General features: G+C 50.1%; 1 long non-coding RNA gene across 1 annotated transcript; it reads right to left on the bottom strand.

Moving 5' to 3' along the window:
- Positions 1 to 48,530: 48,530 nt before the first annotated feature.
- LOC136792720 (uncharacterized) lies at positions 48,531 to 54,008 on the bottom strand. The gene is made up of 2 exons (XR_010836978.1): positions 53,918 to 54,008; positions 48,531 to 49,032 (listed from the first exon to the last, which is right to left on the bottom strand). It is a non-coding gene; the product is annotated as an uncharacterized lncRNA (long non-coding RNA).
- Between the last annotated feature and the right edge of the window lie 17,690 nt (positions 54,009 to 71,698).

Here is a 71,698-nt window from a genome sequence, read left to right as displayed (position 1 = left end):
TGTTGAGATGGGGTGAATGAGTTTTGCATGTAGAATAGACATGACTCTTTGGGGGCCAGAGGACAGATTGCGGTAGGTAGAATAAGGGCTGTCCAAAGATATTCACATTCTAATGCCTGGAACCTGTAAATATGTTACCTTACATGTCAAAAAGAACTTTGCAGATGTCATTAAGTTAGGGATCTTGGGATGGGGAGACGATCCAGGATTTTTAAGGTGGACCCCACATAATCACAAAGGTCCTTATAAATGAGGGAGGGAAAGACAAGTGAGCTGGAGGAGATGTGATGACAGCATCAGATTGAATGATTCAGGGCCATGAGTGAAGGCAAGCAGGCCACCTGTAGATGATGGAAAAGGCAAGGAAACAATAAATTAAAAAAGAAAGGAAAGGAAACTTCTCCTAGACTCTCCAGAAGGAAAGGAACTTTACTCACCCATTTTACACTTCTGATGTCCAGAACTTTAAGATAATAAATTTGTTGGCTTTTTTTAAAGACTTTATTTTTTAATTTATTTTTTTTTGTGGTACGCGGGCCTCTCACTGTTGTGGCCTCTCCCGTTGCGGAGCACAGGCTCCAGACGCACAGGCTCAGCGGCCATGGCTCACGGGCCCAGCCGCTCCGCGGCATGTGGGATCTTCCCGGACCGGGGCACGAACCCGTGTCCCCTGCATCGGCAGGCGGACTCTCAACCACTGCGCCACCAGGGAAGCCCGAGACTTTATTTTTTAAAGAGGAGTTTTAGGCCTACAAAAAATTGGGAGGAAGGAAGAGAGATTTCTGCTATATCCCCCACTACCACACATACCTCGCCTCCACCATTACCAACATCACTCACCGGGATGGGACATTTGCCACCAGGGTTGGACCTAAGTTGACATCGTAATTACCCAAAGTCCACAGTTTACTTTTAGAGTTCACTCTTACATTGAGAATACAGTGGGGTTTATCAGAGGAGGAAGTAAATTACTTAGGTGTTCATTTACTGAGATTTGGGGGTGGTTTGTTACTGCAGCAAAAACCTAACCTAAACAGATTCCTTTGAGAATCTGATGAAATCTTTGTACTTTCTGCTCAAGAGAATGCCTAGCTGCCTTTAAACATTACATTTGGGCTCCCCTGGGTGTCTGCTACATGAGATCTCAGAACTGTTGGCTTAAACCCTGGCTAGTTTCACCCTTTATGACCTGATTTACAGCAGAGGTGACCTTCCCTCCCATCGTTGCTCCTCCTCCCTGAACCCTCTTCCCTCCATAGATGGCCTCTGAGCTCCATATTCTTTCCGCTCCTGGATGCAGAGGTATCCAGCACCCTGCTCCCACCCTACCTGGGATGGACCTAAACCCATCAACAGGATATAAAATCATTGTTACATTTACTCAAGCTTAAGGGGTTCAGGGAATTTTGGCATCCCTGAAGCTCATCCAGGGACCTCCGATTAAGAACTTCAGCTCTCTAAGGTTCATGAAATCTCTTCAGGATCTCAGACCTGTCCGATGCAGGACACTGAGAAGAGCTCCATCTCTGCAACTCACTAGCTGTGTGTTCTTAAACAAATGATCTAAACTTTCTGTGCCCACCCCTCCTCACCTGTGAAATGGGGCTGAGGATAGATAGGTTTTAAGATTGTTTCAACTACTAAGTAAGGAAGTAATAACAAAGAGAGCTGATATTATAAAACGTGTACTTTATGCCAGGTACTATTCTGAATGCTTTAACCTGAACTAGTAAGTGCTGAAGCCTGGGTTGCAATGCAGGTAGACTGGATCCAGAATCTGTGCTCTGAAAAGCTGGGCCAAAACGAATGTGAAATCCTTAGAACAGGGCCTGGAATATCCTAAAACCAGGATTTCTCCATGTGTGCTCTGCACGCAAACTTGCGTCAGAGTCACCTTGGGCTGGGAAAAGATGGGCAGAAGTAAGTGGGGGGTTCTGTTTGAATTACAGATTCCCCAGCCTTATCTGATACCCACTGAGTCAGAATTACTGGGGCCTGGGGATCAGCTTTTGAACAGACATGTCTATCCTCCTTGACCAGATAATTCTTAAGCCCCCTGAAGAATTAGCATCAGGGACTTAGTGTGCCATGAAAGCAGCTATGAATTTATTTCACAAGTTTCAAGACAAAAGATCTAGAACCTTATGTTCTGGAGAAAGCCCTGGCACAATCAAGCCACAGTACCATGGGTCATTCCCTTGTCTCAATTTTCCCATATGTCTAACAGAGATCCTGGTCCCCCTGCTGCCCACCTCATGGGACACATGTGAGCATGAAGGTGATGGTGACTGCAGAGATTGCCTGTAACAAAGCAGGCAGGCCCAGAGTCACACTGCCCCAAGATGAAATCCTAGTTCTGCCAGGGATGTCATTTTAATTTCCTTGTTGTTTCTTTTATTATATTTTAAAATTATTTTCTAAGTGGTTGCCTCAGGGATTACCATTAATGTTAATTTAAAACAATCTAGTTCAAATTAATGCCAGTTTAATTTCAAAAACATAAAAAAATCTTTGCTCCAATAAAGTCCTATTACCTCCTCCCATTCTATTATTGTTATGCAAATTATCTTCATAAGTTCTAAGCCCATCAGCACAGATTTATAATTATTGCCTGTGCAGTTGTCTTTTAAATCAAATATGAGAAGAAAATGATTACAAGGGCTTCCCTGGTGGTGCAGTGGTTGAGAGTCTGCCTACCGATGCAGGGGACACGGGTACGTGCCCCGGTCTGGGAAGATCCCACATGCTGTGGAGTGGCTGGGCCCGTGAGCCATGGCCTCTGAGCCTGCGCGTCCGGAGCCTGTGCTCCGCAACGGGAGAGGCCACAACAGTGAGAGGCCCATGTACCGCAAAAAAAAAAAAAAAAGATTACAAAAATGACATTTATACTGCCTTTTATATTTACATATGTAGCTACCATGGCAGTGCTCTTTATTTCTTCATGTGGATTAAAATTGTTATCCAGCGTCGTTTCATCTCAGCCTGAAGCACTGTTTTCAGTATTCCTTGCAGGACAGCTCTGCTAGTGAGAGATACTCAGTTTTTTGCATATCTGGTAAGATCTTAATTTCTCCTCCATTTTGAAGAATATTTTTCCTGGATATAAATTTCTTAGCTGACAATTTTTCTTTAAACACTTTGAATATGTCATCCCACTGCCTTTGGGCCTCCATGGTTGCTGATGAGAAGTCAGCTGTTAATATTATTGATAGTTCCTCATCTGTAATGGGTCATTTTTTCTTGCTGCTTTCAAGTTACTCTCTTTGTCTTCAGCCACACTGTTTTCCAAATGACTATACTTTCTACATTCCTACCAGCAATATATAGGGGTTCCAACTTCTCCAGATAATAACACTGGTTATTATCTGGCTTTTTTATTCTAGTAGGTATGAAATGGTTTTCCTGATAACTAATGATATGGAGCATCTTCTCATGTGCTTATTAGTCATTTGTATATCTTCTTTGAAGAAATATATATTCAAATCATTTGTCCATTTTAAACTGGATTGTTTGTCTTTTTTGTTGCTGAGTTGTAAGAGTTTTAAAAATATAATCTATCTTTATTAGGTATATGATACATTCAAATACATTTTTCCAGTCTATGGCTTGCCTTTTCACTTTCTTGACAGTGGCGTCTGAAGAACAAAGGTTTTAAAAATTTTGTTAAAGTCAAATTTACCTTTATTTTTGTTTGTTTGTTACTCAGGCTTTAGGTGTCAAATCTTGGAATTTGTTGCCAAATCCAAGGTCATGCAGGTATACCTTTATGTTTTCTCTTAAGAGTTTTGTAGAGTCATCTCTTACAGCTACTCCCCTTGAGCAAACTCATCTCTCAGCTTCATCTCTGGTTCTGGGGTGGGTAAAATGGTACACTTTTCTCTGTATGACATCCCCATTTCAGGATCTGAGTGTTTAGTGGATGGGGCAATAGCAGCTCCAGGTCTCTTGGACTTGACTCTTTGTCTGAAACTCCCACCCCATGGTGCAGGGCAAGGACAGTGAGGGTCCCATTATTCTCAGTGATGTTGCACTCAAGTAGAGCCCATGAGTGGGGGATGGGCAGAAGACGAGCGCCTCCACCTCTTAGCCACACTTGCCCTGAACTTAGCCTTGACAACAGGTAGCTGGGGGCAGGATTAGAAATCCTGATATCCTACCCTTCCTATGAAAATAGGTCTCTGGCTGGAAGAGGGATCCCTGTGTTCTCAGCTGTGCCAATATTGAGTGCACTTTCTATCATGTAGAACTGGGCAGAGGTGGTAAGGATATGAGTCTTGGTTCAAATATCCCAAACTCTGCAGGTCTTCTCAGTTTTTGTGGGGTTTCTTAAATAAATGCTTCTGTATTTGCTTTATGTCTATAGGACCATTTCTAAAGATTTTAAAGGTTTGGGTGGGGCTGGTTTTGTTTTGTTTTTTAGCATTTTTCACCAGTTTCACAGAAAAATGGGTTTCTGGAGCTTTTCATGCCGTCATGCTAGAAGCAGAAAATCCTTATCTTTTTTTTTTTTTCTGCGGTACGCGGGCCTCTCACTGTTGTGGTCTCTCCCGTTGTAGAGCACAGACTCCGGACGCGCAGGCTCAGCGGCCATGGCTCATGGGCCCAGCCCCATGTGGGATCTTCCCAGACTCAGGCATGAACCCGTGTTCCCTGCATCGGCAGGTGGACTCTCAATCACTGCGCCACCAGGGAAGCCCCCTTATCATTATTTTTAACTTTTCCCCTCAAACATGCTCTTTTCCAGGTTCCCACTGAAAGATGCCATCATCCACCAGACAAGAGTGCTCAGTGTCATGTCCCTGGTTCTGTTCATCAAGTATCTCAGGACTTGACCTGGTCTTGACTTTTCTGGTCCTCTTGGTTAGGGCGTGTTGGGTAACTAGCTCTGACCCACTCATTGTGAGTGGAAGCAGCATGTTTCATTTTTGGCCAGGGAACTTAAACGCCAATGTGAGACACTCTCCCCTCTCTCCTCCCAAACCCCAAAGTTATTTTTTTCTTCTTACACAGTGAGAAGAAACTTTCTAAACAGTGGCTAATTCAAAAGCCTGGTTTCCTGAGTGAAGAACATATAGAGCAGGGCCATAGCTGGCCATTGATGGACATGTAGCCCAAGCAAGAAACTAGGTGTGGAGCGAAGCACTCCCTTACTCTATATAATGAAATAATAGCATGACCACAAAACATTGCTCTGTGCTTTGCATGGTTGTCTCCAGAGGCTTAGAAAAATCAATTCATTTGCCTGAATCCCTGGGAAGGAGGGGGTTGGGACGTGAACCCAGGTATGACCCACAGCCCTTGTTCTCAACTATCCCCTTCAATGACCACACCAGGCACTGGACTCTGCTGGCCTTGTCCCTGACCTCCTGGGGTGGCTCTCTTTGTGCTGACTGCTCTGACAGGCAGAAAGTGTTTCTTCCCTTTGAATTCTTATCTGCTTCCTGGAAAGTTCTAGCAACTGGCTCTTGTTTTGTCCTCTGGAGCCACACAGAGTGAGTCTAATTTTCTCAGAAACTGCAAAATAGATTTAATAAACTCCACTAAGGTGTGTAATATCATAGACAGGATGCAAATGTTCTATCCTTTGGATTTTTTTTCGTAATTACTAGAATCATGAAAATTGCAGGGATTAGAGACTTGGCTGGAAATGAGGATGGATTGTATCACCAAGAAAGTAAAAATGAACTGAAACTCCTGCACAATAAGGCCAGCTAGGATTTGCATTAAATTAGAAGGAAGGTCCAGGGCCATTAATTTCATGGGGACCAGCAATGACCTTCTGGGGTTTGTTTAGGAAACTCATAAGCAGGGAGATTTGAGGACTTTCTTTAAAAAACAAATTCATTACTAACACCGTACTCAATGGTGAAATACTGAAAAAGCTTTTCCTCTAAGATGAGGGAAATGAAAAAAATGCCCACTTTTACCACTTTTGTTCAACATAGTACTGACAGTTCTAGTTGGAGCAGTCAGTTTGTTCGTAAAAATGAACAATCTGAAAAGGAAATTAAGAGAACAATTCCATTTACAATAGTAACACAAAGAATAAAATACTTAGGAAATAGGTTAACTGAAAAAGTGGAAGACTTGTACACTAAAAACTATGAAACATTGCTGAAAGAAATAAAAGAAGATGTAAGTAAACAAAAACATTTCATATTCATGGATTTGAAGATGTATTATTATAAACTTAACATTAATATGTCAATGCTGCTCAAAGCAATCTACAGATTAAATGCAATCCCAATGATTTTTTTTTTGCAGAAATAGAAAAATCCATCCTGAAATTAATATAGAATCCCTGTTCAGGGATCCTGAACAGCCAAAAATATCTTGAAAAAGAACAAAGTTGGAGGTCTTACACTTTCTGATGTCAAGACTTATTACAAAATATAGTAATCAAAACAGTGTGGTACTGGCATAAAGACAGACATATATACCAATTAAGTAGAGTACAGAGCCCCCAAATAAAGCTTTGTATATGTGGTCCAGAGATTTTCAACAAGAGTTCCAAGAGAATTCAGTGGGGAAAGAACAATCTTTTTAACTAATGGTATTGGGAAAACTGGATATCTACATGCATAAGAATAAAGATGGACCCTTATCTTACAACATATACAAAAATTAACCCAAATTAGATTAAAAACCTAAATATAAGAGCTAAAACTATAAAACTTTTAGAAGAAAACATACATGAAAACTTCATGACATTGGATTCAGCAATGATTGCTTTTATATGACACCAAAAGCACAGACAACAAAAGAAAAAAATAGATAAATTAGAATACATCAAAAATTTTGTAAAAACTTTTGTGCGTCAAAGGACATTATCAACCAAGTAATAAGGCAACCCACAGAATGAAAGAAAATATTTGCAAATCATATCTGAAAAGGGATTAATATCCAGTTTATATAAAGAACTCCTAAAACTCAATGAAAACAACAACAATTTAAAAATGGGCAAAGGACATGAACAGACATTTCTCCAAAGAAGATATACCAATGTCCATTAAGCACATGAAAAGAGTCTCACAAATGATAAAAGTGAGGGAAATACAAATCAAAACCACATAAGATACCACTTCACACTCATTAAGATGACTATAATCAAAATAATAGAAAATAACAAGAGTTGGTGAGGATGGAACCCTTGGACACTGCTGGTGGGAATGTAAAATGGTACAGCCACTGTAGAAAACAATATGGCAGTCCTCTAAAAAAACAAACACAGAATATAATCCAGCAATTCCACTTCTGGGTAGATACCTCAAAGAACTAAAAGTCTAGATTCAAAAGATATTTTTATGCCAAAATTCATAACAGCATTATTCACAATAGCCAAAAAATGGAGACCATGCAAATGTTCATCGACAGATAAATGGATGAACAAAACGTGGTGTATACATACAATGAAATATTATTCAGCCTTAAAAAGTGGTGAAATACTGATATATGCTATGACATGGATGAAGCGTGAAGACATTATGCTGTGTAAAATAAGCCAGACACAAAAGGACAAATACTGTATGATTCCACTTATATGAAGTACCTGGAATAGTCAAATTCTTGGAGACAGAAAGTAGAATAGTGGTTAGCAGGTGCTTGGGGAGAGCGAGAATGTGGAGTTATTGTTTAATGGGTACGGAGTTTCAGTGTGGAATGATAAAGTTCTGGAGATGGATAGTGGTGATGTGAATGTACTTAATGCCGTTAAACTTACACTTTGTGAGAGAGTGGTAGTGTATATATGGACATATACACACTACCAAATGTAAAATAGATAACTAGTGGGAAGCAGCCGCATAGCACAGGGAGATCACCTCTGTGCTTTGTGACCACCTAGAGAGGTGGGATAGGGAGGGTGGGAGAGAGGGTGACGCAAGAGGGAAGAGATATGGGAACATATGTATATGTATAACTGATTCACTTTGATGTAAAGGAGAAACTAACACACTATTGTAAAACAGTTATACTCCAATAAAGATGTTAAAAAAAAAAAAAAAAGACTTAAACCTCACCTCAGACCTGTGAGGTAGGGACGCTTCTATGTGCCCATTTTACAGGTGAGGAAATGGAGGTACAGGGAGTTAAATCACTGGTCCCAGGTCTCACTGCTTTGAGTGGCGGAGCCAGGATCTGGACCAGGCTGTGTGGCCCCAACACCTACATTCTTAACCATGATGCTATGGCCACTCCCCTCACCCTCCTCGCATATGGTGACAGCAGAAAGATTCCACCTGGCAGCCCTGTGTGGCCATCTAGAGGTGTCCATCATCAGCTCAGTCACACTTGACCACCTGAGTCAAGGGGCAGCACAGCTGTCTGGGGAGATTGGAGACTGAGCGCGTGGAGATGGTTCAAGCCCTGGTTTAGTCTTGTAATGGCTGTGTGGCCTGGGTGGGGGCACTTAACCTCTCTGGGCTGCCCTTTCCTCCTGGGCTCTACTTCTTAGGTGGGAGATTCAAGTGGATTAGGATACATTTTACACACCAGAGAGGTGAGAGGGATTACTGGGAACCTGGGTATCAGGTTCCACTGAGCGTCCTGGGGCTCAGCAAGAAGCTCTTCTTCCCTCCCCTGGCACTGTTTCTCCAAACCAAATCCCCCAGCAGGTGAGCAAGTGAAAGGTATGACTGACTTGTCCTTATCATTATCACTTCCACCATTTGTCATCTCCCCAACCCTTGGGACTAAGCAAGAAAACTCCCTGTCTGATGCCAAGAGCTCTGAGTCTTGCCAGGTTCTGAGGTTCCTTAGAGATCTGAAATGTCAGAGCTGGGTGTAACTAACCTTAGGGTTTAACCAGCCCAATTCCTTTTACTGCACAGATGGAGAAACTGAGTCCTGGAGGCCAGGGCAGCAGCAGAGTAATAGTAACAACTGTGTCAGCACTTTCAGTTACAGCAAATGAGAAGAAAATGCAACATGACTGATCTCAGCCAATAGCGGAGGCAGAGTCCCAGTGTAGATCTTGCTTTGGGGATGGCTGCCCTGCTCCAGCCCTCACATACCCCCAGGATCAATTCCCACAGGAAAGATTAAGTGCCTTTGTCCCTTCATCGCCAGCAAAAGTTTTAATGCATCTTATTGGCTCTTATTGGGTCATGTGACCTTCCCTAACCTACGGGAATCTGGGTCAGCCTGAGCCCACCACATCTGCTACCCATCAGACTCACTGGGAGAGTTTGTTTAAAGCACAGATTCCTTGCCCCACCTCAGACATTCTGTCTGGGTCTGGGTTGGGAATGGCACCACAGGCAATTCTGTTGGGCCCCGCCACCACCCACCCTGGGTCTGTTTGGGGCTTTACAGAACAACAGCAAGAGAAGCAGGGCAGACAGTTTTCCCACCACTTGCTGTGTTACCTAGAGTGAATCACTCTCCCTCTCTGGGCTCTGGGAACCTCCCTATATAATCTTCAGAGTTAACTGCGTGAACTGGAATATCTCCCTCCAGTACTCTGTTTCCTGAGTCTACATTTACAAAATATTTTGTACAAAGGGAATACGGGGGACCCTAGTCCAGGTGTGTCTGGCCTCAAAGCTCCAGTGTTGCTCTCCAGCTAGTCTCCCCCGGGTCTTCTCAGGTCCCCGGCCCCTACCCTCCCCACCCACCTTGCTGTAGCCATCAGGGGTCACTCTGAGACATTGTCAGTCCAATCCAAAAGGCCCTTACCCAGCCAAGACCCAGTCACGCACCTTGAGGCCTCCAGCTCCCAGCAGGTGGTCTCAGACTCGAATGATCATTTTTACATCTGAGGCTCCAGGTTGATTTTCTCTGACTCCTGCTGGCCTGTGTGGAGCCTGACCATCTCTCCTGTGCCTGTGGGCAATGGTCACTTCCCCAGCTTATGGGAGGGCAGTGAGAAACTGTGCCTGTGGGGCCTGCCTGGGGCCAGCTCTCAGGGAGCCAGGTGGGAAGAAGAGGGGTGCAGGTAGAGGTGGGGCTGGAGGTGGCTATGCAGCAGTGGATCAGCCAAGACCTTGGGAGTTCTCATATGAGCCCCCTGCCCCCATCAGCAAGTGTCACTTCTCTGCTCTGGGCCTCAGTTTCCCCATCTGTAGACCGGAGATGAGGTTTGGACCACCTGGTCCCTGCCTGTGCTCACATTCCAGAGCCTCCATTGTGCGTGTCGTGAGGATTAGAATAGTTAATACTAACACACGTGCTGCTCCCTCCACCTGGGATGCCCTTTTCTGCCTTCAATGCTGGCCAAACTCCTACTCATCCCTCAGAGCCCAACTCAGATTTCACATCCTCCTTGAAGCCTTCTCCAACAGCTCCAGGGCCAATCACCCTCCCCTGTGTCCCCTTCTCTCTCATTCCCAGTTCCTTACGCCCTGAGCCTGTGGGTCTGTCGTCATCTATTTACATGTCTGTCGTGCTGGGAGACTATGAGGGTTGCAAGGGCTGAAGCCAGGTCCAATTCACAGGTGCAGCTCCAGGGCCTGGCACATAGTGTGTGCCAGGGAAGGGGTTGTCATTCATTCACTCATTCACTCATTCATTCGTTCAAAGGTCTGCACTGAACACCCACTGCTATGCCCAGGCCGGGTTCTAGGAGCTGGGGCTGCAGCAGACAGACAGAGCCCCTCCCCCGAGGAGGAGTCTATTAACAAAGCATGCAGTGGCGGTTATCACCTCGAGTTAAGTGCTCTGAAGAAGGGAAATGGACACTCTGGGAGAGAATTTTAGGAGGGAGAAACCAATTTGGATCAAGGTCAGACGGGTGGTCAGATAAGTTTCCCCGAGGAGATCACATAGAATTTGAAAAACCTAAGGGATTAAGGAGGTGTCAACCTGACCAGGAAGGGGAGGACCCGCAGGTGGAGGAACCAGGTGAGCAAACACTCCGTGTGTGGCGAGGACAGAGCAGTGGGCGTCAGGTCATCCCCCGTCCCTGGGACCGCATGAAGGGTTAAGATTTGTTCTAAGAACAGAGGGAGGCCCTGAGGGTTTTGAGTAGGGGAATGACATGGCCGGCTTTGTATTTTGAGACCATGACTCTGCAGATGGATGGGGAAAGGATGGGCTGGGGGGAGAAGTTAGGAGGGATTATGCAGACAAGGGAGGCCTGGCTGTGATCAGAGTGGGGGATGGAGAAAACGGGGAGACTCGAGGTTAAGTTCAGAGGTTGATTGGATCAAAGAATGAACAGCCACGGATGGAGGTGGGAGGGGCTATCCCTTAGGACATCAATATCTGATGGCCCAGGCCCTGTGACGGTCAGGGATCCTCAGCATCGTACCTTCAAGAGCTGTGTTCCCAAACCCTGGATAATCCCCACACGCTCTCAGCCAAGGAACGTCACCCCTGATGAGGCTGGGGCAGAGGGTCCCAGGAGGAGTTGGGCTGGGGAGCCAGGTATCTCCCTCTGAATCTTCCCTGATAGGGTATCATCTTGAGCAAGACCCTGCCCCTCTCTGAGCCTCAGTTTCTCCATCTGCAAAATGAGGAAGTCCTTTCCAGCTTCGAGCTTTACCCATGAAATGAGTTTCCTCCTCTAAGACTCCCCACGGCAAGAATGAGGTTGCAGGAGGGCCAAGGGGTCTGGGTCAGGTGACCTCCAATGAAGTTCCGGACACGGTCTTCCAGGGAAAGCCCCAGAGCCTGATGTCCCCACTGTTGTGGCTTCAGTGAGGACTGAAGTGTTAGCTGCTCCTGATACTCAGATAAAGCCCTAAGGATGCTCCCTGCCCACCCACCCCATGATTAATTCAGCTGAGTCAAGTGATATAATTAGATATCATTTCTGATGATAAAGGTATTGAAAAATAAATTGAAAGTGTCAAGTACTGCATTAGGAGGGGTGATCAAGTGAGGTGTGCGCTGACCACCTGGCCTCCAAGAACTCTGCGTTGGACTCTTTTAGAGTCCCGTGAAATTAGTCAAGGTTTTATTTTCATAACTGTAGGATCAAGCAGCAGGGATGATGGCATGAGAGGGGTAGGGGCAGTGGCGTGCCAGAGCAGCCTCAAACCAACGCAGGGAGCTGATGGTTAGATTTTCAGGAATTTCATCAGTCACTTGTTAAACACAGCCACAATAAACAATTAAATTGTTTAAACTCACAATGAGATAGATTATATTAAAACCAAAGTTAATAAACACGCAAAACCTATCAATCCCTAATTAGAGTATAATATTGTACTATTGAATACACGTTTGAGGCTAGTTGCATCTATGGTACAGAAACACTGTAGGATGGTGTATTCCTTTGTGTCTCTTCCAAACCTCCCGTTCATTAACATCTCACTGGTAGCTTGAAATTGAACATGGTGGGAGTATTCACACCGCGGAGACTGGCCAGCAGGACAAATCCGGGCTTTGTTTGCTGCAGAGCCAGTTGTGAACTATTTACCAGTACGCCACTGAGTGCGGGAGAAGGCCAGGGCAAGGAGCGAAGGGACAGATTCCAGTGTGGAGGCAGAAGCAGCATTCCATGTCACCCAGCCCTCAGCCAAGGATGACATGGGCCCAGAAAGGACCAGGGGCTGGTCCACTGTGACACAGGAAGTCTCTGGCTGCCCACCTTCCAGGGCGGAGGGAGCCAGAGAGGGTCTGTGTCTCTGGAGGGGAACCCCTGGCTCCCTGATGATGTCCTTCCGTCTCATGCCCAGAGCTCAGGGAGGGGGGCGCCCACCTATGAGAGGGGCCACGTCACCCATAGTCTTTGTCGGGATGATGTAGCTCATGTCTCTGTGAGTCTGCAGGGACTCAGATTCCTGACGTCGCTCGGGGGGCCCCTGACTCCAGGGGGCACTGCAATTCCTCCATCAGGCTGGAGGTTTGTAGAGGCAGGTCTGTTTTTCTGTCCAGACTAGGGGCTCCTACGGGCAGGACCGTGCCTCCCATATTATACTGGGGGGACAGGACTGCTTCTCTCTTCAGGTTTGGAGCTTTGACGACTGTCTTACTTGGAGCTTCTATGGGCATAACTGTGTCCCCTCTTCAGGTGAGGCTTTCTGATCAAGCAACCCCCACTGGACATCTTCCCTTGTTCTTTGTAAGACTGGGGTCTGGGGTGGGTAGAGTCTGTCACGCCAGCTCTGTCCAGTCCAGGGGGACCCTGAGGGGAAGATAAGGAGCTGGACTGGAAGACGGAAGGAGAAGGATGCTGACTCCCAAACCCCTTGGATACAGGGGAACATCTGTGCCAGAAGGACAAAGGGCCCAGAGTTCATGAGGACACTCCCCCACTGTGTCTTCCATCCTGGGAAAGACCAGGCAGAGCTAGGACCAGCCCCGACCCTCTTGAAGTCCTCACTAATAACTAAGGAACAGAGAGAGCTGGGCTAATCCACCTACTCATCCATCCATCCATCCATCCATCCATTCATTCATTCATTCAACAAGCATTTCTTGAGCACCTACTATGTGGCTGGCACCATGCAGAGCACTGGGGATGCAACAGGGCACAAAACAGACAAGGTCTCTATACCACAAAGCTTGCAACTTATGGGGGAGATTGATAATAAATACATCAATGAATGAATAAGCAAGATAACTTCCTAAAGTATTAAATGCCATGAAGGAAATAAAGCAGAATGATGTGGTACAGAGTGCCTGGGCTGGGGGTCCTTTCTCCAGGGGTCTGGGAAGGCTCTCAGGGTTTAGGCTGAGATCTGTGGATGAGACGGGCATCCCAGGCATCAAGACAGTGAGTACGATGACCTTGGCAACATCTAGGAGTTCTCCATAGGCCAGGGTGGCTGAGCCGCTGTGCACGAGAGGGTGTGGGGCAGGATGAGGTCGTGGGAGTGGCAGGAGACAGCTGTCATTTCACGCACAACCTCGTGACCGTGGTGAGGACTCTGAAGTTTATTCTGGGGGCAGCAGGAGGAGTCAGACAGGTGAGGACAGCCTTGCAGCTGCTGGTCTGCTGCGCTCAGAAATGCTGCAGTGGATGCCACAGGGGCCCCGCAGGTCTGAGTCATTAAACATCAGGCATGTGGGGTCTTATCAGCACCAGGGCTGGAGTACAGATTAGACTGAAACTTGCTCTTTATTTCCAGAATTCAAGGTGGTGGCCTGGGGATGGGTGAGCATTGGGGAGGGTGGTGTGGTGGAGGTGCTGTTGCGGGAAGGGCGTCAGTGCGCAGAGCTCAGGAGCAACAAGAGGCCAGCTTGGAGTGGGCAGGGAGTGACAGGGACAGCAGCCTTCACTGAGCTCACCCTATGAGCCAGGCCCTGAATAAAGCACCCACGTGTCCTCTAGCTCATCAGCGCATGCTCTGTAAGTGTCCGCCCTCCTCACCAGCTTTCACGCTCATGATCGCCATCGTCATCCTGCACTAGCTTCTTCACTGAGCGCCTACCTGGCGCTGGGCCCCGTGCTAACCGGGTCTGCGTCTGTAACGACGACCCTCATCACACGTCTGCATCAGGACTGCTTCACCACCGTCCTCCCATGGGAGAGATGAGAACACGGGGAGGGGAAGCAAGGAGCTCAAGGTCATGCAGGGGGTGCTGAGGGTGGGATTCTGAGCCCAGCACCCTGTGCATCAACCACTGCTCTGCACCCTCTCTGTGTAGACTCCACTGATCCCCCCGGTGGGGGTCTAAGGCTAAGAGGAGGGGAGGTCACACTGGAAGCCCCGCGGTGGAATCTGCACCCTGATGGGGAGGGGTGCCTGCTCTCCTCGTGTTCTCTCCACCACCCTGACATTTGGTGGGGCTCACAGGCTCACCCCAGGACCCCGAGTGAGTGGTCAGTGGAGGGCCGGTGGGAGAGGACTGGGCCCTGTTCCCCGACAGACCCCGGCTCATCCCACTGGGGCTTGTGGCTCTGGGCCAGTCATTCAACTTCTCAGAGCCTCAGTTTCCTCCTCTGTAAAATGGGGCAGCGGCAGCTTGTCGGGAGGCTGGGAGCCGAGGCAGGCACAGGTGTTTAGCACATAGTAAGTGCTCAGGAATGTCTGTGCCTTCCCCTCTCCCTTGGGGCTGAGGTTCCTACAGGGCTTGGTGGTCCCCTCCCTTAGAGGGTCCTAAGCTCCCTCGATGAGCACTGGGGGCGGGAGAAGAGGCTAGATTGGTCTTGGCACACTATACCTCACTCGGCACAGAGGCTCCCTGAGGCCTCGGGAGAGCTCCACCACTGCCTGCCCAAACACCAGAGGGAAGCCCCGAGGGAGACTCAGAACAGATTCAGGTGCCTGGGGTCCCAGCAGTCTTGTGGACCCTCCACAGTGGATTCCCACCTAACACAGGATGGTGCCGCTGGAGCCAGATGGGATCCGTCTGAACGGGCCACTATCCACAAACTGCTTCTCGGACCGAGGAGCCCACGATTCTCCACTGGGTCAGATGGGAAACGCTTGTGGCAGCCGCAAGTAAAGCCTGCCTTGGGGACTGTGGCCCCCAGCCAAGGTGAGCTCTTCCGCCTGCCCTCCACAAGCTGACCTCTCATCACCCACAGGTCATGCCCTGTCTCCAGGGAGATCACCACACTACCCCTGACTAGATAGCCACTGTGTGGGTTTTAGCCCAGAAGGTCCTGAATCCCAGGGAACCTTTCAGACTTGGGCAAATTGGGAGGGTTGGTCACGTTACCCCCCACCTTGCCACCCTTCAGTGGTGGGTGACTACTAATAACTAACCCTCCCAGGGCACCCACCTGAGCGCAGAGACCATCGCGCTTAATTCTCCTAACGGTCTTACACAGGAGGAACGGTCACTGTGTCCACTTTGCAGGTGACAGAGAAGAGGTTTGGAGAGGAGAAACAAACAACCAGGAAGTGGGGGACCTACAGGCTTCCAGGGCCCCCCCCCAGCTATCACCCCCAGGGCAGACCTGCACCCTGTCACCCACCCCCAGGTACCCTCACACCATCATCTGTCCCCTAACCCCACTCCCAGGTGCTGCCCCGGACCAGGAGTCGCCCGTCCGTCCTTGCACGCTCATGCAAGCGCATGCTCACACCCTCACACTTGCTGGTGCACTCTGCAAGCACTCGGGCACGGGTCCCCAGATGTGTCTCCACATCCACGTTCACGGCCACCGCCTTCCCACATGAAGCCCCCTCAAGGGCTTCCTCTCATAGCTCTCGTGCCAGGTGTGCTAAGAAATCAGCATCACATTCAAAGGTGAGGTGAGAGATGGATTAAGTGGGGCAGCATCTTATTTTAATTACCCGTAGAAGACCCCAGTTTTTCAGACGATGATTATAAGAATTAAAAATTATCGGAGTAGAGAGGGAGTTTCTAGAAGGAAGGACAGGAAGGGAGGGAGGCAATGGGGGCTCTAAAACAAGACCTAAAGAACCCCCTCTCCCTCCCCCAGTCCCTAGTAAATCTGCAGGAAGTTTTGGGGCTAGGAGCGTATGGGAGAATGGGAAGCTTGGAGAAGGGAGTCAAAAGACCCCCCAAGAGCCTCTGGCTGGGCCTGAGGTGACAAAAGCAGCCAATCAGGGCTCGTCCTCCACCTGTGAACTGATGCTCCTCAGGGAAGCTGAATGTCTTCAAAGAAGGAGGTGACTTCACTGGGTTGAGGGACTAAATATCAGTAGGATCCCGCGGTGGGTCCCATCACAGGGGGTGTGTCACGTGTTTGCTCTGTAGCCCCCTTGTTCTGGGCTCTGCTGATGACCCACCCGTGACATTGGGGGTGTGTCACCCACGCACTCTGCATTGCCTCGGCTCTTGGCCACTTGCAAACACCTTCCCCGCCAGCTCCTTGCTGCAGCCACCCAGCAGCCCACCACGATGGAAGCACCGAGAGAGCAGAGGCCTCTCCACTGTCCATCTCCGCGTCCTCAGTGTCCAGACCAGGGCCTGGCACACAGGAGTCTCCCAAGAAATGTTTGTCTAAGGACTACGAGAGTGTGTAAATAATCAGGACACAACCATGAGGTAGGCATTCTCATCCCCATTTAACAGGGGAGCAGCCTGAGGCTCAGAGAGGTGAAGTGCTTGCCCAAAATCACACAGCAGGGGGAGGGGGCAGGGATTAGGAAGGGGAGGGTCAGTGGTAGGGCTGGGAGAGCAGCATGGATCTTGGGGAGAGGATGCCAAAGGGCTCCTGCATTTAAACAGTAAATCACATGTTTTACAAGCCTCCAGCCATTCCTGGGGAAACTCAAGCCAGCACGTGTGAGGCCCCAGTGATGGTGGCCTTGAGGGAGGAAGGGAGGGAGTGAGGGAGTGAGGGAGCAGCCTTATTTGCCTAAAAGCCCCACCTCATCCAATCAGATGGTCTCTCAGGGGCGGGGACACCAGGACCTGGCCAATCACCAGGAGGCTGGGAGCAGAGGCCAATGGAGCAGAGCCAGGCCCCATCCAGGTGAGTGGCCAGGCCCCACACCCTGTGGTCAGGATGGACCCTCCTGACTGTCTTTTTTCTCCTTGACCTCCTTGAGGTCTCCCAATAGCCCAGCATCTAGAGCAGGAACAATCACCTTCATTTTGCAAATGAGGCAACTGAGGCCCAGAGAGGTCAAGAGACTTGCCCAAGGTCACACAGCCAAGTCAGCAGCAGCAGAAGTGACCCAGACTCTGACTCCCAGGCCAGGGTGCTGGGTCCTGCCCCTCTGGCTTCTTCTCGGCAGCCGTGGCCCAGGGCCCTGCTGAGCACCCCTCCCTGCGCCTGTCCTCCATGACCATCAGCCGCCTCTTCCCACCAAACACCCCCACCCAGAGCTCAGCTCAGAGCTGCTGCCCACCCCCAAGCCCCCTCTCCAGCCTCCATCCCTGAGCCCCAGACCCTTTGCTCCAGCTGCCCTCGGATACCCAGACACTGGGGTCAGAGAGCCTGGAATGTCAGGGTTCTCAGAGGCCCCAGGAAGGGTCTGGACCTCCCCAAGGGCTGCAGGTGGGAACAGTGGTGGTCCCTCAGCACCATGCTGTGCTGCTCCCCTCCATGAAGCCCCCCAGGGCCTGAATTGGGGCGCTGCTCTTCTCCCTGCATCCCTCCCCCTGCTTCCTGCCTCACTTACCCCCAGAAGATTCTGCATATCCAGGTCTAAGGTGTGATTTACAAACTTCCTGGGGAAGGAGGGCAGCATCTACACCTGCAGAGACTAAGAGGCCTGGTGATTTACTCTGCCGGGAAATGCTTGCTTCTCCAAAGTGATGGTCTTGGCCCCTCCTGGTTGAAGACTGAGACTTACTGAAGCTTCCCTCTCCCAGGGATTCACCTGATGGCTTTGGGGTGGGGGACAACAGAGGTGAAGGAGCCATGGGGACCCCCACGCAGTGAGGAGCATACCTAGACAGTGTAGTTAGAAAGAAGATGGACTTAGGGGTCACCAGGGGTCTGGGTGTGAATCCCTGCCCCACCATGGCCAAACTGTGTGACCTTGGGAGGGTCACTTAATCTCTCTGGGCCTCAATTTCCTCATCTGCAAAATGGGTATAATCGCACAATGGGACTGGTGACATCTGCCCTTCAAAGATGATGAGACTTAGATGAGGGGGCGTGTATAAACACCTGGCACATAGCAGTTGCTCAGGAAAGTTGAATTCTCCCCTCTAGCCCATCTGAGGTCTCCCTTTCCCTGCCAGATCACCTCCTCCAGGTCTCCCCCCCTAGCTTTCCTCTAAGTGCCCACTTGCATCCATCTCTGTCCTCGGGGAGAGAAGACCCTGTCGGTCTCTCAGGTTCCAGGTCCCTGTGGCTCAGGAAAGAGAAGGACGAGGTCCCACTAGCAGGATGGGCCCAGCTGCGTGCCAGGATGCCGGGCACAGATGGTTCACACGCCCAGGGATTGTTAGCAGTGCAGCTGCTTCCCTGCTGATGAGTTAACACATCTTGTCTACAAACAGTCCTTGGCAGAGTAAGGGGCCTCTGGGGCCTAAAGTTGTGCTGTGATCCAAGGGGTCAGCAGAACCCTTTAACCTGTCTGGGTTCTAATAAACCAAGGAGGGACTGGAGAGGTGGCTGGCCTAGTTAGCTCTGCAGACCCGGGTCCATTCTAGACGCCGATGGGGAGGGAGTGGGAATCTTCCACACTGGAGCCAGAGACCCCAGCCTGAATTCACATCCTCCTGAAGGTGTGTCCAGGCCCCTTAAAACCATGAGGGTGAGACTCTGAGTCTGAGGACAGCCCCTGCACTGTGGCAGCCAGCAGGGTAGAGGGTCTGGAGGAGGGGGCTCTGGAGTCAGGCTAATCAGGACCCAGAGGGACCACAGAGATCTGGGCTGTCCCTGAAAAATCCCAGCAGCCCCCCTCTGTCTCTTAGGCCTTGGTCTTCTCACCCTGTGGGCATCACACAGGGGCTTGAGGGCCACCTGTCCCCGAGCTGCCCCATGTTTTCATGGAACTTGGACCCTGATAGCCAAGTAGGCCCCTGCATCGAGGTAGAGGGCTCAGGACTGGTCCCTCCCACTAGGCACTGGGGTCTCGGCGGACCCTCTTGTCTGTCATGGAGGAACCATCTCTGAGAAATGGAGGCCTACAGACCAGACCCACAAAAATGGGTGGAGTTTTAGTAACATAATGTTTTTTGTCATTTCATCAATTTGCTAATATATAAAATCTGAGGACTTCATGCACAAATCTAGGGTTCTGTTTTTGAGAAAAAATCAGAAGACAGACATTGTCCCAGCAACAGGCAGCAGGAACCAAGACGTAGCCTGGGGTCTGCATGGTCGCTGCAGCCTGTGTGCGTCACTTGCAATGCCTGCTTGACCCCTGAAGACCCTTGAGGCTGTGCTGCTGTCCTGGACCCCTCACCCTAGCCTGCTCTGTACGGATGGGTAAACAGCACCCCCTCTGTCCACCTTTCACTGGAATGCCACATACATGAGGGCAAGAACTGCTGTGTCCACTGCTGTATCCCCGGTGCCAGAAAGAGTGCCTGGCACATAGTAGGTGCTCAGTTAACACTTGTTGAATTTATTGACTCAGTGAATCAGAGGCAGAGCCATGGGTCAGACCCACATCTCCTGATTCACAAGCCAGGAGCCTCCTCAGCCTCGGTGGTTTATCCTTTGACTATCAGGCCCCACAACAGGGTTCCAACCCTCAAGTGTCCCCTCCCCCATTCAGAGGTACATACTCAGCCTTTTTCTCATTCAGCTCAGATGCATTATAGCCCGTTCCCAGTTAGCCCTGGGGAGGAAGTGGAGCCTTCCGCAGAAACATTTGCTTATCACCTTGTTTTTTGAGCACAAGGACTATCTTTAACATTTAAAGGAAGTGTTGGGACACCACGTGCTACGAGCTCTCCATTTAAGTGGGAGGTGGTGGAGAGCAGTGGTGAGGCCATGGTGTTGGGCAGACCTAAGATCAAATCCTCAATGCACCACGTTCCAGCTCTGCGTCTTTGGACATGACACTTAATTCTCTGAGCCTCAGTTTCCTCACCCATAAAATGGGGATAATACAGTACCTACCTCCAAGGGGTGTTGTAAGGATTAAATAAAATAATCCAAGGAAGTCACTAAGCTCCGTGCCCAGCACACAGTAGGTGTTCAAGAGATGGTGGCTGCTATTGTTATATTTCTGCCCCAACCACCACTATTAGATCCCAAAGACAGAGGAAATGCACAAGACAGAGGCCACCAGGAAGGCAGAAATGCTTCTCAATAACTTTCCCTCTCACTGTAATTGCAGTTGCACATGTATAATACAAGGGAGCTGTGTTATGTGTTGATTATTCCATCGACAGACAGTGCTTGGTACCCAGGTAAATTCAGGGGCCTCTTGTGATAAGCACCTCCTGGAGTTCTGGGGCTCCAAGTTAGGAACCTCGAAGATGGCTCTAGTCAAAGCTAGTGGGGATTCCTGCCATTCGGTTATGGTGGCAGTGCAGTAGCAGGGGCCACCTGGGCCCAGCCTCACCTCCCTTCCTACCCCATCCCTTCCAGCCAGAGCTCTGGGGTCCAGGCAGCTCAGGCCATTTCCCGAGCCTGAGAGAGAGCAGTCCTCCACACCGGCCCCCATTCACCCCTCCAACCCAAGGCACTTGAGGCTGAGCTTTGTGGCTCTCTTCCTTTCCAGTGAATACATAATTGCCTCCCAGGATGGGCCGAGATGATGGCTGTAATAAAATCGCTTCATTACATCCCTTTACATAGAGCCGTTTAACGAACATGCAGCTTCAGGCCCTCCATGGCCCCTGAGCCAAATGCAAATGAAACACAGAGCACAGTATCTGTATCATTTAATTAGCTGGGGACTGGGGAAGATGGGGAGAAGGAGATGACATCAGAGAGAGGCAGAGAGGGACAGAAGCTTGTGGGGGTGGGGTGAGAGAATGAGGGAGGGTGGGAAGGAGGGGAGAGGTGAAAAGATGAGATTGTAGAATGATATCATTTGTGCCACTGGACTCAGCTGTGCTTGAAGCTATCAACCCTTGGACATTTTAGATGAATGAGCCAGGAGATGTCTCATTTTTGCTCTGTTTTGTTTAAACCTATTGGAGTCAGATTTATGTTCCTGGAACTGAAAGTGTCCTGAAAGATAAAACACATTGTTGGCAAAGGGTACAGCGTTTGGAAAGGCCCTAAGGATAAAGAATCACAGTCTATGCAAAAAACCCCAAATAACGCCTGTGAGTCTGAAGAGTGGTGAATGAGGCAAGATGCGTGTCTGTGTGTCAGGCAGAATCAGAGGAGCTTGGAAGCCTTATCAGAAGTTGGGCAAGGAGTGAGGGCCACCACGGGGGCTAAAAGACTTAATGTACTCCACCTCCAACAATGGGCACCCCCCATGGTCTTCTCCAATAGCCTCACTTCTCAGCATCCCTAGATCCCACTTGGTCCACTCTTGGAAAGTCCAGAATCAAAGATCCAGGGACAGTCAGCGCCAGAAGGGACTGTTAATATCCACTAGGGCAATGCACTCTTTTCTTTTGTATTGCCCAAGGCATACGTGAACACATTCTCATGTATGCATTGCATCCTCATGCGTGTACAGGGTAAAAAGTCTAACCATATAGACAAAGGAAATGTTCTCATGTTACAAACGAGGATAAGGGTGTCCTCTGACTCACCTGAGTTGCTGGGAGGGTGACAGGCAGTGCTGTGTGTAAAGCTCGTAGCCCGTGCTGGCACACAGCACGTGCCGCATGACGTTGGCTAGCTCTGGGATGCCCTCACAACACTGGGGGCAGTTGTCTGTCTCTCTGACTGCTCCTGCAGTGATCCGGGAGTCCCCAAAGAGCAAGGACCAGACCAATTTATGGCCTTTTCCCAGGACCCCGGAGAGGCCCTTTGAGGAGTCAGGATGAGCAACGCTTAATGAAGGAGGAGTTGTGGTGCAGACATGTCAGGTGACCCAGAGAGCGTCTGTGAGGGCAGAGGGTGGGCAGAGAGGTGGCCCCATATCCACCCCCCACCCATCCCTTATACCCAAAAGGCAAAAGGCACCACCTAGGGCTTCCCTGGTGGCGCAGTGGTTGAGCGTCCGCCTGCCGATGCGGGGGACACGGGTTCGTGCCCCGGTCCGGGAAGATCCCACTTGCCACGGAATGGCTGGGCTGGGCCCATGAGCCATGGCCGCTGAGCCTGCGCGTCCAGAGCCTGTGCTCCGAAACGGGGGAGGCCACAAGAGTGAGAGACCCGCGTGCCGCAAAAAAAAAAAAAAAAAAAAAAAAAAAAAAAAAAAAAGTAAAAGGCACCACCTAGTAGCCAGCGAACAGAATTTGTTCCCATGCCGTGGAAGACCAGTGCTGAAGCCCTCTTGAGGAAGAGGAGGGTGAGGCCATTGCCTGGCTGCTGTCCAAGTCCAGCTTCTGTGCGGGGCTTATTCACGTGGGTCACTTGTCAGTGGAGACATGGCTCCTGGGGTCTCCAGAGCTGCCCCCAGGTGAGGACAGCGAGGTCCCAGGAGCAGGTGTCTCTCCTCTGCTCACACATGTCCCCTAGATTCAGTCATTCCTGCTGACCCCATGGGGTTCCCCTGTCCCTACTTTCTGCAGGATCTCCTGTGCTCTGCAGGCCCCACAACTGCGTGTGCCCTCCTGTCTCTCCTGGAGTGAGAACAAGGGTCCTCTTAAAGGATCTAATGAATAGACATTCTGGGTTTTTTTTTCATATATAATTGAATTTATTTTTTACTTATTTATTTTTGTATTATTGGGGTATAGTTGTTTTACAATGTTGTGTTAGTTTCTACTGTACAGTGAAGTGGAGTTCCTTGTGCTATATAGCAGGTTCTTCTTAGTTATCTATTTTATACATATTATTGTATATATGTCAATTCCAATCTCCCAATTCATCCCCACCCCCTGCTTTCCCCCCTTGGTGTCCATACATTTGTTCTCTACATTTGTGTCTCTATTTCTGTTTTCACAACTATATCCTTTCACGTTTGTCCTGCCCCTGAACTGTCAGCATGTGCAAACCCACTTCTCACCCACTCTCATGCCCGCTTTGCCTCTCTCACCAGGACGTGTCAGGGCAATGTCCCCTCACAGAGGGACTGTGAAGCAATATTTCAACACATGTGAACAGGTTGCTCCATGCTGGGAGGACGTGGTCATAAAAACCTGGGCTGTTCAGTGCTTGTCTAAAACCTCTGCACAGCACTCCATCAAAAACAAAGTCCCTTAAGTAACAGGCCATGTGTTGTATTTGAGTAGAGACCTGAGTGAGGGCAGGAGGGAAATTCACAATTAGGGGAGATTCAGGGCTTAGATAGACTTGGGTTTGTGACTCAGACATAAAACTTACTGGCTGCGTGACTTGGAGTGTGTCACTTAAAGTTAACTGAGCCTCAGTTTCCTCATCTGCAGAGTGGGAACAATTATAGTATCTACCCTGCTTGGAAGATTTAAAGTTCAAGTACATGGAAAAAATGCACATTTCCCTAGACTTCTGCTTCTCTGCAAGATGGAGTAACAGGAACTGAATTACTCTCCTGCTTGAAACAACTAAACAAAACACACAAAATATTTAAAACAATGCTTTTTAAGACACTTGACCTCATGCAATGAAAGACAGTGATCCCTGAGAGATGGGAAACAAATGAAGTGAGCCCTGTGATTGCCCAGCTTACTGTCTTGAGAGAGTTTCCAAGACATGGTTCAGGATAGGGGAATCCAGATGGAGCCTGGAGGACTCTCTGGGTTGAAGAGATGGAGCTGAGAGTCTGGGAGAGCTCCCAAGACAGAGTACCGAAGAAGGGAGAGTTGCACAGAGAGAGCCCCAGAGATCTGTGAAGGATACTCTTTGAATCTTTAGCTGAGTAATGACCAGCACGTGTGTGTGGGAAAAGAACCATCTAAAAAGACTAGAATAGGAAATAATCCCTGTTGTTCACACAAGACTGGGAATAATATCTGTTCCAACCAGCCAACTTGGAAAACATAATTAATAAGAAACTGAATAGAATACTCAGAAGGATCTTACCTCAGTATTGGGAAAAATTAGTCCTAGATTAAATGCTGCTCTGGTCTGTCTATCAAGTCTTAAAAGCAACAACCAAAAGGATAAAACTCTTTTTAAATACTTTAACTACATCCCAGAACAAAACTCATGAATATTTACAGAAAAACAAAAATATCCAGCATGCAACAAAGTAAAATTCACAATGTCTGATACCATCCAAAATTATCAGGAATCCAAAGAGACAGGACAATATGACCTGTAATGAAGAGAAAAATCAATCAACCCAGAACTTACAGACATCAGAATTAGCAGACAAGAACATCAAAACGATTATTATAAATTTATTCAATATTTTCAAAAAACTAGGGGAAAGATTTAGCGTGATAAGTAGAAACATGGGTGATGTAAAAGATTCAAATAGAATGTCAAGAGATGAAAATTTAAAAGTGTAAGACTTTTTTAAAAATGCAGATGATGGGATTGATGGCAGATTATACACTGCAGAGGAAAAGATCTGTGAGCGTAAAGACACAGCAATAGAAACTATCCAAAATGAAACACAAAAGAAAAAAAATAATTTTAAAAGTTGAATAGAGCATTCATAACCTGTGGGAAAACTTTAAGAGCCTAAAATATGTGTAATCGGTGCCGCTGAAAGATAAGAAGTGTGGAAGTACAGAAAAAATAAGTTAATGAAATTATGGCTAAAAAGTTTCTGACAAAACTTATTAACCCAGAGACGCAAGAAGCTCAGTAAACCACAAGCACAAGAAACATGAAGTATGACAAGGCACATCACAATCAAATTGATTAAAATGTGTGAAAAAGAGAAAACGTTAAAAGCAGCAAGAGAGGAAAAAATTACGTTATGCATTGAAGAACAAAAATAAGAATGTGAGTGACAAAGATTAAAATGATAGCAAGTTTCTAATGAAGACAATGTAAAAGTGACATCAGTGAAAATGGCATAGTAAAGACTACTGAAAATTCTCTCTTCCGTAAAACAATGGATAAATTGGCAAAAATTCTCAGAATTGACTTTTTCAGAACTCTAGAAACTAACCAAACCAGGTTTGAAGCAATCCTGGGTGAATTTATTCAAAAAAATAGGTTGAATCTCAGTAAGAATAGTGAGTTTTTAGCATTGTATCTTGCTTCAGTCCCATCGCACTCTCTCTAGCATGATGGTAACCTTGAAATCCAACATCCCAGAATCATGGTGAGAAGAGCAGACCATGGAAGGGGGCAGAACAAGGTTGGAGCATCTTCAAAGTCACATTTTTTGAAAACTGTCATTATTTGACCTGTCTAGTAGTTCCCTAGAAGATCTCACTCATAAAGTTGTCTTTATTTTACCTGAGTCAAAACTCGCCCAGTGCAAAAAGCCTTTTCCTGGGGAGCATTTGTCAAAAACAATTACAGATGATTGTTTAATTTTTCATGATTGCCTGAGACAGTGGACAACAGTTGGGGTTAGCAGTAGACTAACCACAAGCTTAAAAGACAAAACTGGGGAGTAGGCTGTTCATACAGGATTTGAAAAGCTCCGAAATATTCCCAGAAATCTAGGATGCCATGAACATGGGTAAGGCTGTGTACATACTCAGGAAAGACCTGAGAAGGCCCTAAGTTCTCACCTTTGGCTGACCTTGGGGCTTTGTGAAGGCTAAGGCAGAGTCATAAACTAGTTGAGGGTTGAAGGCATGCCCTAATCCCTACACAGAGCCCCTCAACAGACTGAGAAACTTACTGGTTCTAGGTTTTTAAGGCAGTCTCTGTCCAATCATTAGCTGACCACCAAGTTGTCTGAGCAGAGACTTCAATGACTACACATGACAAGGAATACAGACTTTTTAGAAACATCACTAAACACACACACACACACACACACACACACACACACAATGACTAAAACAAACATCAGCACAACAAACTCTGAAAAGTGGAGAATCTGATTTGCAGAGTTGCCACATTATATCATTTAAAATGTCGCTTCCAACAATAAATTTTAACACACACAAAAAGAGGAAAAAATGGCTCATACACAGCAGATTTGAGTTGACAAAAGAATCAGTGACCTTAAAGATACATCAGTTGAGATTACCCGAATCTTAGGAACGGAAAGATAAAAGAATAAAGAAAATTTATAGGGAATCAAACATCCATGTGACACCATCAAACATACTAACATATAGATAACAGGAGTCACAGAAGGAGAGAAGAAAGAGAAAATAGAAAGGGGAAGTTTTTTAAAGAAAGAGTTACCAAAACTTCCCAAATTTGATGAAAACCATCCATCTACACAACAAAGATGCTCAACAAAATCCAAGCAGGTTAAGTTCAAAGATCTATACTTAAATACAGCATAGACAAACTGTCAAAAGACAAAGAGGGAATCTTGTAAACAAAGAAGGGGAAATGATCCATCATATACAAAGGAGTTTCATCAAACTTACTTCTTCACCAAAAACTGTCAATGCCAGAAGATGATGGCATGACACAAAGTGCTGAAAGAAAGTATGCTAATCAAGAATTCTATATCCAGAAAAACTATCCTTCAGAAATGAAAGAGAAACTTCACACTCCCAGGTAAACACAAATTGAGAGACTTTGTCCCCAGTCGAGCTGCCACATGAGAAATACTAAAGGGGATCCTTCAGGCTGAAATAAAAGGACAGGAGACAATAACTCAGATCTATATGACAAAATAAAGTGCTCTGGTTAGGTAACTATATAGATGGTACCATCATGGACATCTTGGACTCTCCCCTCTACATCTACTCTTACTTCTCTTACCTCAGAAGATACATCAAGCCTTAGATTTCTATTTCAGCTCTTATTTACATCCACTCCTCCAATTCCATTTCCATATCTACCATTCTTATTCATTCATTTACTATAAGTTGTATTTATACATCAAAATATGTAGCCACTTGAAAATTTGCAAGAAATAACATTTTGTTTCACATAGACATCGTGAAATTCCAAGTCAAATTCAATATTAAGGTATATCTTGGTATCCTTTCACTCTGTATTAAATTTTAGCAACACTGGTCAATTCTTTTGGAAGTTATCATCGTACAAATATAAATATAAAATCTCAAAAAATTATATAAAAAGAGGGCCTTTGAGCTGCTTACAAAGATAAACATGCATTTCCCATATAATCCAGAAATCCCATTTCTAAAAGAATACACAAGTGGATTGAAAATTTACATTCACACAGAAATCTGTACACAAATATTTACAGCTGCCATATTCATAATTGCTCCAGACTGTACCAAGATGTCTTTCAACAGGTGAATGGATAGACAAATGGTGGTGTATCCATTCGATGGAATACTACTTAGCTATACAGACGAACTAGCTATTGATTCACACATACATGTGAGAATATTGATCTTTTAAACAAAAATAATAATTTAGTGTGGGGCTTATATGTATAAGTAGAATGCATGATAACACTAGCACAAGTGTAGGAAAAGAGCCTTACTTCTGTAAAGTTCTTAAACTAGTGAAATGTAGGTAAGGTTCTTAAGCTATATGTCATGTCGGTAGACTGTGTTAGGTTCAAGATCTATACAGTAAACGTTAAAACAAGCACTAAAATAACAAAACAAAGAGTTAAACAGCTAACAAGCCAACACAGAAGCCAGAGTAGAATCATAAATGATAATCAATCTGAAAGAAGGCAAAGAAAAGAGAGCAGATACACAAAGAAAGAACAAGTAGAAAACAAATAGGAGATGGTAGATTTCAACCCTAAAACATCACTGCTATGACTGCCTTTTGCCAGGGAAGTAAACCAAGGCACAGAGAAGGAAAAGAGCTTGTCAGAGTTACAGAGCCAGGAAGGAGTAGGGCCAGCCTTTAATTCAGCCTGTGGACCTGTGCTCCTAACTTCACAAGGAATGAGCCCCCAGCCCTGAAGACGCTGAAAACTTCTGTTCTCCAACCTTTCACCTCCTGACAGAATCCCCAATTGATGTGGAAACAGAGCTGCCTGGGGCCACAGAGATTTTTGTGTTCAACGCCTTCCTTTTATAGCTGAGGAAACTGTGGCCCTGAGAGGCAAAGGGGCTTGTTCAAAGTCATGCTCTGAAGTAGAGACACATCTGGTATTGTGACCCAGCCACCCGGCCCGTCTCTCTTCCCCACTTCCAGCTGCCAGGCTCCTTGTCCCTGTTCCCAGAGCCTTTCCTCCAGCTCCCAAACTGCTGTGCAAACACCTGGCCCTCGATTTTCTCTCCCATCCCGGCAGATGTTAATTATAAGGGCTCATCAATGCATTTTCTTCATCTTGGAAATGCTCCCAGCTGTTTTCCAGGAGACGTTTTTCTGGATTATTTTCCTCTGTATAAATTGGTTCAGTCATCCATCTCCCATAATCGAAAACCCCCCGGCTCCAGGTGGTGGTGACTTCTTCCTTCTCAGAGGGCTCCTGGCCCATGGGAGTTGGGAAGCCCACTAGTGATCACTGGTGCAGACTGGGGAAACTGAAGCCTGGAGCGAGAGAGACTTACCTGAGCTCACACTGCAGATAGGAGCTGAGGCAGAACCTGAACTCAGATCTCTAGGCTCCTGGACCCTGCTCTTTCACTGCAGCCTGTTTGCACCTGCTAAGCCTCAGGTACGACCTTGAGACCCAGTTTCCGGGGCGGAGGGGTTTCATGATGTCAAGGTCACCCTGTTTCTGTCCTTGAGCCTGAAGTCATCTGATTTCTCTTTAAAATAGCTTAATAACACAAATGATTCACAATCTTTGTGAAAAATTCCACTGATACCAAAAGAAAAAGACTCTAAAGAGCTCTCTGAAGTAACACCATTAGCTTTGGGGGCAATATTCTTCTAACCCTCTGCAGCTGGTTTTTCTCCATACCCCAGTTATCCTCCAGCCCCCTCTGTCCAGCTCTGAACCAGGGAGGATGACCCGTGTATACCATATCAGGGCCTCTTGCCGGCTGGCTTCTGTTGGGTTCAGCCAATGGGAAGCACTGCCAGCAGGTGAGGGATGGGAGGAGAGAAAGCTTGGGGGTATTTCTTCCTGCTCCCTCCTGGATTGGACTCTCTGTCTGTAGCTCTTGAGCCCCCAGGGGCAGGGACCAGGCTAGTTCATGAGAAACGTGCCCTCAGGGATTCTGAGCCAACTCTGGCTGTCAGCTGGGATATATCCTGGGCTCTGCCTGCAACACAGACTGGCCTCCTGCTTCCTCTCGCATCAGGAGGAGGGGCCTGAGCAGGATGATGGCCCCAAAGGAGGAGGAAGTCCTGGGTCGGTGTTCTCATGCTTCACGCACTCACGCACAGCTCCCTTCATCTGACGTTTCCTGAGCACTTTCTGTGCAGGCCCTGAGTCAGTGCTGGACACATCACACCCTGTACCTGCCCCAAGGAGCTCTCAGGAAGGAGACAGACACTCCCCAGGCATCTGAGATCAGGGTGATAATCACCAGGGTAAGACATGCAGTGACTTGGGCTGAAGTAAAAGGCAGCATTGATTGAGCTACTAACTTCCCAGCTTGAATGGGGTCTTCAACACTTTCAACCAAAAGGATCAGGCTGCTTTAGCCAAAGAGGGACTTCACTAGTTTGTACGACTGGGACAGATAGTGGGGAACATCTTCAGACATAGCTGAATCCAGGGGCTCCAATCGCATCTCTCATTCTCTCTATCTCAACACCTCTATTTTTCTTCTGACCGTGTGGGAGCATCTTTCTCTTTGCTATGGACTTATTCATGAGGCGGGAGGGAGGGTGAAGCAGAGCTATCACCAATGGCAGCCCCAACTAGTGACTCCAGAGGGATAGCCATATATAAAGTCGTGGTCAAGGATTCTGATAGGCCTGCTTTTGGTCATGTGTTTCTTTGGACCAATCACTATTTCCTGGGGGAATGGAGTGCTATGATTGGTTCAGTCTAGGCTTGTATCTGTCTCTGAGGTGGGGGCGGGGGGCAGATAGGGTCACTGATTGATAAGCCTACCAGAAAATCAGGGCCTGGGGAGTACAGAGGCTTAGTTTCCTGAAGGAAGGTGGTGGGATTGATGGGTGCTGAAAATTAAAGGTGGAAAGGGATGCTGCCTGGGCCAAAACAGTGCATCTGCCAGTTACAGAAGATATTTCTATTTCCCTTCTATAAATGAAGAAACTGAGTCACAGAGATCTTAAGTAACTGGCGTAAATTAGCAGATGGCAGAGTAGGATCCCGAACCCTTTGGGATTATAAATGCTCTTAACAACAAAGCTACAGAGCTTCCCAAGGACCCTGGCTCCTGCAGCACTCCTGAACCTGAGTTCCAACAGGTTTAGACTCCTAATTCCTGTCCAAACAGCAAGATCCTCAAAGCTCAGACATTCAGGCCCCAGAGCTTACAAATCTAATCTTCATGAAGGATTTAATTGGAGGCTCCCTTTCCTTCCGGACCACAGCGTGCAGAAAAACTTTGCTCCTGGCAATTTCTTGTCGACTAAGCAGTGCTGAGAGGGGGTCACATCAAAGAGAACAGAGACCAGGTTGGCAGTGCCAGGGGCAACATTAGCAGGGAGATACAGGGAGCATTAAGGCAGCTGAAGTGTGAGCCGTTTGATGTGTGAACATATTCTCCAGTGAAGTGCACCACTCAGAACATTCCGACTCAGCCAAAGCCTCCCCAGGTCACCCCTTCCCTCCGGCCCTCCTGCCATCCCAGCCCGTCCATCTCATTTAAGGAGTGATTCACAGTCATACAGCTCACGGGGCTGGAGTGAGCCTGTAGTCTAACCCCATTCACTTGACAGAAGAGAAAATGGAGCCCAGAGAGGCCCAGGCACTTGCTCAAGGTCAAAGAGTAAGTTAGGGAATGAGGCTGACCCTGATAATATCAAGCCCCGTGGAGGGAGGGCATCTCTGTGCCAGGCCCTCACCTGGACACCTGCATACAAAGACTCATACAATGACTCTGTGGGGTGGACCTCATTATCCCCATTTTACTTAAATGACGTGCTCAAGGGCACAGAGCTGAGTCTGAAACTTGACCAGCACCAAAGTCCAAGGGCTGAACCCCACTGTATGGGTCATTTTGTCGCTTATCCATTCACTGTGTGCTCTCTGCTTCATTAACACCATTGTGTGATGCTGGAGCCCGCCTAACACTGTTTCCCAGAACCCCTTGCCTCTGGTTTGCCTTGGACATTGGAAGGTGCTAGCGGAGGATGGAAAAGTAAGAGGGGGAGAAGCTGTCTGCATCCCGTCCCTGCTTCTGGAAGATTCTGGCTGCACAGAGGGCTGCCAGCTCCTCCACTCTTTGATGACACTGGCAGCAGCAACGGTGGCCAGTGGTAGCTGCAGAGGGCTTGCGTGGCTCTGGCATCTGTAGGGTCAGTGGCAGCAGCAAGGCCCCCAGAGCCAGCAAGAAATGCGGTCCCCAGCTCGGAAGCACCTCCCCCTCCCTTTCTTTCCTCTAGCCCTAGATACCCTCGTCTTCCTTTTTCACTCTTTCAGCCCTTTCAACGCTTCATAATCAGCTCCCTGCGTTAAATCCCCTCTGTTTGCAATTCCTAGTGGAATTTCTGTCTTTTTTCTTTTCTTAAATGAGCCCTGAATGATGCAGCATTTGCTATCAGCAGTGACAGCAGGAGACAAGCCCTCACTGATGGGTTTGGGGCTGGGCTGTCTGCCTGGACGAGGCTTGAGCACAGTGAAGGAGGACCTCACTGCCGAGGCAGAGCAGGCCCTTGGTACTTCACTGCAGGTGGGGTGGTCCGTCACTGGAATCATCCCCTGTGGTTGCCAGGGATGAAGTGTCCACATAATAGTGGCCTTTGTCAGACCAGTGGCTGCTGTGCTGGCCTCGGAGGTGGTAATGACGACTGTTATAAGGAAAGAGGTGTGTAATGACCACTCAGGACAGGACAGGACTGGAAAGTTTGCAGAAAGAAAATGATAAGCATGACATTTTAACTCTCCGTGCAAAGCATGGCCAGAAAACCAGTGATCTTCTATGATTGTCCTAAGGAAGCTTTTATGCTTTACAGCCATAAGTCAGATGCAAATGAAAATCAGATCTAAAATTTACTCCTGTGGGGTGTAGATTTGCAACGGAAATTGACCTCACAAGCTCGCTGTCTCTTACCTAAGGTAAAGGCACTGATTAGGAAGGAGAGGCACAGTTTAAGGGTGAGACACAGCCCCAGGGTGGGGGGCACGCTCTGAACTTTGGAAGCCACCTACATGACCTGCGTGTGTGCTGCCTGGACCCACTTTCTGAACAACTGGCCAAGCTGAGTGGGGCTCAGAGCTAGAAAAGGTCCTGCAGCCATTCCAGTCTCCAGGGCCAACTGCCCTGACACCTGGGCCTCAGGGCCCAGGCCGTCCAGTGGTCCTCAACTCTGCAAACAGGGCTGCTCAGCAGCAGGCCCCACTAGGACGCTCACAGCACAGCTGTCTGGGTGTTCAGTACAAAGCCATGTCTTCTCCTGCCAGTAACTCACACATTTGAAAATAGCTCTTGGCTTTTGACTGGACCCTGGTAGAGATGGAATGACTGCTGAGTGCTGGGCCACCAAGTCACCATGAAACCTGGGTGTTCAGGCCCTGGGTGTTGCCTGAACACTGGGGTATGGAGTCGGCCTCAGCACCTGTCCAGCATCCGGTGAAAGTAGCATGTGTAACTGGGGCTCAAGCCCATCCTGGAGACAGGTCGATCACATGAGCAGGTGACAAGAGTCTCACAGCATCCTCTCCAGCTATATGACCACCTTCTCTCAATCCACACCACTGACCTCGTACAACATTCTCCATTGCCAGCCATATTCGCTTCCTATGGCTGTTGTAACAAATTACCAGATGCTTGGTAGCCATGCTCTCTCCGGGGGAGAACCTTCCCGGCCTCTCCCAGTTGCCTCCACCTCCACATGGCCTTCTGTACCCTGTGTCCCTGTGCCTCCCTCTCTGTCTCTTATAAGGACATTCATCATTGGATTTCAGGCCCACCCTAATCCAGGATGATCTCATCTTAAGATCCTTACCTTAATTACATCTGCAAAGACTCCTTTTCCAAATAAGGTCACATTCTGAGGTTCCGGGTGGACATTTTTTTTTTTTTTTTTTTTGGTGGAGATGGAACAATTCACCCCAGTGCACCAGCTAACTGGTGGCCTTCCTCAGCCATGCTGATGACCCTGAAGACAGGAAGCAAGAGGAGCCCTCCCAGGGGACAGGTCTTCAAGCAGCATACCTCTGTCCACTGAGCTGAAATGGGGAAACGGCCAGAGGCAAAGATCTACCCAATTCACAGGCAATGGCCAACAGTTTGGCCAAATGATCAGGGTCTGGAGAGAACCGGATGGAAGGATTGGTGACAGGAAGGTCTGGGGAAGACATGTGTAGGTGGATCTCTCAGAACAGCATATAGTGTGAGAATATTAGGACCCACGCAGAAGCTCACCAAGGAGCACTCACCGCATGGAAGTGGCCCTTGGTGGTCTCAGCAACAATCATGGGCTCTCTCAGCAAAAGCAGTGGGTGGGTGTGGGCTCTAGTGGACCTTGGTGGGGGTCTGGCGGTAGAGGTCAAGGGTGGCCCCAGGGGCAGCATCTCCACCAGCATCACAGCAAGTGGTCCTGGGCTCTGGCTACATTACCCCTCCCTGTGTTGCCCCAGCTCTAGAAATCCATGCAGGAACTAACCTCTGGGTTATCTCTACTTCCCTTTGGTTCCTTCAGACCTTCCAACACTCTTGTAACTTGTTCCTTTCATTAAATCCCTCCGTTTAAAACACCTGGTGTGGTTTCTGCAAGACTAATTACCTGGTCCTGCCTTCAGAGGCCATGGCACCTGTGTTACATGGGGCCACCTTCCTCACTTCTTCAGTACAGCGCCCTGTGGCTTGGCCTGACTCTACCTGGAGGGAAGCGGGACCATCGCTGTGTCCACCTGCCACCTTGCAGATGTGGCCCCTTCAGAATCATGAAAGTGGAGCTCCCAAGACTGCGGGGTGTATGAGAGAGACAGAGACAGATCAAGGCATTAGGACACGACGTCCAATGTCCCACCCAGATGGGGGACCAGACCTTTAAGTTCATCAAACATCAGAGCCCGCAGGGGCATCCAGACCACCAGCCATGCCCCTCCTGGTTGTTCTGAACTATGGAGGCGAGTACACAGAGTTGAGGTGAGTGCCCCGAGGTCCCAGGGAAGGCCATGCCTGCTGGGATGAGAACCCAGAGCTCCAGACTCCCACCCTGGCTTCCACCGCACCACTTCACTCCACCCTACCCATCAGCCCTGAAGCTGATGGTGTAGAAGAGTCTGGGACAGCATCTTGCATCGTGACACGTGATGCGGGTATCTTATTCATGGTGTGATGCCTACTTCTAGTTCAATGACTAACAAGGGGAGGATGAAATTGCCCCCCAGAAAATAAGAGAACAGCTCCTGGAGTAAGGCACACTTCCCCCCACCATCACCTTAAACTCCCTGCCAGTGCTTAGCTCACCACCAGGGTAATTAAATTGTACGTAGTTTTCTTTTTTAACACTTCAATAAATATCACCTGTGAAAATCAATTGGCATTTTTCTGTACTTAATATGTAATAGCAGGTCTTATAAATTTAAATTATCCCTATAAATCTAAATTAAATGCTCGGGTTTCAATGTAGTTAGGACATTTAATTAATAAGATGCTAGCACAAAACCACCACTAATCTGTTTACTTCAAGTGAGCTTTCATTTTCAAAGCCTGTATTTCTCTGCAGCATGTGGGTGGGAGGAAGGAGGGAGCCCGGGGTCCCTGGGCAGCTTGCTGGCTGCTGTGGGCACTGCCCATCTTCATGGCACTCTCCAGAGTTGCCTGGGCCTCCCCGTGTCCGGCCTCCTCCATCCTCTGAGTCACCTCCCTCATGGTACCCAAGGAAAAGGTGGCCAGAGTGGCCTGCAGGTGGAGGAACCCCAGGCAGGCTCAACCACTAATGCCTTGAGTGGCCGTGAAGGAGTTGCCTGCCCTCTCAGCCTCTTACGTAATAAGGAAGGGCCTTTTCAGCAGCTGTGGGGAGGGAATTGTGGGGTATGGAGAGGTTGGTCCACAACTTATGAGCAGTGCAGCGTGACCTTGGGCCGATGACTTAACCTCTTCGTATCTCAGTTCCGTCTTCCATACCCTGGGGACAGAGATAGCCCCTGCCTGGCAGGGTTGTAGCGAGCCTGGGACAAGGTAATGAATGTGATGTGCTCAGTTTGGAGCGCTGTAAATGTCAGCTGTTGTTGTTTTCCCAGGGTTGCATCTCCCCAGTAGCTTTTCAAATGGTTATCGAAGTATGATAAAAAGATTTGGAGGAAGTGATGTGAAAGCCAGAGGAATATAGGGCTAAAATACCAGCAGTCAGTGACTGTCTTTCCCCGGGCCTCACTCCCTCCCCTGCCTCTTGAGTTTAGGACCTGCCACCTCTGCTCCCACTTTGGACAGCCCAAGGTCCCAGGCTCAGAGTGGCAGTTTCTCTGAACATCCAGGGAAAGGAAGCGCACATTTGGAGTATAATGCAGCCCCAGAAAAGGCTCCAACCTCAAAGCTCAGGGCAGAAGATGGAGGCCTGACGCAGACTGCTGTCAGCGGGTGGAGGAGAGAGCAGGGCCTTGGCATCCAAGTACCCAGAACATTCCTTGGAATCAGACCTGTGCCCCCACCCCTCCCAGAGGACCCTGTCTCCAGAAAGCTCTTGGGAAACTGCCTGGCAGTGGGCCTGGGTAGAGTTTCCTTCCTCTGGGGAGGGAGGGAAGCAAGGGCCTTAGTCCACTTGTGACCTGACCCCAGTAGGAGGTTTGATCTGCATCTCAGTCTGGAACTGTGGACACCCGAGGCTCCCGGGAGGGTTGGGAGGAGGACCTCGGGAGGTTTTCTGGTGGATCCCACATCAGAGCACTGCTGACAGTTACAAGAACCTGTATGCTAGCCGGCCCTGCGGGAGAGCCACGCTGAAACCAGTGAGAAGCAGAGAGGCCATTCGAGGAGCTGAGCAGGCTGAGAGCAACAGGTCTCTACGTGCTCGTCCTGTGCTTCTCCTGGATGCGCTGCAGGTCTTCTCATCAAGACCCACCACCCCTCCACCCCATCTCAGTCATCGCCAAGTACCCTCTCCTCTGCCTCCTCCCAGTGCTGTGTCCCACCCCACCAGCAAAACCTTCCTCAGTCTCTGTGACCTTCAGCTAGGCAACCGTGAGGCACAAACGCCTCCTAACCAGTCCAGGCTCCATCTGCCTGCAGCCCACCCTCCCCACCATCTTCCCCCATGCCTCCACCCACCCAGCACCCTGCCCCCACCCCACCATCCTCCCCACCACCCTTCCCCCACCCCTCCACCCACCCAGAACCCTTCCCCCACCCCACTACCTTTCACCCACCCGATCGTCCCCACCCCCTCTCTGGGTTGGGTGGGTGTCCTGAGTCTGCGTCTGCTGAGCAGAGGCAGAGGGTGCTAGTGGGGAGGGACGGTGGGGCAGCAGACAGCTCGTGCAGCCCAGCCCAGGTCACAGGAGATTGACTAACAGTCCCAGAACCATCTTCCTTCCCTCCCTTGGCTGTTTTTGCTGCCTCTCGCCACCATCTGAGCCTTGGGGATAAACGAACTTTCCTCACCCCTAGATTTCAGGACCTTCACTCCTGACCCTGTGCGACACTGCCCGGGCACACAATAGGTGCTCAGTAAATAGCTGTTGAGTAGATGAATGGACACGTAGCATGGATACAGTCACCAAAGGGTTGCTCTAACAGTTTTTGGTAAATTATTATTTGGTCTGTTAGTCCTTCTGTGGATAAGTGTTTGTACGATTGGTCATCTGAGAGGTTGGGCTCTAGAAATGTATTGTCAGTGAATTGACCTAACCCTGAGGGAGAGTGAAGCAGGTTCAGAGAAGGGTGTGATCTTCAGGGGTGGGTGTGTCAGGAGATGCTGCTGGGAAGGACCATGAAGTCCCAGAGGAGGCACGTGCTTGACGGTGAGGAGCTACTGAAGGGCACTGAGCAGGCACCACGCCCATGGCTCTGCTCTAGAAAGGCCCCCCACAGGCCCTGCCCTCTTAGAGAAGAGCCCTGCTCCTCCCCCTGCTCTTAGAACGAGCAGGTGAGCACCAGCCCTTGCCCCACAGGTCAGTTGGGAGCGACTTCCTTGTTCATCCCTTTATTTTGATTATTATTATTATTATTATTTTTTTGATACGCGGGCTTCTCACTGCTGTGGCCTCTCCCGCTGAAGAGCACAGGCTCCGGACGCGCAGGCCCAGCGGCCATGGCTCACGGGCCCAGCCGCTCCACGGCACGTGGGATCTTCCCGGACCGGGGCACGAACCCATGTCCCCTGCATCGGCAGGCGGACTCCCAACCACAGCGCCACCAGGGAAGCCCTGATTATTATTATTTTAAAACTTAGAAGCAATGTTTGAACCACAGCTGTGGGTGAGGAAGGAACACTGGCCCATGAATGGGAAGGTGTGACCCCAACCCCAGCAGTCTGAACTCCCTCCTGAGGCCTCAGTTTCCTCATCTGTAGAATGGGACTTTTGGAGTCAATGATCTAAGCCCCTTCCAGTGCTACACTCAGGTTCCCTCTGGCTTGGGCTGCTCTCAGTCATCTTCATGGGTCACCATGACGCCTGTGCATAGAAAGGGACCATTTATCGAGCACCTGCTGAATGCCCTCACTGTCCAGATGAGGGATCTCAGGCTTGAAGAGACACGCTGTGTCACTCAGACAGGAAGGTGTATAAGCCAGCCTGGAGTCACTCTGGAGCCCAGGCTTCACCACCCTCCACTCAGCAGCTATGAGGCTTTGGACAAGTGGCAACATCTCTCTGTGCCTTAGGCTCCCATCTGAAACAGGGAGAGGGCTTCCCTGAAAGGGTCAGTGTGAAGGTTAAACAGATTAGTATATGTGGGGTGCTGAATTCAGGCCTGAGCATACAGTAAGTGCTCAATAAATGCCCGTTGCTATTAGGCTCACTGGAGACCCTGCTGAGTGCGGAGACTCCTCATCTAAGCCCGGGGGTGATCGTGACGAGAGCCATTGAAAAAACTGGAGCCAGTGAGTTCATCTATCAGTGTGGAGATGGCTCTTCCCAGCCCTCACTCTCTGAGTTCCAGGTCCCAAATCCCTTGCTGATTTTTGTTTACAAAATAGAACAACAAGATGCTTCAGTGTCAAGTAGAGTCTTTGATCTCGAAGAATGAGGTGAAGGGCTTCTCCCAGAAGTCTCTCAGAAATACCCCAGCCACGTGCCTCTGCACAGCCCATTGCTTCACGTGCTGTCAGCGCTGTGCTAACCTCCCAAACCAAGCCCCCTCCTTGCCTCGTGTCACTTGGTTTGCTTCCTTTCTCTTTCACTGGTTCAGTGAACAAATGGCTGATTAGTGAGCAACTGCTATGTGCTGGGGGAAAGGCAATGGTGAGCATGCCCCCACCCCAGCCATCCCTGCTTTCCCAAACCTGCACACAGTCTAGTGGGGGGTACACGATGATCTAATAGTCACACCAACAAACGTGGAATTGGAGGGTGACGCATTCCGTGAAGAAACGTGCTGTGTTTGTGTCTGTGTGTGTGCACATGAGTGTGTGAATGTATGTGTGCATGCGCGTGTCCATGTGTGTGCACATGTGCACGTGCATGTATTTGTGCAAGTGTGTGCACGGGTGCATGCGTGTGTGTTGTCTGGGAGGTCGGGAAGCATTCTCTGTCTCTGCCTCTTGTCTCACACACAGCCTGTCCTGATTAGCTCATGGAGTAAGATCAGTGTCTTGCTGGCCTTGTCTCCTCAGCACCACTCCCACCCTCTGCTACCCCCACCTTCTCACTGCCCTCTGCTCTCTCCTTTCCCTGCAGGCGAACCTGGCCCTCCTTCCCCCTGGGAGGGTCACCTGGGCACTTGGCACTGTGGGCTCTGGAGCTGCCCAGCTTCTCACCCAGCAAGACGTTAACTTGGACGAAGCTCTTTGCTAAATAAATCAGGAGCTAAAGGTGTACATAGACCTCTCTGCTTTGTGATGCCCTTGTATGAGTGACCGTGCAACAAGTTACTGCAGAAGACCAGTAACCCCATGGAAATTTGCGTGATAGCGTGAGTGTGGCTACCTGTCACTGAACACATTCTAGCTTGTGCTTCTGGTATAGCCCCCTCTGCCTCCCCTGATATGTGCTTCATAGGACAGGGTCTGGCCTCTCTTGTTCTCTGCTTTCTGTCCACTTCCTGGCACTCAAGTGCTTAATAAGTGTCCATTTCCTGCAGAGTCCCTGGCCCTGCCCCTGGGGCCTCCAGGCATTGAGTGGGGCTGGTGTAGGCTGAGCATCCACTGTGGCTCTTCCCCATCTCCTTCCCTGTACCGCTTATCCTCTGGTGACCCGGGGTCAATTACTTCCCTGCCATGTGCCTCAGCTTCGCAAGTGTGAAATGGAGATAATATTAGCACCTGCCCCCTAGGGTTGAAATAAAGCTGAAACACACTAATTTGTATAAAGCCAGGGTAAAGCACATAGGAAGCTGTTCGTCAGTTTATCTGTCTTCATCATCACCTTCTGAACCTTCACAGCAACCTTCTAGGATAGGTGTTATGATCTCCATGTGACATATAAGCAAACGGAGGCTCCAAAGTGAGCCACCTACCCTGAGCCCCCCAGCTCGAAGCCTATGAGGACAACTTGTGTGGAGCTGTAGAGAGAACAGTGTTTGCTGAGAGCTCCCTCAGCACCAGGACCTGTGCTCAGCTCTCTGGAAGGCTTGTCTCAAGCTAGTGCAACCACATCTCAAGAGGCAGGAGCTTTTATTGATGGCTCCACGATAGAGATGAGAAAACAAAGGCTCACAGAGGCGATGCCACCTGTGCAGGGACAAGTGGGAGCTTTGAAGAGCCAAGGCTTGAACCCAGATCTGCTTGACTCCAGACCCCTGGCATTAACTGTCCATTCATTATCCGTTCCTTCACTCAACAAGCACGTTTGAGCACCTACTGTGTGCAGGTACTCTTCTAGCCAAGGGATCCATGGTGGATAGGATAGGTCCAGTTCTCTGCCACTGACCTGACATTCTAGTGCAGGGAAAAGTAAATAAGCAAATAAATATATGAACATATATTGTCTGGTGATGAAGGGCTGTGAAGAAAATAAAACAAGGAGAGGGGACAGAGGGTGGCAGGGGTTCAGGGCATTGAAGAGTCTTTGCAGAAGGAATATTCATACATTTTTCATTAGGAGGGATCTTGGCAGATGAGTGGTCCCCACCCCACCTGACTTTGGGGATTACACCCCCCCCTTCACAGAGTCAAGGGATTCAACCAAAGGATCCCGGAGACTGTTGGGGGTGAGAAGTATCTAATCAGCATCCCCCAGCACAGTGCAGTTTCTATTAAATAGCCAGATCCTTCATCAGGGCTGATTGATGCTACCATGGACCACCTCTGGGGACCATTGTCTAGAGGGTGAAAAGGACACATGGACACATCCCAAGGATGAAGAAGATTGATGCTTTCATGAGGGACTCCTCCCCGAATGGAGGCTCCTGGAGGGGAGATCAGGGAAGGATTCCCAGAACAGGTGGCACTTGATTTGGTCTTGAACTGAGAGTGTATTTTTCCCAGTGGAAAAGTACACTGGTGTAAGGCGGGTGGAGGCTGCCCCAGACAGAGCACACAGCAGGTACGTCACTGAAGCTCAGGGTTAGGAACGCAGATGTCAGAGTGAGGTGGCCGGCGTGGCACCTGGTGGTCAGTGCAGGTGAAACTTCATCTTTAGGTCCCGACGACCCCACCCCAGAGGGTGAGGACTGAAGGATTTAGCCCACGGAGTGCGCTTCCAGGGGTACCCGGAGCCAGTGCTCGGTGACACCAGTGATCCTCGTGGGGACAGAGCCCAGAGGCAGCGGGTGGGATGAGGGTGGACGCAGGGACAGTGCAGTCTCTGAGCCCAGACAGGAGTGGCCCCAACCCTGGCTCTAGTCCCTTCTCTTGGCCCCCGTTACCCGTCTGTAAGAGGGGGGTCAAGCCCACCTTGCAGGGCTGCTGGACCCATCACTGACAAACCAGCAAAGCACCTGGAGCTCAGAGCAGACGTCCACGTGAGCTTTGTTTGAGGGCCTGGTGGCAGGCCGAGTCCCTTGGGGTGGGAGGGGTGTGAGAATGATCAACAGGGGGTGATAACAGAGGTTGTCAAGAGACGGTTTCTTCACACTGACAGAGCCAGGTGACATCGGAAAGGTCCCTGAGAAGGTCTCTGTGACCCCAAGCTGTCCTGGGTTCCTGAGGATGGGGTTTTAAAGGATGGAGAAACTGCTGGCCCTCTCAGGAAGGACACAAATGCATAATCAAGGCCTTGGGTGGACCAGAGTCTGAGTTTTCACACACTTCATCATCCCTGTGAGGTGTAACTATTCCCATGGTACAGATGAGGAATCTAAGGCTCAGAGAGGGAAAGTGACCTACCCAAAGTCACACAGCTCAGATTTGAATCCAGGAGGTCTTCCCAGTTCTGTAGGCCTGCCTGAGCAGAGCAAGCATCAGGTTTTCTCTCTTATGAGTCCAGCCCCTTCCCTGAAGGGGGACCTCCAGTGGAGGGGGTGATCTGGGGTTGCATGCTGGGCAGAATTCTCATCACTGCTCCTGTCCTCTGCCAGCTCCCAACTGCATTGATAGATCCATGGTACTGAAGCTTCTAGCACCATAGGCTCTGATGGACACAACATCATTCAGGCTGAGCACACCTTCAGACACCCAGCCCTCCTAGGCTGTGACCCTCACCCTTTACACAGGTAAGAAATATGAAGCTCAGAGAGGTTGAGTGACTGCCGAAAGTTGCATAGCAGGTCAGGGGCAGAGTCAGGCTCACACCCTGCTCACCCAATTTTCGGGCCACTGACCCACCAGCTCCTAGGTGGCTTTCCCTGGCTTTAGCCGCCTTCATGGATGTTATTGAGTCCATGGCCAGTGGCAGTCCATGTCTGCTTCCTGCCTGATGTTTCCCCGGGGCCCATCCGTAAATATTTATTGAATAACTGAGGAGATGAACCAGATGCCAAGCCCTTTATATGAATTCTGTCACTTAATCCTCACCATCACTCTTCGTAGCAGGAGAGGTGAGCCCCATTATACAGGTGTGGAAACTGAGGCTCAGAGACAGGAGACACCTTTGCCAAGTTTTCCAGGCTGGTGGGATTTGAATAGGAAGCTACCTTCTCCTTCTCCCCACTCTGCCTTTTTGCATCCCAGTTGCCCTCACCTGCCCTTATACTAGATGCCTGAGTTCTGCTCCTCAATGTCTTTGAGGGGCCCAGAGGATCCAACAGGATCAGCCCCTGGAAACCTCTATCATAAGCTTTGCTGAGACTTAACACGGTCATGAGTTGTCTGGTCTTAAGACAAAGAAAGGAGGGTGGGCTACAAAGACTCCTGTTTGAGTTCCCCCGTCCCTTCCCTGGGGTTCACCTTTAACACAGCAAGGCCTCTGCTCTTAGCAGGATCTGAGGACGTGGCTGGGAGCACACATGGGACTCGAGCTGTGGTTCTGGCTCTGGCCCTGAGAGTTGGCATTAACAGACTTAATACCATGCTCAATTTGATCTCTATGCTTTCTAAGCTTAGCAAAGCAGATTTTCCTCATTAATCTGCATTTATACTTAAAAGCAGTGCAGCAAAGTTCAACCCCTTTTACTGAGCTGAACGAATATGAAAAGGTCAAAAGACTTCTTCATAATTAGAGAGCATCTCCCTCCTGCTCTCTGCCCCCTCCAACCAGCCTTGCCCCCTTTCCTCCTGGTCTTTCTCTTCTGCTCCTGTGCTCCCAAATCCCCAAGACTGTGCCCACACCCTGAATTGGGTGAAGTGGAAGGAGAGATGAACTGCCTAGGGCTGAGGGGGGCTGACCTTGGGTCAGACAGACCCAGATTTGAGCCCACACTCTTCCACTTCTCCAGGTGGAACCGGAGCAACAGACTTGATTTAAACGTCTGAGCCTTGATTTAAACATCTCTGTGATGGCAAGGAGAACTGCACCTACTCCCCGGGGGGGGGGCTGTTATAAAGATTAAATGAGATAATATGCATGAGGAGCTTAGCACTGTGCCTGGCATGAGGGAACTAATCAATGACTGTATTGGGTAAGCTGTAATTTGGGTGCTAAAGGGCTCTCCTCTGGGCACCAGGAGCAGGGGTTCTAGGCCCGTCTTGCCCCTGACCACATGTGATGCACCTAGCTCTTGGGTGAGGGGGAATCTGTTTTTTTACTCAGGAAATGAGTGGTTTAAATTGAGTCTAATCAGAGGACAGTGAAGCTGGAAGGGCCATTGGGAATCATTCATGTGATCAGTGGTAAAACTGAGGTCTCCAGATTCACTCACTAGAAAAGTAAGTGATGGGTCACAGTCTCCTGGCCATTTACACTCAGCTCCACCCATGGACCACAGTGAGTCAGGGACCATGGAAACTGAAAGGGGCCCAAGAAGGTATTTTTCACCTAAATGAAAAAGAAAACATAACATATCAAAATTTATGGAATGTGACTAAAGCAGTACTTAGGGGGAAATGCATAGCACTAAATGCCTATATTAGAAAAGAAAAGAGGTCTCAAAGCAATGACATCAGTTCCCATCTTAAGAAACTAGAAAAAGAATAGAAAATGAAACCCAAAGTAAGCAGAAAAAAGGAAATAAGAAAGATGAGAGCTGATATTAGTGAACTGAAATCAAAAAAAGAGAAAACCATGAAAGTGAAAGCTGATGCCTTAAGATCAATAAAATAATAAATATATACCAGAGTGATCAGTTAAAAAAAGAGAGAAAACACAAATTACTAATACTAATAATGAGAGAGGTAACATCACTATATATTCTACAGATATTAAAAGGATAGTAGGGGAATATTCATGACAACATTATGACTATGTATTTGACAATTTAGATGGAAGTCTTTCAAATTCCTTGAAAGACCCAAACTACCAAAGCTCACTCAAGAAGATAGTGGTAACTTGAATATTCCTATATCTCTTCAATAAATCGAATTTGTAGTTACAAACCTTCCTATAAAGAAAACTCTAGGACCAGATAGCATCCCTGGTAAATTCTACCAAACATTTAAGAAATAATATGACTTCTATAGAAATAATACCCCCCATCTCATTTTATGAGGCCAGCATCATCCTGATACCAAAACCTGGCAAAGATGTTACAAGAATGGAAAACTGCAGACCAATAGCCCTTAAGAACATACATGTAAAAATTCTAAATATTATTTTAGCAAATAAAATCCAATGGCATATGAAAAAGTTAATACATCATGTCTCAGTGGGGGTTATGCCACAAATACAAGATTGGTTTAGCATTCAAAAACCAATCAAAGAAATCCATTATATTAACAAATTAAAAAGGAAAGACCATATGCCTAAGTCTATAGAGGCAAAAAAGCATTTGACAAAATCCAACATAGATTTCTGATGAAAAGTCTCAGCAAACTAGGAATAGAAGAGAAGTTTCTCAGCCTGATGAAGTGTGTCTATGACAATCTTAGATCTAACATCATACATTATGGGAAAAGACTGAATGCTTTCCCACTAAGATGAAGACACAAGACAGGGATGTCCACTCTTCATTGCTTGTATTCAACATTGCACTGGAAGTTCCAACTAGTGCAATAATACAAGAAAAATAAATAAAAAGCACCCAGATTGATAACGAAGAAGCAAAACTGCCTTTTCTTACAGGTGACATGATCACCTACATAGAAAATCTGATGGAATCCATTTAAAAGCTACTAGAAATAGTAAGTATGTTTAGTAAAGTTGCAGGATGTACAAAAATCAATTGTATTTTTGTATACTAGTAATGAACAGTCAAAATTGAAATTAATAAAAAAAATACCATTCATAACAGCATCAAAAATAAAAAGTACTTAGAAATAAATCTGGCAGAAGATATGTATCCTGAAAACTATAAAACACTGTTGAGAGAAATTAAAGAAGGCTAAAGAGACATAGAGATACACTATGTTCATGGCTCAGAAGACTCAATATTGTTAAGATGTTAATTCTCTTCATGTTGGTCTTTTTTTTTTTTTTTGGCCTTTCTTTTTTATTTAATGAAAGCTTCGAACTTAGCCTTTTGTTTTTAAAGTTATTATTTATTTTTGGCTGCTTTGGGTCTTTGTTGCTGTGCATGGGCTTTCTCTAGTTGTGGCGAGTGGGGGCTACTTTTTGTTGCGGTGCATGGTCTTCTCATTGCGGCGACTTCTCTTGTTGTGGAGCACGGGCTCTAGGCTCACGGGCTTCAGTAGATGCAGTATGTGGGCTCAGCAGTTGTGGTTTGCAGGCTCTAAAGCGCAGGCTCAGTAGTTGTGGTGCATGGGCTTAGTTGCTCTATGACATGTGGGATCTTCCCGGACCAGGGCCCGAACCCATGTCCCCTGCATTGGAAGACAGATTCCTAAGCACTGTGTCACCAGGGAAGTCCCCATGTTGGTCCTTAGATTCATTGCAATCCCAATCAACAGAACCCTTTTTTGAAAAAGTTTACAATCAGATTCTCAAATTCATGTGGAAATTCAGAATACATAGAATAGGCAAAGCGAGTTTATAAGAAAAAGGAAAAAGATGGAGGACTAACACTACCTGATTTCAAGACTTATAAAGTTATGATAATGAAGACAGTGTGGTATTGACATCAAGATGGACAAATAGGTCAATTGAACAGAATAGAGTCAAGAAGCAAAATTCTCACATATATTTCCACCTGACTTTTGACAAAAGTGGAAAGGCAATTCAGTAGAGAAAAGATAGTATTTTCAACAAATGGTACTGGAATAATTGGAAGTTTATAGGCAAATTTTAAAAATTTGATCCATATACAAAATTTAACTTCCTAAATTTAAAACCTAAAACTCTACTCTTTTAGAGGAAACCATAGGAGAAAATCTTTGTAATCTGGGATCAGGCAAAGATTTCTTAGATTGGGCACCAAAACCCCCAATTCATTAAAGAACAGATTGATAAATTGAATTTCATAAAAATTTAAAACTTCTACTCTTCAAAAACTGCTGTTAAGAGAAAGAAAAGACAAGCCACAGACTGGGAGAAAATATTTGCAAATATGATAAAGGAGTTGTATGAAGAATATTTAAAGAACTCTGGTTAACTCTCAGTTATAAGGAAATAAACAACCCAATTAAAAACAGGGAGAGGGCTTCCCTGGTGGCGCAGTGGTTGAGAGTCCACCTGCCGATGCAGGGGACGCGGGTTCGTGCCCCGGTCCGGGAGGATCCCACATGCCGCGGAGCGGCTGGGCCCGTGAGCCATGGCCGCTGAGCCTGCGCGTCCGGAGCCTGTGCTCCGCAACCGGAGAGGCCACAACAGTGAGAGGCCCGCGTACCGCAAAAAAAAAAAAAAAAAAAAAACCTGGAGAAAAGATTTGAATAGACACTTCACCAAAGACCATATACAGGCTGCAAGTAAGCACATTAAAAAAATGCTCAATATCATTCGTGATTAGAGAAATGCAAATTAAAACCACGGTGAGATCGATCCCAACACTGCTTACCTAAAAGTAAGAAAAAAAAAAAAAATTGACCATACCAAGTGTTGGGGAGGATGTGGAGGAATTGGAACACTCATACACTGCAGGTGGGAATGTAAAATGTTACAGTCCCTTTGGGAAAAAGTTGGGCAGTTTTTTAAAAAGTAAAACTTACATATAGCATAAGATCCAAATACTCCCCTCCTAGTTATTTACCCAAGAGAAGTGAGAACATATGTCTTTACAAAGACTTGCACACGAATGTTCCCAGCAGTTTTATTTGTGATATCTCAAAAGTGGAAACAACCCAAGTGTCCATCAACAGAAAAGTGGATAAATTGTATATCCATGCAATAGAATAGTACTCCATTAGAAAAATGAATAAACTCTTGATACACACACACACATAAAGAAATCTAGGGAACTATATTCAATATCTTATAATAACGTGTATTGGAAAATAATATGAAAAAATATATATCTATATAACGAAATCACTTTGCTGTACACCTGAAACTAACACAATATTGAAAATCAAGTAAAATAAAAGAAAAAGAATTGTGCTAAGTGAAATAAACCAGGCAAAAAAGAGTACATCCTGTTTGATTCCATGGATGTATTCTAGAAAATATAAACTAATCTATAGTGACAGAAAGCAAATTAGTGATTGCCTGTGGGGAGAGAAGGGACTTTCAGGGGAGATGACTAAGGACCTGGAGGAAAATTGTGGGAATGGTGAATATTTTCATTATTTTGATTACAGTGATAGTTTCATGCATGTATACGTACGTCAAACCTTATCAAAATAGCCCTTTAATTATGTCTTTAAATATGTCACTGTTAATACGTTTAGTTTATCATATGTCAATTACATCTCAATGAAGCTGTTAAAAATATCCACGGCAATTGATGAGCTTTCCGCAACAAAGAGCATGTCTCTCAACCAGGGAAAGCCCCGCCTGAGCCCTGAGGGTCAGGATGGGAGGGTTCAGCATAGGAAACTGAGACAGAGGGGCCAAGCAGCTGGGAGGGAAGCAGGTGGTACCAGGGAGTCAGAGCACTTCCAGAAGGAGGGGGCATGACTCTTCAGGTCATACACCTCCAGCAGAGAAGCGGTCACAAGACATGGCAACACGAAGGTTATGGGTGACCCTGACAAGTCAGAAAGCAGTAGTAGGTGAGGCGTGAAAGGTGCCAGGGCAGGAGGTGAAAAGCGCCCTGCAGTTCACCTGCTCAGGGTGGAGGGGAGGAAGCAGAGGCCAGCAAAGAGCTGGTGGAGCAGGAGGGGCTGGGGTTAAGGGAGGGCTTCTTGTTTCTTCTTTGCTGTTTGCCTTGCCATGCTTCGCTTTTCACATGGGAGGTGAGAGCTTGCTTTGCAAACTTGATGACAGCAGGGAAAGTGTGAGAATGGAGACGCTGGGCAGCAGAGGATGGAATCCAGGGGAGGCTCGACATTTGATGAAGCAGAGCATGACTTTAGGGCGGTTAGGGAGACGACAAAAAGGTGGATACGACTATCAAGGTCAGGGAAACCAGGTGCCAGCAAGGGTGCCCTTGGCCCTGGGAGAACTGAGTGTAACTGGCTTGAGCCCTGGGCAGCCTATGGCCATGGGTGGTCCTGAGCCCCAGGACCCCTCCTCCTGCAGTTGGGCTCTTCTGTCTGCCTGGCTGGGTCTCTTTCATTTTGGGTTATTTCAAGTGCAAAGCTCAGCTCCATCGCTGGTTTCTAAAATATCCACCCACACTAAGCATTTCTGAATTTATAAGCTTTATTGCAGATTTGCAGGGAGAGGGGAGAGGCACAGACTCACTGCCTCTCTGGCTGTTCTCCCCTTGCCCTGCACCCCCTTCTATGGAAGAAGCAGGCCTCCTTATTTCCTGCAGACTGGTTTTACCCTCTCCTTCTAGAAAGTTTTGGCACCAGCTGGCCCCATACCCTGGGGGTATTGGCTTTTGTCATCACACAGCTTTCTCTTTTCAGACTCTTTTGTACTCTTCCTAGAAAGAATTCTGATAAACAAAAATGTTTTCTTCATCTTTCATAGGTAGTATCATCTCTGTTTTACAGGTGAAGAAACAGAGGCACAGAGAAGGTAAGCAACTAGTCAGGGGTCACGCAGCCAGGGAGACATTTTGGCAGCAGCAGCTCCATTTAGGGTGTGGCAGTGCACTCTCCGGTTCTGTTCAGATAGCCCTGGTCTGGTCCCAGCTCCACCACTGATCAGCTGTCATAGGGTCCACGTCACGGGCCATCTATGGGGTAAATGAAATGACATGGCTCAGGTGCTTGCAAAGTCTGGGCACGTAGTAGGTGCTCAAGTAAGTGCAGCTACTGTTGCTCTCATTGGTGAGCTGACTGCACCTGTAGAAACTTCCCCACCCCTGGTTCTACACCTGGACTCTCCTCTCCCCCACCTTCCCTGCCATCTGATTCCTGTTCCTTTTTGGTTTCCAAAATCAGATTGAAACTCACGTCCTGGGAGAAACCCTCCCTAATTCACCCTACTTAAAATCCTGCCTGGCAGTCTGGCGAAGGATGGGGGAAATGTAATTGGGGAATTAGACAGGCTTAGACTCAATTCTGTTTTCTCCCCTCACTAGTTAGGAGGCCTTAGACGGGCCCCTGAACTGAGCCTTGGTTTTCCTCATCTGCACAGTGTAGACAGTGCTCAGGACCAAATGAAAGAATAGGGGTGAAGAGAGCTTGGCAAATGGCAAATGGCAAACCACTGCTCCAAAGCTGCCTTGGCAGCCTGAGTGTCTAACCTGTGCTTGCTTTCTTTGGTGTAGGAAGGGTCCACCTGCAGAAATAGCCCCACCCAGAAGGGGTGTGGAGTTGGAGTCTGAGTGAGGCAGGCTCCTCCCACAGGCCTCTGCGCTCTGCCTGTGTCCTTTGTCCCTCCTCGCCAAGCCCCAGTCACTTTGCTGTGCCCACCCTGTACGTGCCCACCCCTTCTGCTGGGAACACCCTCCCCTGGTGTGTGCAGATGCCAGCACAGCCTAGCTCACCTCTCCTGCTCCTCCTCCTCTCTCTCTATCCCTGTCTCTCTCTCTCTCTCTCCTGGGAAGTCCTCCCTGACTCTGAGACCTTCAGCCCCTGTGGCACACACCCCATGGTTCACGGAGAATTAGCAGCTTCTCTCCCATCTTACACTGTGAATTTCCCCAGGGATGCAGACCGCGTCTGCCTGATTAACCTTGAATCCCATGGTGTTGTGTCTTGTCTGGCCTGTAGTTTCCATGGAATCTCTATCCACTTAATAACACACTGTATGGGTCGTAGCCTCAGCCTGTGACCCTGGGCTGGTCCCTACCCTCCCTTGAACATCGTTCCCTCAGCAGTTTAATGAAGGGGTTGGGGATGATAGTCTCCAAGGTCCTCTGTTGCTTCTGCCCTTGACTTTGAAGGCAGCCTTTGGACAGGTGGAGATCGATGCTGCCCAGCCTAACGATGTCAGCAGGACAGGCTGCAGGGAACCCCTTCCCCCTGTGCCCCTTGTTATAAACAGCTCTCTCTCCAAGAGTGGGGGTCACCCTCCCCTGAGGGCAGCAGTAGGTGGCCAATTACCCTCAGTGCCTGGAGGACCAATAGGGAGGGGGTGTCAGGTCTTAGGCACCCTGGCCCTGAAAATAACCCACTGGTCCAACTGCAAGACCAAAATGGAAGGTCAGTTAGGTCCCTGCTCTGGGCAGGGGCTGCAGCCGCCTGGCAATCATCTGTGGCTTGAGACTAATAGACAGCTCTGAGATTTCAATTACCCCAGACCAGTCAAATGACTCAGAGCAGAGAGCTGACTGCAAGAGCCCTGTCCTGTTCAGAGAGCGATGGGTAGAGGACCCCTTCACCTCGCCCATCTCCCAGCTCCAGAACTGGTGACTTCAGGGCTGTCCTGCGGACTCACTGAGCTCCCAGCTCCCTGGTGAGCACTCTCCCGGAGACTGAGTTGGTGGGATCTGGAAGGAGTGGCCCCAGTAAGTCCATCTGGACCCCTGGCTCCCAAACTGTTTGTATCATATAAGGTCTGGTGGGAGGAGATACACCCAGGGCTGTGGGAAAATCAGACTATGCTCTGGTGACTCTAGACTAGGGGTCTGAGCTCTCTCCATGTCAGTTTCCTGCAAAATGGGAGGTTGGAGATGCCCACCTGGCAGATGTAAAAAGAAGGCTGTGACATAATGAGGTCAAATGGCTGAGCAGAGCCTGGCACATGCAGGGTGTGCCTAGATCTGCGGGATTCTGGTGGTGTGTAGTAGGATCAACTCATACTGGCTTAAGCAGACAAGGGGGGTTATGATAGTGACACTGGGACATCTCCTGGAACCCAAGGATGAGGAGGAAGAATGGCCTCGGAAGGAGACAGGCCCAGGGAATGGGCTGGCCCCTCTTCTTGCTGTTCCATGGAGACAGAAGATGGCCCCCTCAGCTCCTGAACACAAACATCTCCATCTGAGAGAACAGCCCAGATGGAACTAGATTCCCTCCGTTAGAGAATCCACCTGGTCCAGCTTGGATTGGTTTTCGGCTTGTCTGCTCTGGCCTCGCCTGCTCTCGTCAGAGCCAGGTCAGACAGCACAATTGTGTCTTCTGGGAAATGCCTTGTAGGTGAAGAGGGCTGAGCAGGGGCTCATTATGAGCTGGACAGATGCTGTCAAAGCACCAGGTCTGTGTCAGCTCTTGGGGTACTGACTGCAACCTGGGGGGCCCTGCCCTTGAGTAGCGCACTCGGGGTGGGGACACAGAGGTGCATCCCCGTGTGGCCAGCGCGGGCCCAGGGAAGGTGAGAACCCGGAGGCTCAGTGGGGTGAGAACCAGACTCTCTGCACACCTGCCTCCTCCAGCCCTTCCGGTAGACACATTCAGGAGACGCCGAGGGAACCACGCATCAAGGACTTGGCAGGACCCAGCCAGGATGCTGAGCCTTCTCATGCAGACATGCCTTTGGGGCAGTAGGCTTCAGGCCCCAAGGCTGCCAGGGGAGAAGTTTTTCATGGCTCTGCCTCAGCCACAAGACCCCATCAATCCAGGTCTCTTTACAGCTGCTCCAAAGAGCCAGCATATTTTCAGCTACAATCCTGAGCCCAGAGGGAAGCAGGAAATGATTCATCCTCTTTCTCAGACATGAAGGCAACCCTGCATTATTAATATTTACCTAGGGGCTTCTCCAAGGGCCCCAAACAACAAATGAACCGTCAGGAGAGAAGGGCATGCATCACAAGCTTTGGTGAGGCCGTTGGCTGCCTCTAAGTAGAGCAAAGGGATCCCCCAAGTGTCAGGGCTGAAAGGGGCCTCGTGGCTCTATCTCCCGATTTTACAGAGGGGAAACTGAGGCCCCAGAAGACAGAGGCTGGACTAAAGAAACTCAACAGGATGGTGGCAGAGGAAGGAACAGAACCTAGGGCCTCAGGGGATGGAAAGAGGACAGGCAGTGAGCCTCAGGTCCCTCATCTGTAAAATGGGAATACAAGAGCTGGTCAGGTGATGTTTGCCCAAGATGTGAAACGACCCCTCAGAGTGTCTGACAAGGGGCAGGTCCTGCACCTATGACACCAGAGGGAGGGTGTGGTGAGGATGCTGGTGGCCTTCCCTGCCCCCATGTCCTGGTGTCCTTTGCACTGCCCCCAGCAACCCTGTTTGTGTCCTCTGACACTGACCTGTTCCACCCAACCCCATGGGGACTGGATTGTGGCAGACACCTGCCCCAGCTGGGCGGTATCTCTCCTATAAATCTGAGGTTGAGACGAAAAGGTGCTAATTGGGTCTGCTGGTTATTTGAGCTGCTGATGAATAAAGTCCAAGTGTGTAGGATACTGAGAAAGGTAGAGAAAGAAAGTCCCATGGAGAGAGAGAGAGAGAGAGAGAGAGAGAGAGAGAGAGAGAGAGAGAGAGAGAGAGAGAGAGAGAGAGCGCAAGCTGCCTTCTGGCTGGTTCCCTTCCCTGGTCTGGGTCCAGTTCCCTCAGTAGTTCTGGTTGTTTGGTTTGCCTTGGGTACCTGAGAGACCCTTTCCCTGCAGCTGAGCAGGTTCTGTTACCTGTACCCCCAAAATAAGGAAGGACTGCTGGACACTGAGAGGGGTCCAGAGCCAGGTGTCTAGCTGACCTCAGGAGGGAGAGCCCCACCTGGCAGTGCTGAGGCCCTGGGGACGGAAGAGGGGGTCCTTCACACCTGGGGGCTGGGGTGCCCTCCTCAGTGCTCTCTCTCTCCTAATCCATCTCTTCTCTGCTTTGTTTTCTTCCTCCTCCTCCATGTCTCTCTCTGCCTTTTCTCCCACACTCGGCCCTTCATCGATCATTCATTCATCCCACAGGCATGGTCTGTTGCACATCTGTGCCTGTTCAGCCCCTGGGCTGGCCACAAAGGGGACGCCGAGGGGCCAAGGCCATGTCCCTGACCTCAGGGAGCTCCCGTTCTGGCTGGGGAAACAGATGAATCATTCACAACCCAGAGTGGTCAGTGCTGAGATGGGGGGAGATGTGGGATGGGACGGGGAGCCCGGGAGAAGACCCTGACCCTGGACAGGGGTCAGAAAGGCCCTCTGGAGGAGATGGTGCCCATGCTGAGACCTGGAGGAGAAACGGGGGAGCCAGCAGGAGGGGTAAATGGGGGAGAAGGTTGTTACTGGCAGCAGCAACCCGGCCCCTGCAAAGGTCTGGCAGAGAGGGAGAGCCGGGACCCTTGGAAGTGGCAGGCAGTGCTGCATGGCTGGGGCTGGGATGTGAGGGTGGAATGGTGGGGTGGGAAGGTGGAGAAATACGGGCGGTGGTCCTCCAGGGTCAGACCACAGATGAGGCTGGCCTGTGCAGTCTGGGCTTCACCCTGAGGGCACTGGGAGCCATGCAGGGATGGCGGAGGGGGTAAGGGAGGAAGTGACCCCTCTGTAGGCATTGGGGGGAAGGGGATTCCGAGAGGATCGGGCTCGTCCAAGCCTCTGGGATGGGAAGAAGCCTCCTTCTCCCCCTCCTGCTCGCCTTCCCGCCCTGGCATTTTCTCTCCTCCCTCCTCTGGTCTCCCCACTTCTCTCTCTCTGTCCTCTCCTCCCGTCCTTTATATCCCCCTTCTCCCCGCTCTCGGCCTTTCCTCCTTCCTCCGCCCCTCTTTCCCCCCAACCGCGCGCTCTGTTCTCTCCAGACCCTTCTCACCGCCAGGCACAGGGCTGCATCCTTGGCTGAGCTGTCCTTGCGAGAGCCTGCAGCGCCACCTGCAGGCAGGATCCGGGACAGCCGCGGGGCCTCCCACACCGGGAGGAAGACGCTGGTCCTTCTCCGCCTCACAGATGAGGCAGAGGTTCCCGCCCACCTGGCCCCGTCCCAGTGCCCGCCTCTGCCGCCCGCAGCCTCGGTGTGGCTGCCCTAGGTCGACGCTGGCATCAATACTAGCCCCGCCTGTATCTCCCCTAACAACCCTAATTACCAGGCAAGCTCTTCTCCCCATAGACCAGACGCTAGAATTGATGAGCTTAATAGCAGAATTCCTTCCCTTTCACAGCCCCTGCCCTGGAGTGCCGCCGCCTAAGGATGCCGGCATTCTTTGCTCTCCTGGAAGGGAGGGCCCCACAGGGGCTATTATCACAGCCGTATTACAGATGGGGCAACCGAGGCTCAGAAAGGGTGAGTCACTCAGGGCCCAAGAGAACCTGACGTTATGCACTTGGTTTATTTGTTTAGTAATCACTCGTGGACACCCACACTGTGCCAGGTGGGGTTCTGGGACCAGGGACACAGAGATGGAAAGACAGCGGAGGGAGTCCCTGCCCTGGGGAATGTAAGGGATGGTGCTGGTGCTGGGCGATTGGATTCCAGGTGGGACCTGGAATGTGTCAATTACTGCAAGAGCCCAGAAAAGGTGCTGGCAACCCAGGGGGCTTCCAGAAGAGGTGGGGGAGGGGACCTCTGAGCTGGCCTCCCCGAGGAGGTGACATCTGAGCTGATTCATGCAGGCAGGGTAAGAGCTTGCCAGGGAGAGATGGTGTGAGAGCCTTCCGGGCAGGGGGAACTGCGTGTCCAAAGGCAGAGAGGCCAGAAAATACGGGAGGAGGAGGGGAGCTCCGTGTAATTGAAAAGATGGTGGGGGGAGGGGATTGGATTGGAGGGAGGGGCCACACCAGGGAGGGGTTTGAGGGCCTCCTGCTTGCCCTGCATCAACAGGCACTACTGACACAATATAAACTAATAATAACAAAAATACAAGTAATTACTATAAGTACTACTACTCTTATTATTATAGTCACTAACACGTATTGTGGGCTTCCTGTCTGCCAGGCGCTATCTCCAATACTCTACATGTAGTGACTGAGCTCATTTTTATGCCAGCCCATGAGATAGGCATGGTTGAGAAGTGGCCCAGAGAGGTTAAATCACCTGTCTAATGTAGTTCAGCAATGAAGTGGCAGAGTACCCTGCCTCCAGGGGCCACTTTCTCTACTTTCACAGCACCCCGGCCCACCCCGCCCTCCAACTCCCAACCTAAGGGCTTTGAGATTCTGTCTCCCAAGGGGAAAGCAGCCACCCACTTCCCCAGAGGTCAGAAAGAGTTCGCATTTTGGAAGAAAGACCAGAGAGCCAGGGGAAGACAGCATTTAACCTAAAGCCACGATTTGCTAATGATGGGCTCTTGCCTCAGTTGGGGACAGGCTGGCTGGACGGGCAAGTTTGAGGTGGCCCCTCCCCCAGTGATGACCCCCACTCCACCCCACCCCCCAACCTCTACCAAGTTTGCAGCCCTCGACCCCAGCAAGCTTTACCATTTCTGGAAAAGAGGAGCGGAGCCCCACCGCTGCACCTGGCGGCTGGTGGGGACGCTGGCAGGTCTGCACTGATGATGGGATCCGCTCGTGGAAGATCCAGCCCCAGGAAACCCCAGGTTTCCCTCTGAGGGCCCTGGGAAGACAGGGGTCTTCAGGTTCCCATGGACAGCCTAGAGGTCTTCTCCGGCTGGGCAGAGAATGGGTGCCATCCCCAAATGGGCTTGCGACAGCATGACTTTCCCTTAAATGGACATGAGGGAGGTTTCCATTGAAACACTGCGCTGGGGAGAAACAAGGAAAATGGACTTGTTTCCAGAAATTACCGAAGAAGGGAATTTGGAACTGCTTTGTGTTTCCGAGTTATTTTTTTCTCTCCCTATTCTACACATCTGGGCTTCCTCATGATTAAACCAGGGAGAGAGGCCCATGAGCAGAAGTGGGGTTCATAGGGCCAGGCCAGAGGGGTCAGTGGGAAGACCCAGCCAGCCTTAGGGCCTCCATGCTGGCCCGGCCTCCAGGAGGATGACAGTGGAGCTGGGCTTTAATGATGGGGACGGAGGTGTGAGGACGCAGATAGACTCCGCGAGGGAAAGAGCGCGTGTGCCCAGCACCGCCGGCCCTCCCTGCCCCCACCCCACCTCATGCTGCAGGTGCGGTGAACGGTCCTGTTCCTCAGGCCTGCCAGGCTCCACCAGGCCTGCCCAGCAACGCCCTTCTCTCTTCTGGTTAAGTGCCTCTCACCCTTCCAGCCACATGCCCCCTCCTCTGTGACGTCTCCACTCTCCCCCACCCCCTGCTCCTGCTCCCCAGCCACTCAGGGACACACATGGCTCTCATGAGACCTTCCCAGCCCCAGACACTCTTCCTTTTAGAAACTCCTTCCCCCATCAGATCAAACATCTTAAAGTGCTCCCACATCCCGCACTAGATACAAATTATATGTAACTATGCAGAAGCTGAGTTGGAGGAAAAGGTGAGCAGTTGAAAATGTTACGTTTTGTAGACATTCGATTAAACATTTGTCAATTTCAACTTTGCAGCTTTCCTTTTTTATTTCAAAACCAAATAAATTGTTTTCCTGGACCTTAAACATTCTCATTGGTCCTTAAGAGCTCTTAGACCCTGGCACTTGGCCTGGAACAGAGTCTTATGGAAAAAACGCTCCCCTCTCTCTCTCTCCTCCCCACCCAGGCAGCAGCCAGGTCTCCTTGGGCCCCCGCGCAGTATCACACGGTGAGTGAAGTGACCCTGGAATTATCATTTGCCTGGGATCCCACTGAGACCGGTTATCACACCACAGAGAAAATTTAGTTACAGTTTGTTGAAAGAAAGGAGCTAGGGAGGGAGGAAAGGAGGAAGGAAAGAAAAAAGAGAGAAGGAGGAGGAGGAGACTAAGGAGGGAGGGGAGGAAGGAAGGTGATCTCAGCAGAGCCAACAAGCAGGAAGATCAGACAGGATTGTCTGTAGGTCGTGATGGGCTCTCGCTGGTCTTCCCTTCCCCTTAATATTTCCTACACCGATCTCAGGGACCCCATTCCCAGGGGACCAAGCTTTTTCTTCCTGTGAATATGTTACTGGAATGCAATGTTCCTGGGAACCTACTGTGAGCCAGGTGTGGGGTGAGCATTGACTTCTCACCCTCACGCTGGTCTCTACACATCACATGGCGAACAAAGGCCTGGAGGCGGGCTGGCACGGGTGTGCTCTCTGATGCACCTCTCCCAGTGGAGATGTCCTTCGATCTCTGTCCCAGCCGCTCAGGATGGTGTGGAGGGGAGAGTGTGGCAGCAGACGGGGCAACTCTGGACAGTCTCTCACCCCCTCTGCAGGGGGATGGACATTCCAGCAGCGGCGTGGCTGGTGAGACCTGCATTTGGAAGTCCCAAGGTCACATTATGGTCACATTAGGATCCTTTCTGACCCCTGAGGGGTGACATTGCCCACTATCACATCACACCCCTCCAGCTAAGGTCTACCAGATGCTTCCTGGCTTGACGCCACCCACCTCTCCACCCCCATTTCCCACCATGTTCCCCATCATTCATTCCTCTCCAGCCACACCAGCATCTTGACACCCCTGGAACACTCCGAGCACACGCCCACCACAGGGCCTTTGCACTAGCTGTTAAGGCTCTTCCCACAGATACTCCTGAGCTTCACTCCCTGACTTCATCCATGTCTCTGATCAAATGGCACCTCCTCATAAAGGTCTCCCCTGACCACCCCACCTAAAAGAGCCCCCTTGCTTCCTCTGGGGAACCCACAGAAGGATTGGCTAAATGTTTGGTTCAGGGGAATTTCATGGCAAGAAAAGAGATAGTGTGTGTGGGCAGGCACCTATTGTGTACCAGGCCTTTGGCTGGTCAGAGCCACCTCTGTGACCTATTTGATTACAGAGGACCTTTAAGTGAGGAAGATGTCATTTTCCCCCTTTTATAGGTGAGAAAACCAAGGCTCAGGGAGGTGAAGCTACCTACCCCAGGCCTTGCTGTGTGTAAGTGACAGAGCCAGCGTCATATCTCTACCACCCTGGAGATGGCAGTTTGGGATCCTTAGCTTTGGAGGTGGTAGCTGATGCCACGTGTGTGGACAAGACTGTCCCGAGAGAGTGTAGACAGCGATGAGAATGAGAACAAGTCTTTGAGGAGCACCGGTCACGATGGGTTGGTTGGTCCAAGGTAAGATGAGACGGAGGAAAACTCAGCTGAGTGGACTAGCGGACTGAGATGAATCAGCCAGAGAGGCAGCAGGCGAGCTACGGGAAAGAGGGGCACGTGGAGAGAGAGTGGTAAGAAAAGTCAGGAAGCAGGTGGTTGAGAATGGTCGACAGGGCATCATGGTGGGTCTGACCTCCCTGCTTAGCTGCTCTGTCCTGGCATAGCCTCTCTGGGCTCAGTTTTCTAATCAGTGAAATGAGGCTGAGGATGCCTGCATGTACCAAAGGGATGGCCTGGGGATTACGTGAAATGATACCTGTATGGATCTTACTTAGCGCTGTGCGCTCGGTAAGAAGGGCTTTAGAACTAACAGCACTTCCTGGATGAGATGACATGGGACCTAAGGCCTCAGTTTCCCCACATGTAAAATGGGGATAATAATTGTGCCGACTTAGAGTTGTTTCGAATGAAGCAATGCCTGTAAAGTGCTGTAAATGCTGTAGAGCACAGCACAGCATAGAGGAAATGCTCAAGAAATGGTCATGAGCAGCGGCCACAGTGAACGGGATGCCCTTCTCTCTCTTTTCTGGGTGGATTTTTCTGCTGCCTTCATCTTCCCAGGGTCCAGGGCTCTGTGGGTCTAGGTACAGACTGATCACAGTGTACCTGGATCTTAGAGGTGCCAGGGAGCCCCAGGGCCATCTGTCTAGTCCAGGAGAGGTGGAGAATCAGGACCAGAGAAGGAGGAACACACCCAAGGCCACACAACACGTTCTGGTGAAACCAAGGTGAGCACTTTGAGCTCCTGACTCCAGGCCAGAGCTGCCCCCTTACAGCTCACTGTGTGGGCTGAGATTGGAGCTGGGGGTGGATCCACGCTCCAGAAGGGATGCAGAGCCAATTAGTCCAAATATAGTAGAGTGGGTGGTAGGAACTGGGTGCTTCCTACTTGCAAAGTGCTGGTCTGAGTACTTCCTGTGTCGTTACTCATTCCATCTTGCCGTGACCCTGTGAAGTGGATACTCTCTGGTATCAGCCCCATTTTACAAATGAGGCTACAAAGGCTCAGAGGTGAAATAGCTGACACACAGCTGGTACATGGCAGAACCAGATTTCCAACATGATGATTGAACCTGATGATTCAACACCTACACTATGTGGCCTCCTCGGGGAGAGGAGATTCTTAGCTCCTGGATGTGCAGGACAAGACCCCCTCCTCACTCTGTGGAGCCCCCACCCCTGCTGGCCCAGGTTCAGCTGCACATAACTCGGGGTCACATGTGTGGACCACCTGACCCTCTAGCTTGATATGAAGGGTGTGCCTTATTCCTTAACCAATCTGCCTGTCCCAGGGACCCCAGGGAGGAAAAATCCTCCCCAAGACTGAGCTGGTTCAGCATAGACAGGATGACAGAGGGGAGAAAGTCTCCAGACGGACCTGAGCCAGGTCCCAGCACTGCGTCCTAATTGCACAAAGGTGGACAAAGCTCTCCCTGTCCCGACCCTCAGTTTCTGCATCTGCCAAATGGGCACGATATCTAACCACCAACTGGTGGCGTTGTTGGGGAGACACAAAGGAAATGAGACAGAGAAGGCCATCGATGCTCGGAGATGCTAAGAAAATGCACCTGAAGTAAACAGTAGAGCCAGACTCAAAGCCAGATTTGTTAGCTGCCAAAGCTCATTTCCTAACCACTAGGGTCTACTACCCTCTCTCGTTAAGTACTCTCCCACCAGTCACCAGCTGTGAGGGCTTCGCCAGGGCCTGGTGTCTGTAAGCCTTGGTTTTCTCATCTGCAAACTGGGCCCAATGATACTGCCTCAGGAATTTTCCATCAGGGTTTTTGATCATGTGTGCAAATCACCTAAGGCCCAGTACCAGCTGGGACCTGGTAGGTAAGATGGTGATGGTGATAATGCTGCTGATGGTGATTAGGATAAAGGTGGAGAACACTGGTAGAAATGAAGAGATGTGATTGGAAGAAGAGGGTTCATCCTATCCCATCCTTAGCAGGAAAAAGGAGAACACTGTCTATTTAGAAACACCCCACGCAGCCCACCAGAGTCCCTCCTGCCACCCCTCACCACCTGCCGCCTAGGAGAAGATCCAGGAAGCCCCTGAGATGCACGTGGGAGGAGGGTGGCAGAAACACACTTTGTTCTGGGCACCGGCTGCCGTCCTTCCTTCCAGGGGACGTCTGGCAGAGGCGTCCCAGGAAAGACTATGGCTCCATTCTCCCCTGGGGACCAGGGCTTGGGGAAATGTGAATGGACAGTAGAGCAGGTAGTGCTGGCCTCTCTGGCTTGTTAGAGGGACACCCGTCCCCTCCACCCCCAGCAGCCCTGCCCTGAGCCCAGGCTGCTTTTCGGATCTAATTAGCATCGCTGAGAATTACACTCCACACTCTGGCATGCTCTGGCTCTCCTGAGAGCATCGCAGAGCTAATACTGCTTAAATATGAAATGGTTCTTGCCCTCGGGGCCCGAAGCTAGGAGGCAAAAACCAGGAACAAGAGTTGTAATTACCAGCTCTGATTAAGCAGTGTGAGTTACAAAAAATAAAATATAAAACAGGCCCCCCCCCATACGAAAATTAACAGCACTCTGAGTTATATCTGTTCTTTTAAGGAACACAGGCTGCTTATCTCTTATGTCCTTTCCATTCTTATGGTCCCATTTATTCATCCAGGTTGTGTGCTGAGAACCTACCATGTGACAGGAGCTCATGTTGGGTGCAGGGCTGACAAACACACCAGGCAAGGTGCCTGAACTCCTGGGGCTCACTGTCAGGAGGGGATTGTGGCCCTTCAAGGAAAAGCCACATAGACAACTGCACCTCAGGATGGGGCCAAGCATGCCATGTACAGGATGTGGGAAGATCATGAGGGGGACTAACTCAGATGGGGGTCTTAGGGACTGACATTTAAGTTGAGACAGGCTGGTTACCTGAAGAGTGGGGGGCAGAGTGATCTATGGAGAAGGAACAGCATGTGCAAAGGCCCTGGGGTGGGAATGAGGGTATCAGAGGGACAAAGGAAGGGCACTGGGGCAGAGTGTGATGAGGAGGGAGCATAAGGAGGGGGAGGAGGAGCAGCCTGTGCTGCTGACCCACAGGAGACCCTGTGGGGCTCATGGCCTTGGCTGGCAGGGCTGGGATTACTCAAGGTTCTCCGAGAAGCGCTGAAGGTTTTGAAGTAAAGGAGGGGCCTGATCAGTTCGGGGATTTAAGAAGCTCCTCTGGCTCCTCCCTGGAGGTTGGAGCAGGAGCAGGGGGCCCAGTGAAGAGGTGAAGGCGGTCACCCAGGCAGAAGTCCATGGTAGCTTGGACCAAAGCTGTGCTGCGGGGATGGAGAGCAGGGGGCAGGTCCAGGAGGTGTTTTGGAGGCTGAAACGCCCCACCTTGGGGGTGATGGGTGTGGAGGTGAAGGATTTGTCATGAATGCATGCAGGTTTCTGGCTGAGGAGCTGAGGGGTGAAGTTGCCATTTCCTGAGTAGGAAGGTGGACGAGGAGCAGGCTGGTGGGTGAGGCTGGTGTGGCGTCTGGTGTGTGTGTGGCTCCCGAGCTGCATCGCAGAGAAAGGGGTGGGAGGCAACTGGGTGTCCGGAGGATCACAGGGGAGAGCCCTGCAGGAGACGCCCCTCCATCAGGGGAGAGACGGCAGATGGAGGAGAAGGGACCAAGGAGCAAGGAGACCATCCTCATCCCTCCCCAGCGTGACCACCCCTAGCTGAGGGCTACAGCCACGTGGCAGTAAGAGTCCCTGGCTGCCCCGAGAGGCCCCGGGGGAGGCAGTGGTGGGGACCCCTGGAGGGATGTCTTGGGGAAGCTTCTCCTCATTCTCCCTCCCCCACAGTGGCAGGACAAGGCCTGGGCACTGGCCAGGGCATGTTTTTGTCACACCCTCCCGGCAGGTGAAGTGGAGGCCCAGAGCTCTTGTGGAGGGGGCCACCTGCTCCGGGGCACCTGCAGCTGTAATCCTAGATCTTTCCAGGTCCCTGCCCTCAGCTGCCCTGGGTACCGCTCAGCAGAAACACAAATCTCCCAAATCTCCATCCCTCTCTCCTTGCACCGTGTCTGCCTTTCCAGGGCAAGAAGGGGCCTCTGCCCATTAGGTTCATTTGATTTGTTTATAAGCTTTTTTATTTATAAGTATTTATTCATAAGCTTTCTATTTCTTGAACCTGAATATCCCCCTCGAGTGACTGATATCTGCTCTACCAAGGGTTTTATGGGAAGTCAGAAATGACACATGGGAGAACTGAGAGTGGGTTTATTTCTAAACCCTGGGCTCTCGGTGACACCCTGTCCATCCATCCATCAGCTCCCTTACTTGGGCAGAAACACTTGCTGATGTTATCATGTGCTTGGGTACAGAGGCAACTGGGCCAGAGCCTTGTCCCAGCTGAGCCCAGAGTGACTGGGCAGGGGGAGAAGGGTAGGAACAGAAACAGGCTTTTCCAGCGTCATGTGACCAACACCCTCCATTCACTCATTTTTTATTCCCCAAATATATCAGTCTCTGTGTGTTCTAGCCACTGGAGATACAGCTGTGAACATCACAGACAAAATAAATTACCGCCCCCTGGAGCCACAGTCCATTGGGGAGACAGATGATAAACAAGCGGGAGAATCTGTCACCTCTGCCAGGTTGTGGTACATGCTATGAAGGAAAAGAGAGCAACCGAAGGGATGGAGGGTCTGGGGGACCTCTGAGGAGGTGACATCTGAGTAAGGACCTGAAGGAAGTGAGGACATGAGTCATGAAAATGTCTGAGGCTTCTGGGAGAGCATACAGCACATGCAAAGGCCCTGTGGTGAGATTATGCCTGGCACACTTGAGGAACGGCAATGACTGGGAGATTCCAAGGCCTGCCTGATAGAGGGAACTTTGAAAACATAGAGAAAGGTGTGGCCCTATGTGGGTGAGGGTGGAGGAGCTTCAGGGAGCGCTTGTAGAATGTGGAGTGTGAGGGAGTGCATGGAAAAGCATCTCTGAAGAAGGAACAGCACAAGTCACAGAGGAGTGAGAGAGTAGCACATTTTGGTGGTGGTAGGAGGTGGCTACAGGGTGAGGATGCTGGTGCGAGGGGAGCCAGACCAAAGGGGTTGCATTAGTCAGGGTTCTCCAGAGAAACAGAACCAATAGGATATAGAGAGAGATAGAGAGAGATTTATTATGAGAAACTGCCTCATGTGATTATGGAAGCCAAGTCCCAAGATCCACCATATGCAAGCCTGAGGCCCAGGAAAGCTGGTGGTATAGTTCCAGTCCAAACCCAAGGGCCTGAGAACCAGGGGCTGATGGTGTCCCAGTCTTTGTCTGAAGGCCCAAGAACCAGCAGCACTGATGAATGTCCCAGCTTTAGCAGAGACAGAATTTTCCCTTCCTCTGCCTTGCTGTTCTATTTGAGCCCTCAGTGGATTATTGGATGATGCCCATGCACATTGCTGAGGGCTCTTTACTCAGTCTACTTATTCAAATGCTAATCTCCTCCAGAGACACCCTCACAGACACCTGGAAATAATATTTTACCTGCTATCTGGGCATCCCTTAGCCCAGACACGTTGACATATAAAGTTAACCATCACAGAGGCCCCGCCAGGCTGAAAGGGAAGGTCCTTCCTGGTTGGTCCTCAAACACACCAGGTTCGTTCTTACCCCAGGGCCTTTGCACTTGCTGTTCCTGAATGCTCATCTCCAGATCTCCACAAGGCTCATTCCTTCATATCCTTTTCGGCTGCTATTCAGACGTACCTTCTCACTGAGGTCTCTCTGCCCATCTCTGCCTCTCTGAGCCCTTCCCCATAACTTCTCCCTCTACCCACTTTATTGTTCTCCTTAGCCCCTACCCATCCTCGTGTTACATACTGTGCACACCCCAACCGTTTCTTGTCTGTCTTTGTCTACTAGAAATGTGAGCACCGTGAGGGCAGCAATCTGTGACTATGTTATCATTGCTGCATGCCCAGAGGTATGCAGCCCATAATAGTGATTCAGTAGGTATCTGTTAAATGATTGACTGAATGGGCTTAGAAGTCCTACCAAGGAGCATTGGTATTATCGGTGTAATATTGGTATGATCCTCAGAGCAGAGAGGAATCACCCAAGGCATTGAAGGAGGGAAGTGATGAGGTCTGAGATTTAGGATGATCTTCTGTCCACGTTGAAGGAGACTAGAGCCTGGGAGGAGAGAGGAGGCTGTGCTGCCCCTGGAGCGTGAGTTGACAGGTCTGAACCAGGGCAGCAGCAGTGGAGAGGCCAGAGGGGCTGGGATGTGGAGACCCCAGGAGGTCTCGGTGCCTGCTTGGCTGTGGGGAGCATGGAGCTGGGCGCCGCCAAGGGCGAATGCCCAGTCGCTGACGTTGGGGGCTGATTGAGAAAACAGAGTGGGCTGGAGGGGACAGAGGGGTTCAGAGACGGACTGTGCTGGTGGGTGGGTGGGCCTCTGGGCATCCAGGCTCACACAGCAGGTCCTAGTGATAGAGCAGGACATTGACCGAATGAAGGCAAGTGGAGGCAGGGGAGGAGGGAACGATGAGGGCAGAGCTATGGACATCTCTGCAGAGGCACAGTGACATTAGAAGTGTCGCTGGGTGTGGGTAAAAGGTGGGAACAGGAGAGGCCTGCTCCTCCAAGTGTATGAATCCCACAGCCCACTGGTGGCCCTGCCCGACCACTGCCACCTTTGAGGCATTTGGGACCAGGAAGGACCTCCCAGGCAGCTCTAAAATCCCACCTGCCTGGAGAGCCCCCTCCCTGTCTATGGAAGGCTGGCCCTGCTCCCTCCCCACACCATGCCCCATCCTCCTGCCAAGTGCAAGGCCCAACTGCCCTTGCCCTTGACTTTTCAGGTCCCAAACCTGCAGTCTCTTTTATTTTCCATCAAGAGTTTCCTCAGCTTTCAGAGCAGCTCTTCTCTGAGGCTAAAAGGTGTCTGTCAACAGCCCTCAATATAGATGTCCTGCCATCACTCGTCTGACAGCTGGCCTGGGAACCAACCCACGCGGAGATGAGTAGTCCAGAGGAGGGGGCACGTCCTGAGCCCAAGACAACATCGGCCAGCGTAGGGGGCATGGGGTAAGATGGGGCTGAGCCCAGGACGGTGATGGGAGCAGCACACACAGGCTCTTCCTCAAGGGCCGAGCTTTGGGGTAGACGTGACGTGGTTCCTGCCTCTGTCCTTCCTATGCATCTTGGACAGAAGCGCTGGCCCTCTCTGAGCCCTGGCTCCTCACGTGCACACAGGGACGCTGAGAGTGCCAAGGGTGATGCTGGGCAGCTCTTGGCACGGGCCCCAGTGCATTGTGGGAGCCCCATCAGTGGCAGCCTCTCCTGAGATGCTCTGACTCTCCTCCTTAGTCACCGCAGGCATCGTGCCTCCCACGTTTGGTACCCGAAGGCTGAGTTTCTTTCTGCAAAAGAACTGAGAGCAGGTCAGGACCCCTAGCTCAGGCCCAGGACAAGAACCTCGTGTCTGCTTGGCTCTCAGACTGGCGATGGGGTGTGCAGTGGGGAGGCTGCACTCCCTGGAGTATTTTCTGACACCTCCATAATGTGCATTTAATCCTGGCCTCATGACCACCCTGCTAAGTTGGCCTTATTATCCGCACTCTACAAATGAGAAAACTGAGGCTGGAAAGAAGGGAAGAGGCGTGTGCAAGGGCTGGGGCTGGAACCTGGATGTCTGCTGCCTCCAAAGCCTGAGCCGCACCTGGGACCCTGTCAGGGACCCACCGCCCCCTTGGAGAGATCAGTAGGAACCCGTGGGCAGGAACCAGGGCAGGGTCAACTCAGAATGGAAGCAGGCTGAGCCCAGGGAGGAACAGGCCAGCTGCCACCCCAGGTGCCAGGACTCCCACCGGGAGTTTCCCTTCTAGACCCCATCGACCTCACCAGCTTCTGGGTCCCCAGCGCACAGACTTAAACCTGGGCCCTGCCCAGGACCCGTGCTCTGACATCTCTGAAGAGGACAGTGCATTCAGCTTCACAGGCTGAGAAAAAAGCAGAAGCATCAGCCTCCCTGTCCTAAAGCCTCCCTGAGTTATATCAAAAACAAGTGGGGGTGGAGGATGCCTGGATTCTAGTCACCTCATCACCTGGTCATGGATGTCACAGCCTGTGACACCCACCCAGGCCCAGCTGTGTTGTCCCCCCGCCTCTCACCTGGAGTAAAGGCACATTCCCTCCCTAGGGGCAGGGGTGGGGTGGGCTGGGGAGGGATGGGGGTGGGGCCCAGCTCCAGCCAGAGGGCTCTGGTCACCATGGAAACAGGTAGCCGGGGAAGGCAGGCCCTGAGGCAGAGGCTCTCAGCCAGGCTCCAGCCTCCAAAGCTGGGTCCACTGAGCCCAGGCTGGGTCTCAATCCTCGGTTCCATCACCATTCTCACTGTGCAGGTAGAAGGGACTCCTCCCCGCTTCAGAACCCCGGGGCGAGTAACCCAGGCTCCTGGAGCAGCTTCATCTGCCTCCAGATCCTGCCAGCAGAGGTGAGAACAGAAAAGGGGGAGCCTGAGCCTTAGGGGTCAGAGACCACAGCTGCCAAGGCTATAAACTGAGGCTGCTGGTGGGGGGGTGGGGCGGGGGCGGACACCCGGACTTTGGGCTTGTAAAGGTCGCCAGAGGCCTTGGGCTCAAGCTGCTCCTTTTCTGGACAGGAGAGCTGAGGTCCTGAGGGTGCAGGGCCCTGACAGTCCCCTGGCATCAGCACCGACCTCCTGAGGACGCTTCTTCCCACGGGCACAGTCCCTGAGCCTAGCCAAGCCTCTGGCACCTCGGCCATCCCCTGCCTCCCCCCAGCAGGCGGGCTCCGGGCTGGACATGTCCCTATAGACACTGAGCACCTGCCCTGTTTGTCTTCATGGTACAACAAGGCTCAGTCCCAGTTCACGGAACCTCTTCACACGTGGCTGGGCCTGCCATTGGAGGAAGACGCCGTCTCTAGGCCTGTGGGGGCTAGAAGAGCAAGGGGCAGGGGATCAATGTGACTGTCCTGGGTTTGGGACGATCACTGTGTGGTGGCCGGGGTGTGGGTGCAGGTCGCCCCCAACCTGTGCAGCCCGGGGCACAAGAACCAGTGAGGGCCCCAGACCCATGGGCTAAATATCTAAAAGTTATAAAGCAACTAACAGTCTGTCAAACCAAATAAGTTTTTCCTCCTACCTCCTCAAATTCCTGAGCCCAGGAAAGTAGGGAGCAGAGACAGCTGGCCCCTGACCCCTGACCCCTGACCCGGCCTGGACCAGCGCCTTCCCTTCCCTCCCTCAGCTCGGCCGCTCCACGGTCTCACGCACAGCGTGCGACACCCCAGCCCGCAGACTCTGTCCGCACCTCCCAACCCACAGCTGCACTTTGGGGTTTAGGGGGCGCGTGCTGGCTGTGCGGGCCACCCTCGGCGGGGCAGACCCCGGAGGAGGCCACACGAGGCCTGGAAGCAGGTTCGGGTCAATCAGGAAGGGAGTTCTGGGGTTGGGGGACCGGAGCTTGTCCCTTGTCCCCCTAGTCCCTGAGGGGAGAGGCACAGCTGGAGGAGGCAGGAACAGGGCCCCTAAAGCATGGGGCCCCGGGCGGGACGCCCCTGCTCACATCTCAGGGTCACAGAATGGAATGCAGGGGCCATGGTGAGGCTGAGGGACCAGGCGGGGCTGGTGGGGAGCGATCTCTGGCCAGATGGAGATGCCCAGGGCCTGAGATGGAGCGGGGATGGTGGATGTGGGGAGGGGACTCCAGAAGTTAAAGGAGTTCAACTTCGCAGGACCTGATGGTCCCTGAGGTGTCAGGAGAGTCAGGGATGCCCCCTTGTTTCCGATTTGGGTGAATGGGAGTTGCGGGGGCATCACCAAGATGGGAACCGTGGGGAGGACCAAGTTTGAGGGGAAGGGGAAGGATGAGACTTTGAACATGTCAAGGGGCAGGAGGCCGTGGGCCACTCAGGGGGAGAGGCCACAGGAGACCCCATACAGGAAGGTCCAGGAGGTGGGACAGCCTTTCCAACTCAGCACTGTGTGTCCAGCACAAGGCCATGTGGTACATCAGGGATTCTCAATACTAATTATAGTTGCAGGGTTGGTGGCAGCAGATAGAGATCAGGGGCTGTTAGTCCATACGCAGGGGATGGGCCCACAGGCTTGGCTGAGATGACTCAGGGAGAGGGAGAAGAGAGGAGGGCCATGAGGGGAGCCAGGCACTGTCTTAGCTCAGGCTGCCACAGCAAAATGCCACCGGCTGGGGGATGTTAAACAGCAGTAATCAATTTTCTCTCAGTTCTGGAGGCTGGGAAGTCTGAGATTGGGGTGCCAGCATGGTGGGGTTCTGTTGAGAGCTCTCTTCCTGGCTTGCAGATTTCTGCCTACTTGCTGTGTCATAAGGCAAAGAGAAAGAGAGAGAGCTCTCTGGTGTCCCTTAAAAGGGCACTGATCCCATCGTAAAGGCCCCACCCTCATGATCTCATCTAACCCTAATTACCTCCCAAAGGCCCCATTTCCAAATACCATCACATTGGGGGTTAGGGATTCAGCATATGAATTGGGGGGGTGCACAATTCAGTCCAAAGCGTTCCACCGCTGGCCCCCAAATTCATGTCCTTCTTGAATGTAAACTACATTCCTTCCATCCCAACAGCCTCCAAACTCTTAACTCCTTCCAGCATCAACTCTAAAGTCTGAAGTCCAAAGTCTTCTCTAAATATCACCTAAATCACATATGGATGAGACTCGAGGTATGATTCATCTTGAGGCAAAATTCCTCTACAGCTGTGAACCTGTGAGAAGAGATAAGTGCGTCCGAAATACAGTGATGAGACAGGCACAGGCTAGACATTCCCATTCCACTGGGCAGAAATAGGAAAGAAGGAAAGGGAGGCAGGTCCCAAGGAGTCCAAAACCTTGCAAGGCAGATTTCATGAGCTCTTAAGGCTCTAGAAGAATCCTCTTTGGTTCAGTGCTCTGCCCTCCAGGTCCATTGGGGTGGCAGCATCACCCCCACAGCTCAGCAGGGCAGCCCAGTCCCTTTGTTGGACAGGGCACCAGGCAGTAAGCTCTCTGTGAGGGCCCCATCCCACCCTTTCAAACCCAGGTGGAAGCAACCTTGCCTCCTGAGCCTGTGCCCTCTGGCTGTACTAGGAGTGGCAGCCCTGATGATACCTGAACTGCCTTTGGGGTCCTTGAAAGATAGTGCATGTTCACAGCTGCACTATCTATGGCCAGTCCCATAGAACTGAAGAGATCTGACAGCCTTCCTTCATCTCTTTTCACCTTCTCTGTCCCCTTTATTGCAGCTGGCAGTGTCTCCACTAGTGCAGTCCCATCTCCATGCCAGGCTTCTGCAGAGATGGCTGATCAAGTCCACGAGTTCTCTGCAGAATAAGTTTCTTTCTCTCTCTCTTATTTTTTTTTTTGCAATGTGAAGAGGCTGAGAATTCTCCAAATCTTCAAGTTCTGGCTCCTTTTGGCTGAACGATTCCCTCTTCAATTCATCTCTTTCCTTTCTCATTTCACTCGAAGCAATCAGGAGAAACCAAGCTGCTCCTTCAACACTTTGCTTAGAAATCTCCTCAGCTGAATTCATGATTTCATCACTTGCAACTTCTGTCTTCCACAAAACACCAGAACAAACAGTTCAGTCAAGTTCTTTGCCATTTTGCCTTCTCTCCAGTTTCCAATAACATGTTCCTCTTCCCTCCTGAGACCTCACCAGAATCTCCCTTAACATCCATATTTCTAGCACACACCTCAACCCTCTTCTAACCTCTCCCCACTACCCAGTTCCAAAGCTGCTGCCACAATTTTAGGTATTTGTTACTGCAGTACCTCTTCTCAGTACTAAAACCTGTCTTCCTCAGCTCAGGCTGCCAGAACAAAATGCCACAGACTGCAGATGGGCTTAAACAACAGAAGTGAATATCCTCACAGTTCTGGAGGCTGGAACTCTGAGATCTGGGTGCCAGCATGGCAGGGTTCTGGTGAGATCCCTCTTCTGGGCTGCAGACCGTGACTTCTCCCTGTGTCCTCACTTGGAGGAGAGAAAGCAAGCTAGCTCTCTGGTGTCTTCTTATAAAGACATCAATCCCATCATGGGGGCTCCAGCTCATGACCTCATCAAAACCTAATCACTTTCCAAAGGGTGCATCTCCTAATACCATCCCATTGGGGGTGAGGGCTTCAACATATGATTTGGGTGGAGGGCATAATTCATTCCAGAGCAGGTACCAGTGTGTAAGAACGAGGAGAGACAGAGGAAGGTCAGAGAGGTAAAAGGAGCTCTGGGAGATTGTGGAGAGTTCTCGGAGGGGCCTCAGAGGTGAGTCTAGCATAGAGTGAGGGAAGAAGTCTCCTCCCCACAGTAGTAAGAGGTCAAACAGATAACTGCTGTGATCGTGGTTTAGACCAAGTGCTCTGGAAACACTGAGAAGTACAACATTGATTTCCACTGGGAGTTGAGGGGGCCTCACCAAGTTCAACTTTCAAACTTGGCCTGGAAGGTAGGGTGGGGATGCGGAGATGGGGAAGTGCGGGGGGAACAGGTGTGGAGGTGGGAAATGCAGGACATGGGACTGGGGCAGCGGGACCTGGTGAATCTGGGGTAAAGGTGCTGGATTTGCGCAAAGGGGATGGAAGAGAAGAAGTAGGACTGGTGGGAATCAAGACACAAGACTGCAAGAGGGAAGAGGGAGGGAGGGGAGAGGGCCAAGGAGATGTCTCAGACCTCCGACCACCTGCAGGGGCTGAGACAGGCTCCAATGCTGGGGAATGGAGAGTGAATCTGGAATCACAAAGCCTCAGGTTCCTAAGAGCATTAGATGGGAAGAATAACACCACCACACTGTCTTGAAGCCTTAAGATCTTATAAAGTCTTATCATCTTAGGGGAGCTGAATTACAGAATCTCAGAGATTTAGGTTTTTTAAATCACAGAACTTTTGAATCATAAGTTGCTTGAGTGTCAAAATGCTGGCCAGTTCCTCCTCCTGGTAATGACAATCTGCACTCCATGTTCAGTGCTTTGCACACATTATGTCCTTTTGTCTCCTTAACAACCTTGGGAAGTAGAAACTTGTTTTGCCTGATTTTCCAGATGAAGAAACCCAGGCTTGGTGAGTATAAATCATTGCTGAAGGTCAGACACCTTGCAATCAACGTGACCAGGACTCAGCCCAGATCTCTTGGCTTCTAAAGCCCATGCCCCAGCCTCTATGTTAGTATGCCTCCTGTGAGGCTTTTCTGCTGAGTGCTCACCCATCCTCTGTGTACACCTCCAGTGACAGGGAGCTCATTACCCCTCCCCAGGTCCATCCATCATTCCCAACTGTGGACACGTCTCTCCTTCACAGCGCACACACTGTTTGGTCTTATAGCTATACTGGGAGACGCCACAGAAGAAGACAACCTTCACCTGGGACCCTTGTAGGGAGAGAGAGCAGCTACCCGAGGCGGGTCAGTGCTCACACAGGAGCAGGGGGGAGTCTTGGGTTAGGGAAGCCCCAGGTGCAGCCCCTCCCCCATCTCCATGAAAGAGAAGGGAATTT

This window comes from Kogia breviceps, chromosome 1 (genome assembly GCF_026419965.1).
Source record: "Kogia breviceps isolate mKogBre1 chromosome 1, mKogBre1 haplotype 1, whole genome shotgun sequence".
Taxonomy (NCBI): domain Eukaryota; kingdom Metazoa; phylum Chordata; class Mammalia; order Artiodactyla; family Physeteridae; genus Kogia; species Kogia breviceps.
This window is presented reverse-complemented; position numbering and strand designations above follow the sequence as displayed.